Genomic DNA, 62,760 nt, shown 5'->3' with positions numbered 1-62,760 from the left:
ACACGTTTGTCTTGGGGAAGCTGTAGAAAATGAGACAAAACAGTCATAATATCTTTCCAATAACCAAAGATGAAGTTTTGAAATCAAGAAAAGTTTTTTTTTTTTTTTTTTAAAAAAAAAAGCTACAAGAAAAGCCTCTGAACAAGTACGAGAAAACAAAAGAAACAAGAAGTTGTCTTTCCCAGTGTTTGAAACCAGGACACCCTGATAGTGTATGGACAAACAAATATAGTGGTAAAAATGACTTTAATGCATATCTCCAAAGGGTGTCAAATGATAGGTGCAACCACACATGCCACATATCAGGAAATAATCAGCGTTGCGGTTGAGTACATTTTACATGAATAGGCTGTGGTTATGTTCAGCAGAAATGGCATCGATTTTAACTGTTCCAAATCTAACTCCTTGTGATGTAAATGAAGTACAGTAACAACACCAGCATGGTCCTCTTATGCGTATAAGAAAGAAAAGCTATCAGAAATATTACCTTCCTTCCCAGAAGTCTTCAGTTACTTCTTTCATCTTCCTATATGTTTCTGCCTGCACATGATGTTAGAATTCAACCAGCCAATATTATGATATAAATATTGCCTACAACTTGTATTGTGGTTCTTGCCTGTCTATCTCCTTTCGGACCCTTAAAGAGATAAGGGTCCGAGGTTAGGTCCAGGAAGAGTATATCTTGACCTGTGTAAATAAAAGTTTGTTAGTTTATCATGAATCAAGTATAAATCTAAGCATTTATGTGGATAACATAAGAAAAAATAAAGAACACTCACCTGTGTTAATTCTGGAAAGAGTAAAATCAATTATTGATATCAATAATCCTGAAGTTCTGAAAATCATTTTCTTCCCCTCCAGGATAAACTGCACAGTAGCAGATTCATTTCGACGCAAAAGAATGTTTCCCCTGCAACAAAACAGGTCCTAAATCAGCTCTCAAGAAAAAACACGATATTATTTGATTGCAGAATCAACAAACCAGTGCAGGTCCCGGTGCTCAAATTCATATGCAGCTTCTGCAACAGCTAAGCCAGCAGTAACCTGCAAAAGCATGATAGACACAGTAAATATTGAAGGTGGCAGCAGCTCAGTGAAGAATTGACTTTAAATGCTAAAATAAAACGTGCACAATTACCTGAACCAATAAACTCTGTGCTTCATCAAAGTTTGAGAGCACAAAGCTTTCAAGGTCTTTCCCGCCATGTTGTAGCACAAACACCACATAGCACTGCACAAATTAATTAGACATGGTAAGCAAACCTATAAACATTACTCTGGAAACTTGCAGCGTCAATGTCATGTGGGGATTTTGCAACTTCAGCCAATTGAATTTAAACATATTTACATATAAAACATGCATGCATATTGTGTGTGCTAGAAGTGGATGTATCTTTGAAAGCAACAGTCAGTTATGTCTATAAAGGCCCAATGCTAAACCTGTTTCTCCGGAAACTCCTTAGGATGATCATTTTCAGAACCATGTTTTTCATCCCAGTATTCCCATGCTTTAACCAAGGAAGGGTCATAAGGACCTTGGCAAACTCTTAAGCTGCAAATAAAAGAGATCATTAGATATGACCTACTGCAGAAAATCTAAAAAGTAAAAAGCTTAAGACTACAGAAGATATGTAATTTAATGTGAAGATGAATTTCATTTATTCATAAGTTGAGTCAACCCTTGGCGTATCAGTCTACTAGTTTATAGCCAAATGCTATTGCTCAACTCAATTTGCAAAGCAAAGCCCAACAATCATAACCCATTGAACATTTTTTCAACCAGAATGTAAGCCTACTGAACATACTAAAATGAAAGCAACCTATAATTGATTATTGTTTTGCGAAGATACCAAGTAGCAGAAAAAATGTTATAGTACTTTGAACATACTCTAGAGTTTCAATGAAGGTTGTGCAAGAATTGTCAAAATCAGCATCATGGGATCTGAGATTGTTGAGAGTTCGAGAAAGGATAACCTCCTCGAGCAATTCTTCTGATCTCTGGAGCACAGAAAATCAAACGTTTCAGTAATAATACTCCATGAAGAAAGTGCCAATATGATAACAATGAATACAACTCTGCCTATCACAATGATCATGAGAAATTTCACAGAAAAGTTAGAACTAGAGATGTTACTGTTCCATACCTTCTGTACTTCTCCATTTACCAGTAAGTCCCCATCAATAGGAACTATTTTACAGACAGTATTACCAGCTTTAAATGCTTCTCCATAAGTTCCTTCACCGACTTTGACAATATTCTCTGGTTCACTGGATAAATAAAGTTTTATTCCTTATCAGTTTTAAGGATGAAAGAGCTCAAGTTAAATAAATCAGCAAAGATAAGTTATATGACTGAAAGTCTGGCAGGCTAATATGCGTGAATTACTGACTTTAGGGATGCAGTTATTACACAACGATTAATCACATAAATGATATGAACCACCTCCAGTCAATAAGCATGCCATGACCAAGAAAATTCCCTGAACCTAAAACACTAAATGAGACAAATCTAACAACAATATGTGACACTTCTATTCTCAAAAGTCATACTTTCATCTTTCAAAAGCCACAGCCAACAAATCTTTAAAAGTTCTTAAAGGGCAGATGCTGATTATAAATTGTATCCATAAACTAAAGCATTAGATTGAACATCAACTATACAGTATTTGTGGTTCAGTGAATGCAGAATAGCAACAATACAACTTCCTACAGAACACACCGCAAGTTATTGATTCCAGGACAAAGTTGAAGAAAGCTTCTGTTTCTTTTTTCAACAGATGAAACTAATGATAGAACGAACTAAGATACAGTTTAAATAAAATTATGAACTAATTGTTGGGGAATTCCGGCACCCCATACGCGGACCGGGGGTGTACTGATAGTTGCTCATCGGAGGGTAAAGCACACTGACACAATATTTAACGTGGTTCGGCAAAACCGCCTACATCCACGGGAGAGAGTCCATATTATTTAGAGACTAGAGAAAGGATACAAAACAATACATGGAGGAGGATCACTCAACTCCCAGCTCACACGCTCCGCTGCCCATGGCAGCAGCTCCGCTGCCCATGGCAGCAGCTCCTCTTTCTCTTCTTCTCTTCACGTTCTCACACACTCTCACTTCTCTCACATTTGCTCTCACAAAACATGCCTCTTTTATAGGCAAATATGGTGAGCTCCTCCAGCACACAAATGTCAACATGGAGGGGACAATAAAGCCACAAAATAAGGCACAAATGGTGGCACTAAATATTCCACTTGCTTAGTGGTGGGTGGGGCATTTGCCACAATAATGGCAATTTCCTAACAATCACCCCCTTTGCCATTTATGTGGGCAATTGTCCTTTTTGCTTCTTCAGCACAAGCTTGCATTCTGCATCTTTTTCAAGCTTACCATTCTGAGAGCGTCTTCAATCCAACATCCCCCTTCGAGCGTATCAACCATGCTCGGTCCGGAATGATTTTTTTTTTCAAGCCTTACACCAAGACTTACAACACCCCCTCAAACGAATATTCCCAAGTGCGACAGTCATTGAGTATTTCAATGTGATCATAAGCTCACCACTCTTCCAAGAGTCTACTCATCCAGGAGTTGCGCCTGCCCTCTGTTCCAGCCTAGGAACCACGTCTTACTTCTCCGTGAGTCTCTCGCTCTTAGTCGTAAGAGTCCAGGTAGCTCTCCACCTTTAACCATGGGGGCAGCCCATAAAGGTTGATCCATATCTGTCTTCATACTCTGAGTATTACAATGCCATTACCGAGCTCACCACCTTGACAAGAGTCAACTCGTTCTCGGAACCTGCGCATGCCCTTCTGCTTCTTCATAGCAGCCGCGTCTTAATGCTCCACAAGTCACACACTTATTGTCCAAGGCAAATGTCTTCTAGCTCATTGATCTTTAGCATGGGGGCAATATCCATGAAAGTCAATCCTGCATTTGTCTCCATACTCATCATAGCCACTTCATTGGCTATACATACACCTGTCCACTTGTATCTAGCCATCACATCGGCTTTGGGGTTGTTCTGAACTGGGCTCATATCGTGGCCCACACACCTTCTCCTTAGGTGTCTCCGCTCGTCACCATGCGGCGGTCTGATCCGGGCTCCTATCATAGCCCTCACACACCTTCCATCTAAGGTGTCTTCACCTTTCATAGGTGGTCGCATCCTCCTTCAGTTGAGATGCTTCAAAGTGGCTCCAAAATTCTCTACCACCATGTGCACTATGGGAGAGATTACTGTCACTGACTACATAGAAAAAGAAAGTTGCGGTATGCTCCTCGCAATTCTCCACCTCGATTTCTATGTTTGGAGCTTCTGTGCCTTTCTGCTTGACAGCTCCACCTACACCAACTCTCTTTGATGTCTTCGCCTTTCATCATAGGCGGTTGCCTTGTATCACAGGCATTTGCACCCCCTCAATTAGGTGCCTCTGCAACAGCTCTCTTTCCATCCTTGCATGCATTGGAAAGGGTCTTCGCCTGTTGTCTTCATTAAGAGCACAAGAGACTTCCTGTTGTACGAACTTTAACAGTCTCTGCTCTGAGCTTCATCTGGGAACTCTTCTTCTCCTTGCACCTGTTGTCTCATTACAGTACCTCGTTGGATCTTACGGGTACTCATGCACAATCTCCGTGTGCCTCGTGCAATTTCTGTTCTCCAGATTTCTCCCTATTCCTTGCTTATGTTTGACAGCAGCTCATCCTGTCATAACACCTGTCCAAGTCAAAATAGGGTGCCAATCTTTATCCCCTGCTGTATTTCTCTTCCATTATCAGGGTCTTCATCAATTCTCCCCTCGAGAAATCACAGTCACCGAATCTAACTTCTTTGGAGAAATCACCACTTCATCAGATCCTTGATCATACGGAACCCAACTGTTCCCTTGTGCCGTCATCCTGCTAGTCTTCCACCGTTTCATTACAAACTGCTATATATACGAAAATAGTACCGTATGGATAATCCTTCCACTAAGCAAGTTCCCAGGAAAGATTGGAGGGGTCACACTGGTCCCGCTTAAAACCCAACCTCCTAGACAGAACTTCTTAGGCCATATCTATCCATCGTACTGTCTTTCCGTATATACAACCATTTGCTAGCTTTGTTGCGGCTTTCCTTTACAAGTGATCTGGGGTATCCCGGTTTTATACCTGATTTCTCAACATCTGGCGAGACTACCAGTGCTTCGATTCGTCAAGATTGGTCTTCATCAATTTTCACTCTCCACCTCAAATTGTCCACATGATCAGGTGTCTAGAGTGTCCCAATTTTGCCTTCCCTCTAGGCAATTAAAATTTTCTCCACTTAGCAGTTCAACACATGTAATTGGGTAAACATGTGTGACATGTTCTTCTTCATCTCCATCGACCACGATGATGACCATCAGATGCCTCCTGATCGGGCAATCTCTTTCGTTAATTCACCACCGCCATTTTTGGTCTCAAATCTCAACGATCGGACCGTACCATTGCATCCGGAACGATCAAATTAGCTGGAAACAAGTCTGAAATCGTCCCAATCGCACTTCAGACGGCTAAGATTTGATCAAAACAATTCTGGCCTGATCAACGGCTCAGATTCAATCTCAGATCCGGTTGCACGTAGGATCCGCTACACTGGATCCTGTCCCTCGGCTCGCGGCTCGGCTCGGCTCCAATTAGGCTCGGCTCAACTCGGCTCGGCTCAGCGCGGCTCGGCTCGCGGCTGGTGACATGGCAGGTGGGTCCCACAGTGCTGACGTGTCTGCTGACTGGACGATGACGTGTCTGCTGACTGGACGCTGACATGGCATGCTGACTGTGCGATGACGTGTCTGCTGACTGGCGCTGACATGCATGCTGACTGTGTATACTGGCGTCATGATTGCGTCATGATGATGTCATCCTTATCCGGGTCTGGCACGTGGGTCGGGTCGTCTGGTATTCGGGTCGGGTCGGGTCAGTTCATCCGGGTGAAGAAGACGCGTGTGACACGTGGCGCGCGTCTGTGCGCGTGGGCAGTCTCTTCGCCGGCGCGTGCGGAGGTTTCCGACGTCCGATTTCGACGCGGTTTTCAACAGTGGCTTCGTCTCTTCCTCCTCTACACAGTGGTATGGTCAAAACACAATTTTGACAACTTTTATTTTTGAGCAAAATCAAACACCCCTTTAAACCATGTGCTCTGATACCAATTGTTGGGGAATTCCGGCACCCCATACGCGGACCGGGGGTGTACTGATAGTTGCTCATCGGAGGGTAAAGCACACTGACACAATATTTAACGTGGTTCGGCAAAACCGCCTACATCCACGGGAGAGAGTCCATATTATTTAGAGACTAGAGAAAGGATACAAAACAATACATGGAGGAGGATCACTCAACTCCCAGCTCACACACACTGCTGCATATGGCAGCAGGGCTGCTGCCCATGGCAGCAGCTCCTCTTTCTCTTCTTCTCTTCACGTTCTCACACACTCTCACTTCTCTCACATTTGCTCTCACAAAACATGCCTCTTTTATAGACAAATATGGTGAGCTCCTCCAGCACACAAATGTCAACATGGAGGGGACAATAAAGCCACAAAATAAGACACAAATGGTGGCACTAAATATTCCACTTGCTTAGTGGTGGGTGGGGCATTTGCCACAATAATGGCAATTTCCTAACACTAATCAATCATGAATTTTTTATATAAACTTGCCATCGCAAAGTAAGAAAAAATGTTATGAAAGTCAACCTTGGATCAAAAACAGCTGCAGGCATCATCCAGATAAAATAACTGCCTCTTTTGAAAAGGAAATTTGGTTGGAAAAACATACAAATATAAAAAACTGAAGGTTTGAACCAAAATGCATTGTTTTCTTAAAAAAAATTATTGTGAGTCAAAACAATATGCAAATGTAAGAGTTCTTGTAGGGGAAAAGAGCAGCAGCATAATGGAAAAAGGAACAAACCAGTATTTGGAGAATACTTCCAGCAATGTTGATGGAACTGACTGTCCACAGACTGCCAATAGCGCAGTAACTGGATCCACATAGTCATGATCTGATAAAGAAGATGTTGAAGCTAAGGACAGTTTCTTAACTGCACCCTCAATGTCTTCACAACCCTCATGGCCCACAAACATAGAACTGCTCTTTTGTGCAAGAGAATTCCTTTCAAGGACACCTTTACTAGGTAAATATGATCTAATTCTGCTATGGACAGAATGCAGTTTCGAATTAGTTTCAAAAACAGCTTTTTCTGGAGTTATCACATCAACAATGTTGAAATCATTGCCACTCATAGGTCCCAAGGGAGGCATGGTTGGAGTTTCTAATATCTTCGACAGTGTACTAGAAGGCTCACAACTATAATTTAACTTCTTAGCAATTAGCCATTTCTCTAATCTTGATGACATATGTGGTATAACAACTGCATCAGTTTCATTGCCAGTGGCCCATGTACTAGAGCTTTTGGGAGATGGGCTCTCCTCCAGCAACTCGAAGGCATCGACCTCTTCAAAGTATTGCTTTTCTTTCTCAAAATTGGGAGGTTGCACTGCTTTTCCCTTCAAACACCAGGAATTAAAGCACGAAAATTACAATGAACCAGAACGGAGGGAAAAAAAGATTACTTGGTGCTAGAAACTAGAAAGAGCAAGTGCAAGTCTAGAAGAAACCAGCATAGTAATAACAACACAAGAGAAGAAGCAGGAAAAGGTAATAATGATATACTTTTGGAACAGGTGGTTTTCCCCTTTTTCTAGCCTGTTTTTGTTGAGGCTGATTGTCCACACAAGCAGCAACAGCTATACTTATCCTCCCTCTGAGTCAAGCACAAAATAATCCCATAGGAAAAGCAGAATCAAAATCAAAAAGAAAAAGAAAAAAGAAAGGAAAAGGAAAGAAAGAAAGAAAACAAAATGGGCATCCTTAATAAGTTTGAGAAAAAAAAATTATAGCTTATATGAGTGCATCTCCATTCTCAAAAGCTGAAAATGCACTGGCCATGAATTTCCCTAGCATTAGGTGACCTCACATCAAGCCATCAAATGGCTTGAATTTTTTTCTTGTTTTTATCATTTCTCGTATCCTACGAAAATCCATATAACTCTTCTTTTGTTTATCTCTTTGTTTTTGTATAATTATTATTATCACTATTAATCAACCCCTTGAAAACTGAAAAGTGCAACACACACAAATGAGAAAAATCCAAAAGTTCAAAGGTTCCACCACAATCACCAACTAGTCAAACTGAAACAAACAAACAAAACACAAAACCCACCAATTAGAAACCAAACAGAAACACAATTAACAATCAAAAACCAGAACATGAATTCCATCGAAACGAATTAATTAACCTGGTGAAAGTGAGATGCACCCAAAAGTTGAAAGCTTTCATTACAATCACCAACTAATCAAATGAAAAACCCACCAACTTAAAGATCAAACCGAACCACAATCAACAAGCAAAACCCACAACTTACAATTCATTAAAAACAGGGAATTGAATTGAGCTGAATTAACCTCGTAGAAAGTGAGCGATTCCAACTGACACGTTTAGTGGCACGACCACCGCCACCAAAACTCACTCTAATATCCTTGTCCTTCAATTCCAACTGTTTCCTGCAAAACCCAGAAACAAAAACACAAAAAGCTCAAATCTTTACACGAACACAGGCAAGAAACAGTAATAAAGTTAAAGAGTTTTTTATCATTTAACATTACAAGTTGGCATCTTGTGAGGTTATTTGATTTTGGGGTGTTTTTTGTCTTCTCCTCCTTTGGTAAATGGGTTGCTGTTGTTGTTGTTGAAGTGATTGTCTTCCTCCTCCTCCTTCTTCTTCAGCAATGATTTCTGACCATAAATCAACTCTACTTCCTTCACCTTAAACAACAACAAAAATGTCACTGCTGCAGGTGCCTCTGAATTACATAAATAGTTTACTGTCAAAAACTGAAGATTTTTCAGGTACCTGTTTTGGAACCCATCATTAGTACAAAAATCCTTTGGAGAGAGAGTGTTTTGAAATGCTGGAGTTGATGCCTGGGCGGGAGTTGCATAGGACGACGTGTAGTTTTTAAGATGAGAAGGTGGTAAAACGCCGTCGTTTGCTTGTGGATCCTAAAAAATAGAAATTTGCTCGGAACAATTCACTTCAATAATCTTTTTAATTAATTTTAAAGCAAATTTCAGATATCCATCAAGATTTTACTTGTTTTAATTTAATTTGAACAGGGTTTAGATAAAATCAAATTAAAGTACAGTAAAAATATAATAATCAATATTCTCTTATTAATGTTGTCTTCTCAGCCAGTAAAATTTGCCAAGAAAACATCCCTTTTAATGATTAAAAAACATATGCTTGTAATATCCTCCTAGCATCATTCTTTTTTACATTACATTACATAAAAATTGATCCAATCTGCGACAAAACATGCAAAACCTATCTAGTTTAAATTTAATGGGAAAAGGGCAACATACATCTTTTTGCTTCCCCATGTCTCTCGGTCATTGTACGTAGGCCAAGGTTACAGATTTTTCACATAATGAAGTTTTTTTACTATGCTTTCCCGAAGTGTAAGGTGTTGTTTATAACGCGAAATAATAATTGTTTTTTAAAATATTTTTTATTTATAAATATATTAAAATAATATATATTTTTTATTTTTTAAATTTTACTTATGGTATTAGTATATTAAGATGATTTAAAATTATAAATAATTAATTTAAAATAAAAAAAATTCTAAAAATCTCAAAAATATTTTTTAATCATAAAAACAAACAAAATCTATAGGAAAGAATTGATTTTTAATCAAAAATATTTTTTAATCATAAAAATTATGGGAAGGCTGCTAACAAAATCTATAGGAACCATCGGAATTTAACAATACATAAGGGAAGATCATTAGCTGACACGATTCAATGATATTATTATTATCATAACCTAAAACTTTGTCAAATTGGGATGGGACTTGAATGAGTACTATAGTTATTGGAATTAATCTAAGGTTAGACTTCTATGTTGTTTTAGTTTTTTTAATTGAAATGATATTATTTTAATTAAAATTTAAAAATAAAACTTGAAGTAATCAACAAACCTAATTACTTTGAAGCTAACTTGCACGTAGTTTTTAGCCTTTGATGACATGGATTTAGACAGAGAGAGCTACATGTTAACCACCCGCACCCCAGTTATCAAAGCCCTTTCTTCCCCTTACAGAAAGCGTGCGAGAAGAAGAATGTCAATCGTGTTTGCTTTCCCAAGTTGACAGATACTTTACGTAGCCCATATATATTCCCTGAGGGGTGCTGCTATTTCAAATCACGATTTGTTATGGTTTCCTTTTCAATATTTCACAACAAATCAAGCCCACCAACCGCCTTCCCTTCCCTTCCCTTCCATCTTAATTGATGAAAAGATTGAGGAACATCAAGATCATGATCTCCCTTTTCTCGCACAACAGCAACAGTAGCCCATTTCATCGAGTGTGTTGGGGATACAGCTTTCACGCTAATTGACCATGAAATGAAGCATGGCTTGCATAAAAAGAGTCGTCTTAATTATACGTATGAAGTTTGCAAGGAAGAGTTCCTTCCTGCTATTTATAGTTGCAGTTGAACCATGCGTACGTATGGATCATATACGTGCTATCATAACACGTACAATCAATCAATAAACTCACTAGGTAACCATCATTGTTAGGCATGGAGTAATTAAAGTTTAAAAAGGCTGGGAATCCAGCTTCATGTGTCGGTATAGGCAATGAGTGGATTTTGTTTTTATTGTCATTTAAATTTCAAATCGGAAGGAAAACACTGGGATGGCTGCATATCTTTTACATTGCATGACTACTACGTACGTCTGCGGATCGATGCTTTATTTTCTGGTTTCTTTCATTATGCCCTTAATTGGTTTATTAATCTCTGTTAATGGATTGATCATGTGTTCTAACATCAAGAGTGCTAGAGTTATAATCTCACGGTCTCCTTCGGATTCTTATACGCTGAAATGGAATGTGGATGACTTCTCTCTACTGGCAAGCCTTGTCCAACCGGTATCGGAGGGGTTCTTCGCGATCACAAATTAAGGTCCGGTGTTAGGTTTTTTCTCTACTCTTGTTGGGATAAAAAATTCAAATGAAACAAAGATTCTAGTTGTGATTAAAGCTCTGGAATTATATTCTTTAGAGCATCTCCAACCGGAGAGGCAAATGAGGAGGCAAAGTTAAAAACCTATCCTTTTAGCTTTTGTTTCTTTAATTTGTCATTCCAATGCAGCAGCCAACCGAGAAGCCAAAATGGTTGTTTAAATTAGGAAGAGCTATTTCTACAGTTTACTGTAGAAATAGCCAAAAACATATTAACGTTGCCAACGGCTATAAAAATAGCCGTTGGTCAACAGTATTTTATTTTTGCTTTAAAAAATTAAATTTAACAGTAACATATAAAACTGAAAATTAAAAATATTCATATAAATAAATTTTAAGTTTAATTTTAAGTTATATCTTTTAAATTTCATATTATTTCATTAAATTTTATATTAACATCATAATTATATTATATATAAAATATTTAAATTAGTTATATAATTATATAAAAATGAATTTAACATGAAATATATTAAAATATAAATGGCTTTTCTAAATAGCTTTTTACCATTGGAATGCATATAATCAAAAAAGCTATATTTATACTATTCAAAAAGCCATTTTTTAAATTTAGCTTCTCAATTTGGCTTTTTGCATTGGAGATGCTCTTACAAGAGGACTTTTTTTTTTTTTTTTTGAGTAAAATCCATCTTAAAATCTGACTCTACTAGTATCATCAATAGGATGAGTAATTAAGCCATGTAATAGAACATAAAAATTTAAATGTACGATGACTTTTTTGTTTTTTCTTGTGCTTGCTGCTTGGCACTATCTTGGAAACCGTTGCTTCAGAATTAAGGCTTGCTTAATTACTGCTCAAAATATTGATGATGATTCATTCACAGGCAAGAGTACTTGCAATATACTTTCCATTCTCAATTTTATGTTTTTTTAATTAATAATTATATTTTTATTTTTTCTGTATTTCTTTTTAAACATGACTTGTGCAATAAAACATATTCTTGAATCAACTTGTATTTTAGTTGAGATTGAGTTTTTCTCCGAAACAATCTTGGAAGCATGAAATTTAGAGAGTTTATAAGAAAGGGATGACTAAATCCGACCATTAAACCTATTTTTTGAACTTAATGCTATCATCATTCATGAGCAATCAAGTTCCATAGACATCGAGATCACGGAATCAGATGGCAATCTTGTTTTTCAACAAAGGGGTCACGGGCTGCTTAAATTAAGGTTAGCAGACACTATGCTTGCTTTATTCAAAGGAGGCAGACGATGTCCCAGACAGTGAGCTTTTTTTCTCTATTCCAGTGCTCGTATCATTATCATGAGATCACAGCTGGATGAACAAAATCTAATATAGAACCATTTCTGGGTTGAAAATCTATAAACATGCAGTATCTCTCAGCTTTAAAATTAAAAATATTTTCCAACTTTCCGTCAATGTGATTAAATGCCATGTCAAACTTCCCGTCAAATTTAATTTCAAAAACATCCCTTAATTACGAGTGTAGGATGTAACAGTAGTGCCTTGTTCTAATCTTAAAGGCATATATGTATATGTTGTGATTAAATTCAATTTAATTTAAGCGGAAACTGTGTGAAAAAGATATAAATGATTTGCTGATAAAATAATATTTAAGTTTGGTAATTTCACACATGAAACCAGAGCTCACAGTTGATGAACAGAGTAGAAACGAGATGATAGGATTAAGAGGCCCTTTTTATATCATCAAATCAATTTATTTGTTAAGTAGTTATGTTGTTCCCATCCATATAACATATAAAATAAAATAAAAACTAGAAAGCTGTACTGATCCCATCACCGCAGCCCTTGAATTTTTTTTATTTTTTTTTATTCTGCTAAGTTGTGCTACTGGAAACAACATAATCTTTTAAATTTTAAAAGGTTAGGTTGATAGAAACAACACAACTATTTAAAGGATGCCATTTTTCTAGAAACAATTTCTAACCTGTACCAATCTGCTAATTTTTTGTTTTATTTTGATGGTATTTCAAAAAAAAAAAAAACTCCAATAGATATAGATTGTGTAGGTGGCATTATGTGCCCTAGCTAGGTACATGGAAGAATTATGATCACACTGGGAAAAGAGGCTGGCAAATAATCACTGTGATCTTTTGACATGAAAGGAATTAAGGAAAGTTTAAAAGACTGTGCATTTCGCACGGTAAAATTACTTTTTAACTCTTAAAAGGTAAAATCATTAATGTTGTCAGTTGTAGTTGTTTTTAAAATGTTTTTTTATTTATAAATATATTAAAATAATTATTTTTTAAATTTTTAAAAATTTATTTTTGATATAAATACATTAAAATAATTCAAAAACATAAAAATATTAATTTTAAATAAATAAAATTCAAAAAATCATCTTTTAAACAGCACTCGCAAAACAAACGGGTCCTGGTCTTAGAGATATAAATTTTTTTTTAATGAGATATATTAGTCTTTAAAGGAAATTAAAGGATTTGACCGTCTTTTTATCTCTTTAATACACAATATAACTACTACTTTTACCCTAAAAAAACGTTTTTCTCAGGTCAAGGGGCTTTATGGGTTTTTTCAATTTTTTATGCTCCATAAGTACTTAAATACCCCTAATAAAATAATATTTCATAGCTCTAGATGTAAGGACATTTTAGTTAGTTTACTTATAATTTTTGTGTTATTCACATGAGATGTAAGTAGTAATTGGATCTTTTAGTACATATAAAAAAATATTATTTTATGTTAAAAAGTGATTGGCGGAAGCCTATCACCCGACATCAAATAAATATTGTCTACGCTTTTTAGATGGAGTATGCGGTGCCAAAATAGATTTGAACACCGCCGTTCATGACAACGTTTGATGTGTCTTATCACCCTATCATGGTGATGAGACGCGTGTGGTCAAAAGATCGACGGTTGAGCTGCAGTCACACCTTTTTCTTTTTTTTTTCCCTCTCTCCACTCTTAAAAAAATTCGTTGGCCCTTAAAAAAATATATTGGCCTTTAAAAAAACAATGATATATAGTTATTTGTTTGTTAAGTTAAATTAGGTTCTTATTTTTTAATAGCAATATATTTGGTCTTTAATAATTTATTTAGTTAACTTTGTTTTTTAATTTCATCAACTGATATGTGATTTTTATATCAGATTTGGTCATTATTCTTATCATTGTAATATATATGGTCTTGAATCATTTATTAAATTAGTTTTTTTTTTCAATTTTATCTATTGACATTTGATTTTTATATCAATTTGGTCATCATTCTTTCAATTGTTATTTCTAGTTTTCCTTGTTTTTTTTCTTAATTGAAATTGTTTATCAATTTCATTCTTATGATTTGATTATTTTTTTGTCAAATTTGGTTTTATTATCTTCAAATCTATATCTTTTTCTTCCTGTCTATTTTTTTTTCCAAGTTTATCCTTAATTATTCTAGTTGATTCGAAATTATTGTTTTTGAATTTATCCTTTATGCTATCATCCACCCTCATGATTCATGATATAAGTTTTCAATGTTAAACCAAGTTGGTTTTATTAATTTTTTATTTCATCCATCATCACTGTGTCAATTGAAAATTAGTAATAACATTTTTTATAAAGTTATAATGATGTCATATACTAGGACATGAATTTACTAGGTTTGACTTGGGTAAGTTTTTTTTTTTCATCTCGAGTAGATTAGTAGAAGTCTAGAATCTTAGATTTTTTTTTGGTAGAATATTTGTATTTTCTTGATATCTTTTTTATAATTAAAAAATTAATAGGTGTAGCAAGGACCAGACACCCATCTAATACCTATTATTTATAGCCTGTTTGAAAGTGTATTTTTCAAAATATTTATCACTGAAAATATATTAAAATAATATTTTATTTATTTATTAAAATTTTTCTTAACAATAATATATTAAAACAGTTTAAGAATATAAAATAAATTAAAATAAAAAAATTCAAAATTTAATGAAAAAGCCAGCATAACGACAACCAAAATTTCATTTAAATAGAGCAGAAAGATGAGCCCACGTGTCCTCTTAACTGTCTCCTGAAAGCTTCTTTGCATAAAAGGTACTTATGCCTGCCTTAGGTAAGGGACAAGTACTTTGCGTTCATGGGGCCTAGCATTGCTGGCTGTCAATCATGGGGTACCCCTCCTCAACTAGTTTTGAACTTATCTACTCTTGATATATATATATTTTTTTTCATTTTAGTCTTAATATATACTGCAAGAAATTGGAAGCCAGGTTGAATTTTCCAGACTTATAGAAGGATCGATGCATTGTATCCACATCACTCATATAAATTTAAAAGGATTTTTCAGGATTACATTTTAGAAAGTTTTTTTGAATTCATCTATATTGCTCGTTGATCTAAAATAGTATTATTTTTTAAAAATAAAGCCAAACTAAAATTTTATCATATCAATCAGATTATAGATTGATTTATCGAATTATACATGTTTGATATAGTAAACTTAGATGTAATCTAGGTTCATAGATGACCCACCTGAGCATGCCAAGCTTAATAACACAAACATGTTTGCTTGTACGTACATCGTAGAAGTCATTTCATAGGAATTGATACATTCCCTACATTTATTTTATTTATTTTCTCGGAATCTTTTGTTGGATTAGAATCCAAGGAATTCCATGGGCTGACAGAGAACAAATCCAGCACTGCTCGAATAAACAGCTATACACCAGCAATTCCATGAGTTGACAATATATATAAATCTCATGAATGTGGAAGCATGTATATTGTATAGTCCAACGCTGCGCAACATTAAAGAATGACCGCAAGCTAGCTGAGGATCGCACCGTGCCAACTTGCCAGGCAAACAAGAGCACTACATAGTTTTTGTAACACAGATCTCTAGGCCATGTTTTCACATATGCATGCCCCATGAACACAGGGGCATCTTGTCTCCTCCAAGGTAAGGAACACACGAGACACGTCCAGCTTTATTTTTTTTTACACACACACACACACAAAAATACATGTGTGTGTTAGTTATGATATAGTCCGAGGATATGCTTATTTATGTGCTGCTGTGTGATTGAGAAAACAATCATAGCACCAAAAACAAGCTAAGATAACATAAAATTAAAAAATTGATTCCAGTACAAAACTAGGGTGCTGGCAAGCACGAAGCAAAGCAACAGGCTGAAGAGATAATTTTTTATAATTAACCGTTATTGGAAAAACATCATGCGACCTTAATCAATGGTCTGAAAGGATTATTGTGATGAAACCGAGATGAAGGTAGGGGCGGGCAGGTATCATACAGTGGCTTCGATTAAATAGATTGGCATGTCTAATTAATGAAATTAATCATTCAATAATTGTGTTTAGAATAATTCCTGGCCTTTTCCTCCTGAAATTGCTATATGAATTTGCAGAAAATATTACACCATCATGCATGCCACTAAACAGAAGAGGCTCATTGGACCCCGTCCGTCACAACTCTTTCCAATATATTATCTTTAGAAATCACAACCAAAGCATTCTCTTTTTCCTGCTTGCTTGGTAACGTAGTTAGCCATGTATTCTTACAACTTTTTATTATTTTATTTAAAAAATAATTTATATATTTTTTATCATTTTAAAACAGAAAACACTTTAAAAACAAATGCATGATAAATCTCCTTCTAATAAATGAATGACTGTTGTTTTATTTTTACTCATGAACTTAAGCACATTTCCTATTATATTAATGCGATTTTTTTTATTCAACTTTGTTAAAGGATATTTTCAAACCAGCTTGCATGCTAATCGAAGTTGAATCATCTCTCGAGCAATATCAAGATAATGCATTCAAAATAATTCAATAAAGAAGATCCAACTTCACTATTTAAATCTAGAAAATAAAATATAAAAAACTAATCCCTTGGAGTTTAAGATGGTCTTTTTAATGATTCACGAAGGAGATTTTTTTTTGTCAATTTTAGTTAATAAATTAAATTAATAAGTCTAAAAAGGGGTTAAAATGAGGAAAATAAACATTATTAAAAGCTCATTTGTTATTGTAATAATAATTTTTTTATTTAAAAATATATTAAAAAAATATTTTTTAAAAAAATACAAAAATAAATGAGCTTTAAATCACAGAAGAGTTAATGCATGCTCGTGATTAACTGCCCTGCTGGCCATTTCAATAATTTAGGCAACCAAAACGTAAAAATTTGCTGAATTCTTGATCGATGAGTTTGATGAGTGATGTGTATATATGAGTAACGAAATTTTAAAGCAACTAGCATTAAGTTACTACAGTGATCGTGTTAGATGCAGCTAAGTCTATGCCTGAACCTGCTAGCTACATAGACCTAGCTAGTTGGCTAGCTCACCATGACAAACCTGCTGTCATCAAGCAATACACACCTGGGTATACATACACTACGTAGAGCCACCATACACTACGTACGTAGAGCCCTTCAAAACCTTATTCATATTCATCATCTGAAATAATTTAAAAATAATTTGAAATAAAAACAATTTAAAAACGTTTTTCAAACCAAGAACAAACACACAATTACATTAAAGAAGTGAATCCACAGTGGTATATATCTACATCAAAAGCTGACACGGGAAGATTTTAAGTTTTCAGCTGATTGGATTTTACATGACTGGCATGTAAATGGACAGGTATAACGTTTCAGAAAGGCGTGGAAGGAGAAGAAGGAGAAGAAGAAGAAGGGATTTTCTCAGTGTGTTTACAGCTGTGCTTGCCTAAACAAGGAAATCTACACTTGGCTATGGAATCAAAGATGCACCAACCCAGCTAGCTGGATAGTCTAGGCCTGTACATGAAGTTAGTTTAATTGCTTCACTGTTTACAATTTAAGGATGAACGAACTACTTCCTTTCTTGCCTCTAATTCAAAGATGAACTCCTTTTTACCTCCTTGACAGGTCTTATCATGAATACGGTGTTAATGCGAATTTTGAAAGTTAACGACCTAATATTATATCAATTTATAGAGGTTCGCATTTATCTTTACAGAATCAAATAGATATGATTCTTATACGTTAAATAGATATGATTAGCGTACTGTTACACGCTATGTAAAGTATCAATATTAATTTTTTAAAATATAAAAAATATTTTAAATAATTTGGATCCGACAACTATATCAAGCCCAAGCGTCTGGGTCTAGCACATGCCTGGGTCTGCCAACCATGACAACCCATGCCTGGGTTTGACACTGAACATGGTTGTCAAACCCAAGACGCTTGAACCTGGAGTGGTTGCCAGACCTAGACGCAAGTCTGATATTTTTTTGGGGTTGGCTTGGTGTGGATCAACCTATAATTTTTTATTAAAAAATTAAAATTTTAATAATTCATATAAAAAAAATTGAGAAACAATCCATATAAATATAAGTTAAAAGACTATTTCAAAATGTTTTTTATTCCACTTTGAAAAAGATATCATATTGTCATATTAAGTTGAAGTATTTAAACAAAAAAATAATAAATTTCCACATTAAAAAAAACACATTTTTTTTTCTTGTGAACAGAGAGTGTGTATTTTAACGGGCTTCAAATCTTACACTGCAAAAATAAAATATTTTTCTAATATTTATACAGTGAATTTTGACATGGGTTAATAACTAACTGAAAATGATGAAAAAAATGGTCTCTAGCTATGGGAAAAAACAATATCTTTATCGGGTTCTGCTGGGTCACCCGAGTTCCAGGTTGACCCGTCATGTCGGACCGGGTCTAATAACATGCTTAAACAGCAAAAAGCGAGCTTGAGAGTGTTAATTGTAACTTATTCCCTTATTCTCTAGTTTAATAAAACTAGTTAATTGATTCTTAAAATTTCAAAATATAGATTTAGATTTGTTTTTGCATTGTTATTTTTTTAATTTTATTTTTTATCTAAGTGTCGGAGCTTGACAACCATGCCAGATTCATGTACCTTTTTTTGAATGCTGAATACAAAACGTTTAGATCTGGCAGTCATGCCAGACCCAAAATGTTTTTGCTAGCATGATTGTCAAACTCAAGTTGCTTAGGCCTGACGTGATTGTCAGACTCAATGCGCTTGGGCCTAGAATGAGTTACAAACCCAAAGTATCTTTTGTCTGGTATGGTTGCCGGACCCAAACACGGGCCTAACATTGTTGCCACACACATACATAAAAATCACTCATTTTTGTTATCAATCTCTATTTTTAGTGAAGAAATCATTTATAAAATTGCACAAATTTAGATAGTTGAAATGACAATAAATCTTTTACATATACAATATTTTCTTTTCTTCCAACATAATTTATCAATTTAAAAGTTCAAAAGTTTTTTCTTATGACCATATATTTCAAATTTTCGTATATACTAATAGTTATAATATAGAATAAACTCTCTTTGTAGCAAATTTTAACAATTAAATTATGCAACATCTCAAATTTTAAAAAATACAAATCCTTTAAAAAATTATTCAACATTTAGATGAAAAACATAAAATTAATATTTTCATCCACAATGAATACAAAAATAGAAAGTTTGTTTTTGAAGACTTGAAATAAATTACTTAGAAGTCAAAATTTTTTTCTATTATTTTCTCTTTAAATATAACAAATTTATAAAATAAGTTATACAAACAAAAAAGAGTTTGCAGTTAAGTTCTACTGCATATTAGTGAAAAATCCTGCTTGAATGAGGTATTATTTGTTTTTGTAATCCAATCATACTTTTGAAAAAAATTAAATTTTTTGACCCAAACGCTTAGGTCTAGCATGGTTGCCAGCCCAGATGTGGGTTTGGCAGACCCAAATATGGGTCTAGCAGATATGCATGATTTGACAAACAACAAATAAAGAAGATAATTGTGTAAAAGAAAAAAATAACGCAAACAATCGATTATTAGTGGCAATCCAATCATTATTTATCTACACGTGCCATATCATATAAAAGAGGGCACGACAACGCATCCAACAAAATGCAAATGGTCAGATTTGACCACCAGGAAAGATCACACCCGCTTTCTTAATGATATGGGTGCCACTTTTTGTTTGAAAAGAAAAGGAAAGCTAAAAAAACATCTAACAAAAAAAATGAGAAATTAAAAATAAAATTACTATTATAATTTACAATAAAAAAAATCTCTGTAATGATTTTTTCACCTCATTTATTTTATATTATAATAAATAACAATGATATATATATATATATATATATATATATATATATCACCGCAAAGAAAAGAAAAGGTGAGATAGGATGTCATTAAACACACAGGAAAGAAAAATAGCCACCCCCAACTAAATGACCAGGACATGACTTGAATTCGCAGTCTCTTGTGAGAAAAAGTCAGGGCCCTTTCTCCCCGAACTACAAAGAAACACGATCCTTCTTCTTCATGTATACTCGAGAGAGATTTTTTTATGCAGTCCAGAAGGATAGGTGAAACTATTCACTGATTGAAACAGGCTACCTGTCACTGTTTAATTTTAAAACATGGGAGGCCAAGATCAGAGTAATATTCTATTCAATGGCGCCATAAACAATACCCGTAAACCTGTTAACAGAGAAGAAAGGAGTGCCTGAAATTCACTGTCAACGTTTATTATAAGTTTTCACTCCTCTGCACGTAGCTGCCTCATATGTTGTATAATCAGTAAAACCCGGCTCAGCTCATGAATTGTTTTAAGGACCAAGGCGTAGATTAATCAAAATGAGTGATCTGGGTCTAGCCAGGTTTTATAACACCTAGTTTTGAGACCTTAAAATTAACATTCTTGATAAGTTTTCTAATATTTCATGACTTGGATAGCTTCATACAGCAGACTGTAAATCAGATAATGCAATTTGTGTCGCTTGAACTCTCAAGCTGTGATTAGAATAAAAAACCATAATTTTTTTATTTTTATTTTTATTCAAACTACAGTTTTAACCATTATATGACAACGTAGATAAACAGGATCTAAGGAGCACATGGATATCAGAACAATACAAGTCATTGTCTTTTTTTCATGGAATTTATGTTTTTAAATCATATTCAAAATAATTTTTAAAAATTAAAAAAATATTACTTTCATATATTTTTTAAAAAATCACTTTAAAAAACATACCTTACTGTAACGCGCACTACCATCTTCACCATGATAATCATCAGTCAGCCACCACTTGTCCATCTTAATTGAGATGTTTGACCAACTAATTAACAGTAGCATACAGCTTTAACACCTACAAAACCTCCTCAACAAGCATAACCAAAACCCCTTTATTATTATTACTAACTATTTGTTACTTTTATTATTACTACTGTCAAGGGGTAACTGACAGAGGAGTAATCAATGAGTCATGTTGATAACAGCATGAAATGAAGCCAATGAAACATCATCATCATCCTATGTCCTAGGATTAGGAACTAGGAAGAAAGAAGATTACACATTTCATCCATGACTTCTCTTTCACTGTACTACCACCACCACTGTATTTTGTTGGTGTAATGTCTGTCTAATGTCTAAACTACAACTCATCACCTACCACTGATAACTCCTTCCCTTCTCTCTCTCCACCACCGGTGCCTTCACACATAAAAAACCACAATTTTCCATGTTCATCATCTTCTACGCTTTACCACAACCAACAACAAAACCCTTTTCTTCTTCTTGTCATTTCTGGCTCTGGGGGGCACACGGAAAGCTCCACCTCAGCTTAGATTCACTCTCACATTTACCTCTTTTGGAAGGAAATCTACTCTTTTTAGCCATTTAATTTGACCTTTTGGCTGTTGGGTGTCTTCTAAATGTGTTGCTTTTGACATTGGTTTTTGGGTTTTGTTTAGTCTTGAGATCTGGAGTTTTGAGGAGTTGGTATGGTGAGGGGGTTTCAAAGATCTAAATTTTGAAGGTTTCTCCTGTGAAGTTCATTATACAGAGGTGAAATGATTCAAGCTTTTTCTTCGCTTTTCACTTCTTTTCCTTTTCTGCCTATTAATCCTCGCTCATTTTTATGGAAAAGATTGTATTCTAATTGAAATGTTTGTTGATGTCTATTAAAGGATATTGTGATTAAATTGACAATTTTTCTCTCTCTATTTTTGGGATAGTCCTACTCTACTGTGTTATTTGATCCCACTGAAATGCTTGTGTTAATACTCATTTTCTTTATTTATACGGTTTATGTAGCCGTAGTCCTGAATTTGGTTAGTTTTTCTTTTCCTTTAGTGGAAAAGAGTTTTGTAATGTCTCTGTTGGAGAGGTAGTTATGCTATTCTTACTGTAAGATTCTGCAATGGTGGGACTGCTTTTTTTATACATTTCATGTTAATTATGTAGGGTTTGGATATCTGAAAAGACAAGATGGCCAGTGATCTAAATGCGGAACTATCCAAGAAAACTGCCATTTTGGGTCTCAAGGTCTGGGAAGTGATTGGAATTTGTGTTGCCTTGTTTATCGTTATCATCCTCTCTGTACTGTCCTTCTGTTTAACTTCACGGAAGAAATCTAGAAGAGATAGAAACCATCTTCCACCAAGTCAAATCCCAACTGTTTCGAAGGAAATTACGGAAGTTCGGGTGGAACAAGTATCAACAAATGAGTTTGTACCTCGTGATGGGATTCTCCTGACAATTCATGACAAGTCCAGTGATAAAGAATCGGATAAGGTCTTGGTTCATCTGGGTATGGGGAAAGTGAAGAATGGAGACAATATGAGTCGGTCAGGTTCTTTTCATCATTTAGAGAAAGACTGTGGATCACAATCAGGTGAAGAAGGGAGTTCTGGAAAAGTAACTGTATACAAACCTTCTTCTTCATACCCCATCACTGCTCCTTCTCCATTGAGTGGCCTGCCTGAGTTTTCTCACTTGGGTTGGGGTCACTGGTTTACACTGAGGGATCTTGAACTTGCAACAAACCGGTTTTCAAAGGAGAATGTCCTTGGTGAGGGTGGATATGGAGTTGTTTATCAGGGACATTTGATTAATGGCACTCCAGTGGCAGTAAAAAAGATCCTGAACAACTTGTGAGTTTGAAATAAGCTTTATGGTTTTTCTAATTGATCCTTTCTCATATCTCTCAAGTTTTCTTTACTCACAACGTTTTAATTCTTCTTTAGGGGCCAAGCGGAAAAGGAGTTTAGGGTGGAAGTTGACGCCATTGGCCATGTCCGACACAAGAATTTGGTTCGTCTTCTGGGATATTGCATAGAAGGGACACACAGGTAACATTTTTCTTTTCCATATAGGATGCCATATAGTTTAGACTCGAGATCGGTTGCTCACATGATTCACTTTGGGCCTTACGCTCTAGGCGTCAACTCAGAATCAATAGAACGGTTCTCTTTTGTAGCTTTAGAATCTCAGAGCTAGTTCGCTTGCCAGTTATTATAAATTGTTTAAGTTCTTATCATTATGATCTAATGCATATATTCGTTGCAGGATATTGGTGTATGAGTACGTCAACAACGGAAACTTGGAACAGTGGCTTCATGGAGCTATGCGTCAGCATGGGTATCTTACTTGGGAGGCCCGCATGAAGGTTCTACTTGGCACGGCTAAGGCGTAAGTCAATTCTCTTTAATCCCTCTCTGGCCTTCAGGTTCCCAAATGACATGGCATGTTTCTTGCAGTCTTGCCTATTTGCACGAGGCCATTGAGCCAAAAGTGGTGCATCGAGACATCAAGTCGAGTAATATATTAATTGATGACGACTTTAATGCCAAGGTTTCTGATTTTGGCTTGGCCAAGTTGCTTGGAGCTGGAAAAAGCCATGTGACGACTCGAGTTATGGGAACCTTTGGGTAAGTATTTTCTGACAGTGTACTTTTACTGGCTCATTCATTATGTTTCTTATTCATTAATGGAAGAGGATCATCACCCCTGAAACCAATCCCTTCTTGCCTTGACAAAACAAAATCTTTCAGATATGTGGCTCCTGAATATGCAAATACTGGACTTTTGAATGAAAAGAGTGATGTTTATAGCTTTGGGGTTGTGCTCTTAGAAGCAATCACTGGCAGAGATCCTGTAGACTATGGCCGCCCTACTCATGAGGTATGCTACTTTATATTTGCAGTTCTCACCGAAGTTTTCTAAGCTGCCTTGATTATCATCTAGAAACTACAGCAATCCAAATTTTCTATCATGGTTACTAAATGCCCACTCAATTTCGGGGTTCTAACCTGGCCTAAAATTAACTTCACTTTTGTCCATTGCCTTTGCTTTTTGATAAAGTATGCTTGGTGAGTGGACTAACTGGTTCTGTGTTCAATAGATAGGCTCAGTGACAGAGTGAGAGTTCTTGGAAGAAGCTCTTTTATTCCTGTATTCTGCTTTGCTTAAAGAAATGCTTTTAAACTTAAATGCCTTAACTGGTATTTGGACAAACCAAAGACAGTGTTTGACCCGACGTAACATCACATTATTGATCAGCTAAAAATGTTAGATATGCATTTTGAGGGCAAACTACGTGGTTCTTGAACTATTACATTCTACAACAGAATCACCTAGCAAACATTACACCCGTTTAAAGAGTTGGATAAGATGAATTGACTCAAAGTTTGTTTCTTCATATATGTGCTTGGAGCAAAACATGATGATGAATTAAACTATAAGCCAGTGAACATTGAACATTAAGGACTTCTTATCTATTTCTGTTGCTTTTGCATCAACTATCCCTTAGCCTTACAGAAAAGATGAACCAAACAAAATGTGGTGATATTTTTTAATATGATCTTTACTTGTACTAGTCAGGATGGATTGATGCCATTTCCATTCCAAACTGGACATCAAAGACCAGAAGGAGAGATGGGGAATTATGAGGTTCTGTTATTATTATTGATCAGGGGTAACAGTACTGTATAGAATCTTAGAATAAAAAAGTGAACCATTTAAATTTTTCTAGATACCGGCAGCCTACTATACCATCAAGTTTCCAATATCAGCCTGTCTAGGTTCTTTCAGTTTCAAACCTGATCATGTCTAGTTGATTTTAACATAGACTCTTGGAATTGTTGTTCTGTATCATTACTTCCCTTGTAATTATTGAGGCCATATGTTCAGTAGCTGAAAGTTTATTTGCTTTTAACAGCTTTTGAAGTTGTGTTGATCATTAAATCATCCTGGCAGGTAAATCTTGTAGATTGGTTGAAAATGATGGTCGGAAACAGACGGTCTGAAGAAGTAGTAGATCCAAACATTGAGGTGAGGCCATCAACAAGAGCTCTAAAACGTGCCCTCTTGACCGCTCTGAGGTGTGTTGATCCAGATTCTGAAAAAAGACCTAAGATGAGCCAAGTTGTTCGAATGCTCGAGTCTGAGGAATATCCTATTCCAAGAGAGGTTTGTTTTTTGTTTTATTTCTTTATTCCAAAACATATCTTGATCGATTGCCAACCAAAATCATTTTTGAATAAGATAAAAAATAAGGAACGTGTAATTGCTGGCATCCTTTGTTTTTGGCTGCTTTGCACAAGATGGCGTGCTATTCCAGCCAAAAAAAAAAACATCACTGATGGTGCTATCTCCATCTTCTCACGAGTCTTGTCTCCTTTATGTGCTTGAATTTGAGTTATTGCTTGATTACGTTCTTTGATTATTGCTGCATTGCACACAATGGTGTGCCATGCACGCCAAAATATAATTACTGATGGTGTTACCTCCATCTTCTCAAGTCTTCACTGCTTTTGTGCTTGATAAGGAATTACTGACAACTCAATTTCAATTTTAAACTCTACTTTATGAAATTTGTTGTAATTTTTTCAGGATCGGAGGCATAGAAGAACTCAGGGAGGCATGGAAATTGAATCTCAAAAGGAGAATTCTGACACGGATCGCAGCGACTATCCAGGCTCAAGAACTGAAAGCCGGCCAACTTGACAAACGTGAGATTCATTTAGGGAATCCAATACTGTTGATATCTAGGACACTGAACAGTGGGACAAGTGATTTTTCCTTCTATCCTCGCCTTTTTTTTTTTTTTTTCATTTTGTTGTAGGGGGAGAGGTGATTTGTTTCTGTTTTTTTATTGACTTGGTATTGTGAAGAACGTATGTTACTGGGGCCTAGGGGTGTGTACAGAACTGGGTAAGCTATTCAAATATTGTTTGATGAAACCCTACTTTTCTACTGCCTCCCTCTCCTTGCTGGTCCAAAATTTGTACCCTCTCTGTCAAACCAGCTAGTTTTGCCTTTGCATTCAACGGGACCCATAAAAGATAAGCCCATCTGATTCTTGAATTAGCGTTGCTAACTAAGTTTGCTTTTATGCAAATGAACCCAGGACAGATCAAATACAGGAAACAGAGAGAATGCAGCAAGTCTTTTTTTTGGTACAAAGTAGAGGCTCGAATCCTGGACATTGAAGGGATGGGAGGCATCGATGTTATTTAATCCATTAATAACAGCCTAAAGACTACCTTCTTTACAAAAATCACTTGGGATGATCGTTGATTTGGCTTCTCTTTCAGTGAGCTGTACGTACCAGCAACACCGATGCCTGTTTCCTCTAACATCTTCCTCTTGCCAGTGCTATTCTGGGAGGGTTAGCGCTTCACTGAGATGAATGTTGCTCACATTCAGTCGATCAATTTAGATGCCACCCTAATTAAGGTTGAAGGAACAGTCCCAACCAGAGAGGGAAGCTACTCTAATTACTTGGCAAACCAACACATTAACAAGCCGCATTCAGTGATTGCATCCATATAGACTCTCAACGCTCATACTTGATGATTTGACAAATCTCAAACATCTTCCAACAGCTCAAAACTCAGACAGATAGTTTCCTGTTCAACACACACACAAGGCTAGTTCATATGCTACTACTCTAAAGCACAAGACCAAAATATGCGTCCTGTATCATTGCCTCCATTAAGAGACCAACTAAACTTATTATCTAAATTATGAGACCGGAATAACTTTATAAAACACAAACTAAAATAAATTATAAAATTTAATTTTTAATAATTCATTCTTAATCAATCCAATATTGAAGAATAAAATTAAAAAAAAAATAAAAAAAAAAATGAACAAAAAAATAACCTGAATCAATCCAGATCAATCCGCTAAACCAGAGTTAGGAAACCAGGATAATTCCATATAAAACAAATCAAGAAAAATTATAAAATTCAATTTCCAATCAACACAATATTAAAATATGAAATTAAAAAAAAAATTCAATAAAAAAAGCAAAAAAACTCTAGTCAACTTAGCTAACTTGTAAAACTCGTGAACCCGATTATGAGATTGTGATAATCTCGTAAAAAGAAATTAAAAAACAATTATGAAGCTTAATTTTCAATTAACTCAATGTTGAATGATCGAATTGAAAAATAATTTAATTAAAAAATGACTCAAGTCAACACGGCTAACCCGCAAAACTCGTGATTCAGATCATGAGATCGGAATAACTCCATCAAAACAAATTATAAAATCCAATACATAATAATCTAATATTAAATGATGAAATTGAAAAAAAATTTTAATTAAAAAAAAGTTTGAAATTTAAAAAAAAGGTCAATTTTCTTCGAGGAATAAAGTAAAAAAAGCCTTGGCATTTCACTCTTCATTGCTGAAGGGAAATGCCAGGCTATGTTAATAACACCGAAACACAAGAAGAAAAATGAAGGTTTTTGACGTAGCTCAGTTGAAGCAAGCAAACATCATCCATGCCATACGAATTCAAGAACCTGCAAACATCCAGAACACAAGCAAAGATTCAGTAGCCTCATGGTATGCAGTGCCAAAAAGAAAGGGATCAACCATATTGATCAAGTTCAGTAAACTGCCTCATTCTCTTTCGAACATAAAGCAAGCCTCAATTCCTCACGCTGCATATAGGGGAAGACATGCGACAAATAAGTAAACAATAATTGGAATAACAAAAGCATAACATAACTTAGTTATGAAAGGTAAATTAAGATTACCTGAAAGAAAAATGCATCCGAAAAAAGTAACAAAAACGAACACAACTGCCAAAAGCATCAGACATGTCAGTAGAAGATTTCATCCTACTGGCAAGACGATAAATCAGGAAGTCGAGCAATTCCCTCTGTTGTCTACTAAGGCTAACGAACTGAGGCTTTAGTTCTTGCACCATCTGCAATGCTACTGCAAAGGGGTCCCTGAGTATTAGCAGTCCAACAACTGGAATAGCTGCAATTAGTCCTCGGAAGGTGCCTGAATTAATGTTTTGGGCAGCTAATGACAAAATTATGCAGAAATGAATGATGGTATTAACAGGATCCGAACCAAGCATCAAAGAGAACATCATGTACCTCTGTTGACAGAGCCAGCAAAATCACAACAGTGATGCACCTAACAACCTGAGCCATGAAAACAAAATTAGTTAGTCAAACATGCACCGGAAAGAAACACGCATATACAGGCAAATGAATATATAATTTGTTTAATAAAAATTTAAACAATCACCTTCCTCTCAATCACTAACACATCTTAATAACGGCATGATAATGGAGAGAAAGAGGCAAGGCAATTACAAAATAAAATGACCATAAAGCCTAGAAAGCATTTTAAAAATGGAAAAAGACTTGCATATAGAGGCACAGGAGAGGAGAAAAGATGGAGCAATGAGAATAGGAAAAAAGTGGTAGTAAGAATTGAAGAAGCCAAAACAATCAAATGACTAAAAAACAACCAACGAGAAAATGGGACCTTCAAAGCCTCCTTCAAACCCATAAGAACATTACTTAAGTAATTAAAAAGCATAGGTTAAAACTCCCAAAATAGCACATAAATTCAAATGAAATTAGAAAAAGAAATCTGGTAAAGAATCTTCAAATGAGGCATCCAAATGGCCTCAAAAGTTTGGCTGAGTAAAGAATCACCAAATCACGCATACAACAGGCCTTAGAAGCCGGAACTGACTAATATTTATTGTCACAGAAAAGTCCCAGAAAAAAAAGCATGATCTCACCAAGCAATAATTCTGGGAAAACTGGAGAAACTCACTTCTTTTCGTTCAAAGCAAAAGCAAAAACCTAAAGAATGACATTGTCACCTGGCCTGGAAGACCCATCATCTCTCCAGTTTACAGTCACCTTTAAGTTCCAAGCCACCAGAAAACTTCAAAACAACCCATACTGACTAGTCTATCTATCACATGCAAATATTGCCCTTGTCATGTTTTGCTAGCCAACAGTCAGAACCAAGGTTGCATTACAGTTAATATGTGTGAAAAAATGCAAATGCAGATTGATTCCAAGTTGTTGTTTAGAACATAAGGTGCTGTTTATGTGTTAACTTCATTAATTAAGGTCAGCAAGTTTCAGCAACTGTGGGTGTCAATGGCATCGGATCCAGCCAAGAAATAGTAAAGGTGATGTTCATGAGGATGGAAGAGCGTGGAAAATGCCACAAGTTTCCTACCAGGAAACGATACAACTAACTGCCCAATTTATAGTATTTGCTTCAAGAAAGTCTACATGCTATCTAGTTACTAATGAAAAAGTAAAAATTTTATTGTCAAGAAGAAGAAGATGATGAACATAAGGATCCACATTTGTGATTGATAGAGTCAGCAGTTCAAGCTATGTAATCTAAATGAAGAATTTTTAGGAGATTTTACATGCAGAAATTGAATAGTATGGAATTAGAAAATACAACAACCAAATAAAGAATAAAAGATCTGAGAAAGACAATAAGAATCGCATCACAAAGACAAAAAATTACCTTTGCAGGTTGACCATTTGGACTTGGCAATGAGTAAGAAATTGAGATCTTCTATCTTTCCAAAACTCAGAAAGCAGATTCATGTTTCCCCCAATCCCTCAGCTAGTATGTCACCAACGCCATCTTTGGTGCTAAGATCAACATATGCCAACATCCCCTCACCCTTTTCCTCCATATCAGCAGAGCCAATCAACAACCCATGGGTCATAGCATCTGGGACCCAACCCTTCTCCAACATCAAGTCTAACAGTCGACGAGCATCATTTTTATTGCCCTCTTTCCACATGCCATTAATAAGTATGTTATACATGGCTGAATCTAGAACTTCACAGTCAGAAGCAAGTTTATCAAGTGAAACCGAAATCAAGTACAACTGAGAATGCTTGGCCAAACATGACAGTAGATTATATAATGTGTCTGAATCAGGTACTAAACCCTTATTAATCATCACATTGAGAAACATAGAGCAATCCTTTATTCGATTTTGTGCAATCAAGCTCTGTATCAAAATGCAATATGCTTCTGTATTAAGATTGCCACCCTGAACCAACATTCGTGAGAGAAAGGCTAGCACATGTCTTCCCTGCTCTGATTTAGACAATCTGAGCATTACATAATTATATGTAGCATTGACACAAGAAGTACCAGAGTTATAAGCCAACGATTGTAGCCTGACAGCTTCACCAATCATTCCCATGTCACAAATACCCTTGATAAGCATAATAAATGGCAAAGACTGAAGAGAACATCTGTTCTCAGACATGTAGCAAAATACTTTAACAGCCTCTAGATACTTTTCACCCCTGCATAGTCCTTCAATTAGCTCAGAGTAAGAAGCAGGATCTAAAATCCAGCACTTGGCATGAAGCTGAAGAAATAGCTGCAGAGCATCTTCATACTTGCTTAACCTACAGTTGCCAGCAACAAGAGCAGAATATGTGGCATAGTCAGGAATCAAAGAAGATATAATCATTCTGCCTAGAAGTTCGTATGCTTTCACCATTTCCTCCCTCTCACAAAGCCATCTGATAAGAATGTTCCAAGAATCGCAATCATCAATATTTCTCTCAGACATCTTCTCAAGGAGACCTTTAGCCATGAGAAATTTATCAGCATCACAACAACATCTGAGCAATGCATTATGTGGAGAAGTTTCAAGCACATGTTTATCTTCCAAGAGTTTAACAGCTTCATTAATCTTCCCTAATTTACAAAATCCATTTACAACATCCACGAAAACATTATTATCACCTTCCAACTGACTTTCCATCATCTCTTCAAGAAGGTTTACTGCCTCATCCAATCTAAGCTGCTTGCACAAACACTGTATCAAAGCTCCATAAATAAAAGAATCCGGGGTAAAATTAGATTCTTTCATCTTCCTGAACAGCCTAATCCCCTCTTCCAGTCTATCTTCCCTACAAAACAAAGGTATTGTAGTTCTATAAAAACTTAGTTCAGGCAGGCATCCGAGTTCCAACATCTCATGCAAAATGGAAACTGAATCATCAACTCTATCATTGGCGATGAGACCTTTTATTACTATCTCAAAAGTCTTACCATCAGGACGGCACCCTTTCTTGTTTATTCTCCTATATTGATCCAAAGCAGAATCAACCCTATCTGTCTCAAACAAAACCTCCAGCAAATAATTCAAAGTATCAATGCTAGGTGCCACTCCTGCTTTCACCATCTCCTTATAAACAAAAACCACATCTTGAAACCCTCTCTTCTCTTCAACAAGAGCACCCAAAACAAAATTAAACACATCAATTGAAGGCTTAATACCAGCCAAATTCATATTAAAAAGAACACGCATTGCTTCATTAAGCCTACAATTTCTAACAAAAGCATCAACCAATGAAACAAGAACATCTTCTTCACCTGTGCACCTCTCTTTTACCATATTTTGACAAAACCCCTCCATTTCCTCAACATTGCCAGCCATACCCAGCTTGAAAATTATCCAATAATAAGTATCAGCAGTGTGGTTAAACTTTCTTTGAAGGGCAGCCCATTTGAATATCTTAACAGCAGAGTTAACATCACTGGTGCTTTTCAAAACCTTAATTAAGTTATCAGGGTACAATTTATTCCTCAAAGATTGAATCTTTACATCAAAATCAGGAAAGTTTGGCGTGTTTTGATTGATTTCTGGGTTAATTTGGATGGTATTAGTGCAAGATACTGAAGAAATGAATGCTTTTAGATTGACCCATTTGGGAATTCTCTTCAAGAATGTTGAAGGAGAGAGCATTGTAGTCGTCACAACTATTAGTTTGTTTCTTTTTAAGGTTGAACAAGGCAAAAATCGTGCGAAAGCATGTTACTTTTTACTAACACCGAACAAGGGGGACTGATGTGCGACTGACCTGACAAGGGAAGCACCTGAAAGCGATCGGTTGTGCTTGTTTCAGTTGAGAATGCCCTTCCTTGGCTCAACTCTTTAGAATTAAGGACATGGTTTATGACAAGTGATTTATAGGGGTTTTGTTTCTCTCCATTTGCTGAGAGTTCCACTTGGGCAGACCGAGTGTTGGTCCACATAATTTGAGCTATTTATTACTTTAGTACTCAAACTTATTATTTATCAATTGGGTCCATAATCCCGAGATAGTACCCTATTACTATAAAACCCGAAATCCAAATGACGGTTTGCTAGGATTGAATAGTACCCTATCAGTCCATTGGCTAGCGCTCAGCTGCAAGTAATTTTTTAAAATATAAAAATAAATTTTAAGAGCATGAAGATTTTTTTGACTGTGTTATTAAACTTGGTTTAAGTGTTAATTTTAAAATTTCGTAACCTAATTTTTTATTTAATTCGAGTTTTAAACTAAATTACACTGAATTTAGCCTAAATTAAATTGATTGAATTTGTAACACCCTACCCCACTAGTAAGATATTATCTGCTTTAACCCACGGGCCTCACAGATTTATTCTTGACAACCACGCATAGCCCCAAAACCCATAGTTTCAAATCAATTTATTCCTTCTATTTTTCTGCTAATCAAGCCATTATCATGCAATTAACCTCAAAATTCACAAGAACAATTATTCCCCCAAAATATTTACATGAACCGTAGAATTTTAAACCTGATAAATATTGTAAATATAAATGTAAAAAAAAACATAGAATCGAAGTAATGAAGTCTCGATGAGTAATGAAGATTCAGTACGAAAGAAATGAATAAACAGTGAGAATGATAATAAATGTGTCATGTAAGAGAGAGAATGATCTCCATAAATAAATTTAAAGGTATTGTTGAAGTCTAAATGAAGGTTATGATTTTTAGTTTAAAACTCGTATGTTAGCGAAACTAGTGACGAGTTTCAATGGTAAAAGAATAAGAAAAATGAGAAGATATGTAAACCCCGGTCAAAAAACTTATTTTGACAAATTAGTGATAAATGAGGTAGTTTCAAATTTTGACATAAAAGACACTGATTATCTAGTATTACGGTATCGTTGATATATTTCAATTCGATCGTTGGATCAGACTGAAATTTTATAAGTAATCTCCAGACTTATTGCTTGATCTTAGGTTAACATTTCATGGAAATCAGAGTTTGGGAAGACTTTACAAAAGTACTGGAAATCAGATAAATTAAAGAAGATGACATACAAGCAATTAATAAGAATATTTTTGTAATTTTATCAAAACAAATATTCTCCTCTCCTCCTTTAAAGACAACCCATGTCCTTTGCAAAAGGAAAACAGTAGGGAGACCATTTTTTTGGTCCCCTTTTCTTCATCTTCTTCCCATTTCTTCAAGCTAAATCAAAAGAATGTTCTTAGGAGGATTATATCCAAGAAAACAAATTAAAGTAACTAAATTTAGAGAGTTATGGAGCTTGAGAAAAACAAAGAGAAGAAGCTGGAAATTGAAAAAGGAGGATATGATTTTTGCAAGAATTCACTGAAATAAATTAAAGTAGCAAAGGTAAGAAACATACCCTCAAGTAATTTCGTTTCTCTCTCTTGTTCTTGCATGAGGAGAAGAAAACCTCCAAGTTGGCGAGTGAGGACTTGGGGGGGGGAGGTTTTATATGAGCATGCTCACCTTGACTAGTAAGACGTGTTTTGGGGCTATACGTGGCTGCCAAGAACAAATTTGTGAGGCCTGTAAGCTAAAGCAGACAATATCTTGCTAGTGGGGTGGAGTGTTACAAAACCAGTCGAAAAGACCAAAACACCCTCACAAATAGCCTTTGTTTTTTAGTTGTAAGGTTAATTCCGTTATTTTACTATTTTAGAAAGAAAAAGACGAAGAAACCCCTTTATGCATATATATATATATATATATATATATATATATATATATATATATTTTTTTCTCTCTCTCTCTTCCAAGGGCATGACTCATTTTTCTTAAAAAGACAAAAGAGCCCCCCACCCAAAGATTATTTTTTTTTTGTTTTTGATGGCAAAATAGTTATTACACTAACAAAAAAAAATATCCAGATCATTTTGTTCCTAATTAATTTTACAATGACGAATATATATTTAGGAAAAGATATTTTTATCCCAATTTCAGGCTTAATAATTTTTTTTTTGACAAGAATAAAATTTTATTTACACTATTTCAATGTATAGTTTTTTGTGTGTCTATGGTTATAGTAAAAGACTAAGCTCATTTTTTTTTATATAATATATATAACAATAAAATATAAAAGAATGAATAATATTTTTGTGAACAATAAAAATTGCACACGTTTTAGTTGCATGAATAATAATAATGTATAATGTATAATATATAGAAAACCGGATATTTCTTTGCCTTGTCTCCACACTAAAATTTTCATCTTTTCTTGAAAAAGTTCATTACTTTATTAGTTCAGGGTTTAAAGCTTCAAAAGGCCGTCAGGCTAGTTTCATTTTTCTTTCTCATAATTTCTGCTTTTGTGAAGGATTGGAGATCTGGGGTTCTGTTAAAATCACTCCCTCTCTCTCTCTCTCTCTCACACACACACACACACACACACACACATTCTTGATTTTTGTGATTATCATCCATCTTTTCTGCACTTCGGATTGGCCATGGCTTGAAGGATGGCATAAAATGGTGGGACGCAAAGCCAGTTTTTATGATAGGCACTCCATAGATAATGAGAACTCTGTTCTCTTAGGATCATCAAGCTTATTATGCCAATGTACTGTCAGTAGCGGGAAAGTAAGATTCCAAGGCATTTCAACTGAAAGTATGTATAACACAAGCCATGCCAAGAAACACTGACTAATTTCTAAGTATACGGCCTTTGAAAATAGGCATACAGGTTAAAAAGTCTTGGGTATGGTTAGAAAACGAGAAGCAAGTAAAAAATTGATGTTACCTATCATGAAAGAGGTAAACTGCATTGCATGACAGAAGCTAATACTTGAACACCTAAAACTTTACAAAAGCTCTTCTAACACTCTACAAAAGCTCTTTGCAAGTGGACTTGTTGTGCCCAAGACCCTTGCATCTACTGCACTGGAGCTGACGTTTGACAACATCTTTTTGCCCATATTTCTTTGTGGTAGGCCGGCCTGGAGGACGCCGGGTCGGAGGAGGGGTTACAGTTACTACAACCTGAGAAGAGTCTTTCTCAACAGGCATGTCCACATTGGTTACAGGGTGAACAGACTCGGAATACGTCAATCGGTAACTTTCGGTTGTGAAATATCTTGAACAATAGTCATACGGACACCTGCCAATACAACCAATGACAGCAAGAGCATGGCAACAAGGAAAACCAGTAAGCTGCCACTCTTTGCAACTACAATCCCAGCGGTCGATATCAACCACTTCAACAGATTCACCACGAACCTCAAATGTACTACCAGCTGACAATAGCACCTGAAGGGAATGTACTTTCAAGGTTTCCTTCTCTAGCTTTTCCTCTGAGGATGGAGTTAATCTTGTCAGCCACTGGTTGGAATCTGCTCTCCTTGTATAAATCAACTCCATAATCTTACCCCGTATTACATCAACCATCTGTGTTATTGGTAACTCATGTGCATCTGAAACCCAACTGTAGAACATCTCTCCCAAGTTAGATGTCATGTAATTGTATCTTGCACCCTGAAAAAACGAGTTCGCCCAATTTTGCGGCTCACTCTGGAGAATCCAATTATATGCTTCTAGAGAAATACTTTTAATGCTCTCTATGCACCTCTGGAAGATTTCAGGCCTATATGCATAGGCGGCAGCATTTAAGTCTTCAATCATTAGTCGCTTAACCTCATGAGAAAACTGCCCCTTCAAGTCTTGAATAAGTTGCTCAGACAAATATCGTAGGCAATAGCTATGGTATGAACCCTTGAATATCTCAGCAATTGATTCCTTTAAGCCCTTCTGTTTGTCTGCTACGAATGTTATTGGACAAGAAGTTGACAGTGCAGTTTTCAATTGAAGTAAAAACCAGTGCCAATTATCATTACTTTCTGCATCTACTACCGCAAAAGCAACAGGAAACACGCTATCATTACCATCTGCAGCTGTTGCTGCTAACAATGTACCTTGATACTTTGAATTTAAAGGTAAGCTATCAAGAAAAAGAAGAGGCCTGCAACCTTGAACAAAACCATACAATGAGGCATGGAATGAGACAAATAGGCCCTCAAAACTTGAGTCATCCTTAGTGGTGAATGTTGCCAGACTACCTGGATTTGTTTCCATTAGCTTGTCACAGAAAAATGGTAACTGATTATATGCCTCTTTGTATGAACCCTGAAGCTGCTCCTTCGCAATTTCTTTCCCACGCCATGCCTGGAAGTAGTTTAGTTGGATTCCATATTCTTGTTTGATGTCATTGACAATATCCTTGGGCTTGTAATTTGGGAAAACTTTCAACTTTTCCTTAATAATACTAGCCACCCAGCTTCGAGTTGCCTGATGTCCTGTTGTCACCACCGACCCTTCACATGTATGAGCTGGATTCATCTTCTTTATGCAAATTAGTTGGGTGGTTGACAACCTTGATGCATGAATTCTCCAAGGACAACCTTCAGCTTTGCATTTAACAGTTACTCGATGGCTATCATTCTTCTTATATCTAAACGCAAACTGGTGTGCAATGGCATATTTACGCAATGACTCTCGAAATTCATGAACACTTCTGAATCTTTGACCCACTCCAGTAATAGTGTTCTGCCATTGCTGTGCACCCTTAGCATGTTTCTCATCATTGGAAGCAAGAAGAGGAAGAATGGGTGAAATCTCAAGTGGATCAATCTGCGGATCTTCAATATGAACATCAACATTATTGGTATCGTCTACAACATCAAGATCAAGAGGTGCAGAAAGTGAGTTATCGGGCTGGGTGATATCCTCCAGAACGGCAAGAGGTGCATCAATAGGAGGCTCTTCTTCAGACAGAGTTGTTCTGCTCGATCTACAAAATCAAGAATTGGTAAAGATACTCCAAAAGATCAACAAAATGACCAAAGTTTTTAGGTTAGACATCAAGGATACTACCTACTGGCAGGCAAATTTGAGACACCAGGCAGAAAATTATCTTCCAAAATCACATAAATATCTACAGTGAAAGAATCCCCATGGAATTTTATCATCCGGTTTAGGTCCTTGTCATTAGAGATAGTAATGAGAGTCTTCTTATTTCCAGGGAGAAAGTATTTGAGAGACATGGTATCGACATTGCAACTAAACATCTCAGCCACCTCCAACTTGAAATCATTGAATTTGATTTTGTCATCAATGTCTATAGCATGAGCATCACCGCCTGTATAAGACAAAGTACCATCCTTATCCGTCTCAAATTCACCACCCAACTGACAAATAGCTATTATTTTTATCTCCGCCATCACCTGACTAAACCCAACAAATAAGTAAGAAATTAAAACCCAAAATGTAATACATTATGAGAAAACATCACATTTACAGATAACCGGAAAAAGAAGCACCAAAGCAAGCTCTGCAATCTTTTAATACCTATGACAATGTAACGAATGGACACAGAGTGGATTTTCAAAAACTTAGTCATAAAAATCCATCTTTCAGCTATCTTACCAGCCAAATGGACGAAAGCTGTGTGTTTGTTTACTGCAACCTACCACATTGGTAGGGTGCAATGAAAGATTTCATATTCAGGCTTCCAACCACATGTTCAGGCTTCCAACCACATTTTAGTATTTTCAGATAAAATAGATTAAAGATTTCATGTTCAGGCTTCCAACCACATTTTAGTATTTTCAGATAAAATAGATTAAAGATTTCATGTTCAGGCTTCCAACCACATCAAGTTAACGCAAAACAACAAAATTTCACTCAATTCTGCCTAATGAAACTTTTTACTAAGCTGTTGTTGGCGGGAACTAACTACTAAATCAAACAACAATGGTAGGGTGCAATGAAAACAGTCTGGCAATCAACATCAGCTTTGAAATTTCAAAATCGCAATACCAAAAAGGGATAAAAATTCAATCTTTTTGGCCAGCCTCAACCAAATTAAAGGACGCAATTCCTAGAGCACTAATAAAAACCCGCTAACTTTCTACGTTCCAGTGAAACCCAGAAAACATTACACGGCAATTTCCACCAAGAACCCCAAATAAACAATAAAGCTCAAAACTTTATCCTCAAATATTACAAAATTGTCTAGAAAAACCAAATTTAACAAAACACAGTATAAACAAACCCTAAAGAATTGAAATAATAACATGAACAACATAGAGAGAAAATAAAAAGAAAGCCGGTACCTTTATTACAGATAAAAAAAGGGAAGAGAGAACCTGTGAAATTGGTTCAATTCCCCAAAAGAAAAAAGAAAACCCTTGTATAAACAGGACTTGGATTCAAACTGGCCTCTCAATCAGAACAGAACCATAGAGAGAGAGAGAGAGGGAACATGCGTGTCGGGTTTTTGTGTTTTGATAAAAAAAAAAAAAACAGACAGTACCAAGTACAGGGAACCTCAAGAGTTTTACGCTGTCAGCCAAGGAAGATTTGTTCAGGCTAAGAAACTTTACATGGTATCTAAACTTTATATATTAGTCATATTAGTCCCTATACTTTTTATGAAGTTAAAAAATCCTCTTACTTCCAATGGAGGGTTGTTTGAGCCTATTAATACAATTATATAAATAATTGTATGGAAATAGCAGTGTTATGTTATGAATAATGATGTCTTCTATCATATGTAGTTTTTAATTACAGCATATAAATAGATAATTACAGAAAAATAAGTAAATTTATATTATTCAATATATAAATTCTAGTACTTAGTTACTGAGAATTTTGTTATAAAAAACATCAGCATTCTAATTTTTGTAATATTACAGCGATGTATAAAAATAAATCCTCATGCTAAGATTTCCCTATATGATTAACTGGATGAAGAATTTTAAAGTGGCTTAAAATGCAGGGGTTGATTTGATCGAATGTGTAAACAAAAGGGACCCTAATTGATTTTTAGCCCCCCTTTTTTATTATTATTTTTTCTGGTTAAGAGGTGGAATTCGGTGCCTATAATGAAAGTACAGATTCAATGATTTGGGATGCAGTTTTGGGTGGTTGGTGGGTCCCTTTTCTATGATTGGATTCTTTTATCAAATTCAGGGTCCTTTTCCACTTCTTCGTTTGAACTCTATATATCCAAACTGCAAAGGCTTTTTTTCCCCTTCTTCTTCTCTTTAATTTGCAAAGAAGGATATTCTAAATAAAAATAGAAAGATTTGGAATATCTTCTGGGTTGGGATAACTTTTACTTTCTCCTCTCTTATAATAATATACTTGGATGTGAGTGTTATTAAATTATACTACGGCCCGAATTTACTAGCTGTTGTTAAAAAATTTTAGATGAGAGATGATTTGGTTAAATTTAAATAATTTGATTTTTTTAAAATAATATTTTTTTAATTTTTTTTAAATAAAAGATATTGTTTGTTTTTTTTTTATTACATTTGAAGACAAGAACTAAAAAGACAACATCTAAGAGAGGGGTATGATAATGTCAATGCAACACTATAAAATCTAGTTATTAAATCTTGTTCAAGAGTTGACCTGATCAAATGACTAGGTCTTAGATCATATAAGTTGACCCGGATCAATCTAATTTTTTTTTTTTTTGAGATTTAACATCCCATGTGTTTTGAAATAATGCATATTGATATAGGTTATAAAAAAAAATATGAGACATTTCGAGTTTGTTTGTCAGTGTGGTTGCGGATGTTTTTCAAATAACTTTTCGTGCCGAAATGCATGCCAATGATGTTTTTTCATTTTTTAAAAATTATTTTTAACATCAGCACTTCAAAACGATCCAAAACATATTAATTTTTTTTAAAAAAAAATTTTGAATTTTTTGGGAACGTGGTTTGCACCGCATTCCCAAACGATTTCGAAGTATAGTATAATTATCTCATATCGAAAAGTTAAGAAACAATTTATATGGATGCAAGTTATAAAAAAAATATAATACTAAGTGTAAATTATTTTTATATTTTTTGGGTTTATTAAAAAAATAAAAAATATTTTAAAAAAATCAAATCTAACCCAAGTTATGCCGAGTCACACGAGTTTCGAGTTGACATGCGGTTCACCTGGTTTTGACTAGACCAATTGCATCTTCAAGTTTTTTTGGTTTGAAACCCAGCTAAGACCTTGGGTTACATGAGTCCCGGGTCAACCCGCCGGGCCAGATCGAGTTTCATAACTATGTTATGAAACACAAAAATAACATCATCCAAATCAAAGCTTCTTCAATTGGTTTGTAGAGGGGTGAAATGGGAGGTAGAATTTGTGATGTGTTTGGGAACATGGCTGAAACCGCGTTTTCTAAAAATTAAAATTTTTTTTGCTTAATTTTTTTTTTATGTTTTCAGATTTTTTAAGTGCTAATGTTAAAATGATTTTTAAAAAATAAAAAAATATTATTTTAATGTATTTCTGAGTAAAAAACACTTTGAACCGCAACTGCTACTGCATTTCCAAACAAACACACCCTTGAAGGACTCATAGGATGGAGGCGGCCACATATTATAGCTGTGCATAACAGGTATTTGCCACCATCATTTTCAAGCTCATCTCAGGTGGTTATGAAAGTTAATCCATAGTGTACTAGCTGTCAACACAAAAACCAGAAATCTAATAAATATATCAGATACAATCTCCACGGCATATTGGGTTACAATACAAGCACACAAACTGATAGTTAAGGTCAACTGTTAAATGTGATAAGCTCTAGCTTTTTTGAGCCCTACAAGAATTAAAATAGGTTAATGATAATATTTACAAGGATATCACTAGGGAGAAGAACAGACAAGTTCATCTCCTCTACAAATTCAAAAGAAAGAAAGTAGAGGAACAATCTTGGAGCTCTGATACTCATCATCAATCTCAAGTTTGTTCGTCAACTTTTGCGAGTCATGGTACCGAAACCATGGCCACTTGCTGTTATTTATTGGAACACTTCTACCATACCTCGTTGAACTACAAACAAACAGAAACTCCAGGTTAAAGCAGTTGTTCTGCAGATTTCATCAGCATTACAAAAATTTTTACACTAGGGTGGTGTATAATTCTATATACACCAACCATTAACAATCTATAGTCTGAATCCTACAACATATGTTAAATCTCATCAATAAAATGCAGGCTTCACTCACATGTACATGGACATATTCACTAATGGCCAGGCTGTTTTCAAGAAGACTAATGCATGAATCATCCTGCGTGTTGTAGCTAAAGGAATTCAGCTGCATGGAACTGGTGGAGGAGCAGCCTCTACCAGCAGATTAATTGCTTTGGAGCATGTTCATTCTTACAAATTGTGCTCTCTAATTTCATTTCAATCAATTTAGATACAACCATTTATTGCAATTACCCTCAAATATAGAAGAGAAAATCTTACACAGAATAATTCTTCTGTTCATTCAAAGATAGATGAAGGAATCGCAGGGAACAATCTATTTAAACACTGCCATGTATATGAGACATTCCAAGGATGGTCCTTGAATAGATACTGTTTTGCAGGTAAATCCCACACAAGAACCCCAGTAAATACCCTGAATCAAAGACCAGAACACTCTCTCCAGTAGAGTACTAGGAAAGTAAGACAAAAGCTAGGGAATTTGACATGCACCTGGAGGAGAGAAGTCCGAAACTGGAAAGGTATAGCTGCTCTAGGAAAGCAAACCTGTGATATCATTATGGTAGATGGATAGACAGTACTTGACTAATATGTAGACAAACAAGACAACAAATCATTGTGACGGATGTTCATTAATTGGTTAAGAAGATCAGATTCATTTCACAGATCTTTACTAATTGATTTGACTCAAGCTTGACGGGTGGTTTAAGTAAGTTGTATTCTTTATACTTCTCCTCATGCAAAATTTCTAGAAATGTCATCACTAGCCATTGTCACGGTTTAAATGCATAGAAACAATCTAAAAAGTTTCACTGCTGAATCTATCACCAGAAAATCTGAACAAGGCATTACTCCACAGCGTTATCATGAGTGGACAGCAACAGAACCAGCAGAGTATATTGGCGATGGCAAGCAAAAAATGATCCTCCCTGTAAAAACATTGTGCCATGACATATTCTAGGAATGTGATCGATTTAAGGGACATTCCATGATTAAGCTTACATTCATCATTAATGTCAGTACTTGCAATTGTAAATGCAATCAGGGCAGAGACAATGCAAGGAGGTCACTTTGATTTTAAGAAACAGCTGAAATGATTTTCACCAATATTTGAGGAAGAAACCACCTATATTCCATCGTACATAAACAATCTCCACAGCAGCTAAAATGTAACCACAGTGACTATTTTTTGATATTGGCTAACTACAGATTAACAGCAAATTGAATATATGTTGACAGCATGAAAATTGACAGCCATAAACTCGAATCATCGTCATTATGACAGAAGGAAGGCATGACACTCTATCAACCGATGTTCCTCTATGCATAATCCTCTTCATGTTCGCTATAGCGTAACCACAATTTAATTAAGGGTAAATAATCTAAGTCGTTAGTTTAACTTTAACATGACTGGAAGTTTCAGATGACAAACAAATAGCGAAGGATATAAATTTGGCACGTTCCTATTCGGTATCGTAATGATATAGTTTAAGGCACTGATTATTAGAACCAGTTCCAAAATTGAGGCTAATCACCTTGCTTTCCCAGATTCAAAAATAGATTTCTTTTTATTTTTTGAAAAAGCAACTGATAAATTATCTATCGACAGATTAGCAACTGAAAATTGCACCTAGATTGAGGCACATAAAATGCTAGCCATGATCATCAAGATAGCTTTTGCAAACCCTGTGTACAATTTAGAGACAGGGCATACCTCTTCAATCAGAGAGAGATGCACAAGTGAAGCCATCACTGATCAGTTGGTTAACTGCATCCCTAAACCTGTAATAATCCTCAACCTTGTTGTAAACTTGATGAGAAATCCGAGCATAGCCAGTAACTGAACCAACTTCTCCATCAAGCGGAGCTCTAAAATAAATAGGAACTTCAACCTGGAAATGCTCTCTCAAATGTGTCCTTAACTTCAAAGAATCCGACTCGCTCGAAATCCCCAAACAAGCAGGCAATCCAACCATAATCATACTCCCACACATCTCCGGTGGAGACCCAAGATTAGTCCCCCAAGCTTTCACCAACATCTCCCCCATCTCCACAACTTTTTCATGATTCCTCTCCTTAATTCCGTCAATCCCACCTTCAAACCTATTAATAAACTCCAAAACCGCTGGAACAACCAATTGAGCACTATAATCCCTAGTCCCAATCCAAGCACTCTCTACAGCCAATCCATTACCATACTCATGAGACACGACAGGGTGATGCAGATCACCCCCATTGCCCTCCTCTCCTCTCTTCCTGCAATACAAAAAGGCAATAGAAGGAGGGCAAAAAAACCACTTATGCAAATTACTAGTATAAAAATCAGCCCCAATATCTCTCACATCAACATCAACACACCCAATTCCATGAGCAGCATCAACAAAAACCTGATCAACACCTTCCTCTCTACAAATCTTAACTAATTCTTTAACAGGAATAACAACACTTGGCATTGAAGTAACATGATCAATCACAGCCAACCTAACTTTCTTCTTCCCATTTTCTTTACCTCTCTCTAAAGCCTTTCTAAATTCACTCACGATCTCTTCCTTTGATGTAATAGGGAAAGGTAACTGTACCTCAATAACTTCCCCTCCAGCACGCGTCACATAAGCCTGAACAGACTTTTTTACAGCACCATAAGCATAATGCAACATGACAGCAACATCTCCTTTGTTAAATCTCCCTTCAGTAAAACCCCATGCATAGTTCTGTAAAACAATGGCAACAGCAGTGGTGGCATTGTCCACAAGGGAGATTTCATCAACAGAACGAGCGTTTACCAAAGATTTGATGATGGAACGTGAATGAAGGATAGAAGATTTGAGGGTGTTGAAGTAGAAGTGATCAGGCTGGCGGAGGAACTGGAGCTGGAAGCTTTGCTGGGCAGAGATGACAGATTGAGGACAGCTCCCAAAGCTGCCGTTGTTAATCCGAGAGATGGTTTGGTCATGGTGGGAGAACTCTGATTGGATTTCAGAGTCAGAAATGAAAGAAAGTCTTGGTTTCTTGGTGGGGTTGGAGCAGCCATTGAAGGAGTCGTTTTTCTTGCAGTGCTTCGAGGAGGAGGAGGAGGAGGAGGAGGAGGAAACCATGGCATGGAGGAGGCCTAATGGAGAGGAAAGTAGAGATGATGTAAAGAGGAAGAGATGAGTGGAGAAAAATAATGTTTTGGTGACATATGGAAAACATAAACTCCACTAATCACTTACGTGCCACCAACCGGTCACCCCACCCCACGTCATTGCCTATTGGAGAATGGAACTAGATTCTCCTTTTGTTCTTGTAACCTTCGATCAAGTTAAACTCCTAGAGTTTACTCCCTACTCATTCATGGTCAATGTTGTGCAAGAAACAACGGGACAATCGTCTTGTTCAACGGTTTTTGATCAGAGCCGTTTGTTTACACGATGAAAACTACAGGATAGAACAAGTTTATTATAGAGATTGGAATATTATGATCATTAATTTGAAGAAGAAACTCTAATGTCAATGTGGTGACATCTTTGAGATGGGCTTCTACTAGCTGATGATGACAAGCTACTATCTCATTAATTAATTATAGAATTTATTTATAAAGTTGGAAACTTGACGATGATTTCCATCAATGAAACATGTGTCCTTTCCTTTTGTAATGATTCATTGTCGACCACAATGTTTTGTTCTCCTTTTTGTCGTTTCAATATTTATTTTTTTTCACATGTTTTTGTTCCTAACCTCCTTACATTAACATAAAGTTATTAAAACGAAGGTTGGAGTTATAAATGAGTTAACTAAAGTAAAGTTAACAATCATCAATCTAAAATAATATTATTTTAAATTTTTTAAAGATCTACATTATTTATAAAGAATAAAAAAATAAAATCAAGTTTTAATTGAGTTGAATAGTTAAATAATCAGCTATAAAAACAAATCACTAAACTAATCTGTCAGTTCAAGTTAAATAACACCAACCAAAACACGAGTTTCATCATGAAAATAATTCATCATATGAGATAAAGGACTCTGGATATACGAAATAATTACTTGATCTCTTACAATTTGGTCACCATGGTGCAGGCTAAGGTTATTATGCTCACAAATTAAAGTAAGTATCTGTGTTGGTTACAATTTAATCCAATGTGTGGAGGTTATGAAATTGATTAATTTAAGTGATTAAGACTATCAGTTTGCTATTTGTTTATCTAAGTTATGTCCACTTGTTCTCTGCAACTAAACAATTTTATAAGATTCTGCGCTCCATTTGTCTGGATTCTCTACCTTTGCTGGCACCGCAGCATTGTAAAAAAATAAATCTCTGAGGAAATTTGTTATTTGTTAATTGCCACTGCTTGCCAATTACATGTATGACAAAAAAAATTTGGGCAATGAATTTAATTTTCAACACGCAATCTATCACTTAAACAAAGCTGAAACTATTCTCAGGATCTTTGAGAGAGTATTTTCTGTGTTTGATAAGGTTTGTATATATGCAAACTTGATAATTCATGGATGTTGTAATATTTATGTATCACTTTAGTACTTAATTTCATGCAATATGTGCTAAAAGGTGGAATTTCTTTTAGTTAGAAGAGAGTTAATACATTGATACTTTTAACATAAATTATAAAGAACAGTTGGATCTTCTCCATTCTTAATTAAGTATAGAGTGAACAAGACAGTTCAACATCAATGGCTTTAGGTCCCAAATAGTATGCAAGGGACAAAACAGTTGTTCCATGCATGGTTTTGGAGTTTCCTCCGGCATTATTGATTGATTTAACCAGCAAGTACAGAAACTTCCTTCGCTGCACCAAACACCCCTATCCTCAAATCATGCCACAAACCCTGAATGTAATTCACAATCAGAAGGAATTTGATCAATGGGACTCTTGTCTTGCCAGAGCAAGACAAGTATAGCTCCCACTAAGGGGACAAGTACAGCAACTGGGCTGGAGATACACATCCATGGCAACGCTTAATAGAGGATAATCACTGCAATCTTACTTTTCCGTGCATTGACAAGAGTTATGGCTCTGCTCTGTCTCGAATCCATTCTAAAAGTACAGTCCCTGCCGACTCCAGCCTCTCAGAAGGAGCTGACTCAAAACTCAAATCAGTCATTTGATAAAAATCACACTACTGGACAATAAGGCAATACAAGAATCCAGTCCTGGTGGTCAACCTAGAAAATTTATGGTCTCTATATAAAAGACCAGCGGATAGCTAATTTGCCACAACATAATTTCAACCTTCATGGGTAACCTATTGCTATTTTACTTTGTCATAAGCAGCTATATTCTGGGGTTCACATTCAGGGCTAAAAAGGCGGACCAGCAGAGCAGAAGTTGAACTCCAAGCAATAGCTCCACAAGCAGCCCACCGAAGACTCCTAGGATTTGTAATTCTTGGACCTGCATGAACAGCAGACCGATAAACATTGCAGGTTTGGATGAATACAGACTACTATGAAAAGCTAAAACTATAGCTAATTGTGTGCAAAATTGAAAAACAAACTACACATCTGAAAAGCAACAAAATGGAGACATAAAAAGATCTTTTAGTTTTTGTCTTAGGATCAATGACGGGCTGAAAAATTAACTTGTAAGCACCAAATCCAAAATGCTTCAGAAAGACATTGTAACTGCAATTCCTCCCCTTATGCAGTTTCCATTGCTTTGATATATCGGATGCTCCTTTTAGTGTTCTATTTTTTCTACTTGTTTCCCATAACTCTAATATTTTGCACCTACAACTTGGACGTTAAAGCTGTTTTAACAGCACCATGTAATTAACTCAAGATTTTACCACAACTCAAACTTCAAATGTTTCAACTCACAATCAACTCAAGATTTCTTTAAAGATCTACATGCTTGATTTCCAGGATATTACCACTGTTTGACATAGACTTTTAACCCCCTCCTTTGATCTTTTCACATTTTTAATAGGTTTCTAAATCTCGATTCCAACTGAGATGATCATCTATACAACCTTTTGAGCAAGTCATATCAGGCACATCATCTGAAATTCCAGGATGCTTTACAGAATAATGGCCTGCGGATGATGACACACTTAATATATTACATTAGTCAAACAAGATTGTGTCAATAAAATGAGAATACCATTTGGCTCAACTCCAACACACACGCAGGAGAAAAAACCCCTCAAATGACACCATTGGTTTCTTAAAGGCGGAACGCCAATTAGATTAAACCCTTCCATTTAAATAACTGCTTAATATCTTCAATGGCTTCATCCAAGAACAAGAAACAGCCCATAAACACTATCATCGCGATCAAAATTGTATACATTGTTGCATTCAATTTGATGGCAAATTATGACCTATCTTTCATGTTAGGATGTCAATTCATATGCTTATTTGGAAACAAAGTTCTCAACTTTTTATGCAAGACCCCGACTTTCCAGACCTTCTCCAACCCTACAAGGGACAGGCTTTATGTAACCTCATTTCCAAGACTTGTTCTTCAATGACTTTTTACAATTAGTAACATAACAAACATCTCCAAAAGGAAGATGTAGCATACACAATGGTAAAAGCTATGGTAGTTCGGTTCTTTAACGACCTCAAAAGCATTTTACTGAAACAGAGCAAATGTCAAAAGAACAACGTAATAGGAACAGTAGAACATACCATAATGCAACCTACAGAGAATCCAGAAACCAAATGCTCCTCCAACACTAAAAATTCCAGCTGTTTGCCTCATCAATCTAGAGCAAGGCTTACAATCTGACCTCATCAACTCCCCATCTGAGAACCCACATAAGCGCCTTAATGCCATCTGTAACAAACAGCCAATCTCCCTTCAAAACCTGCAATATACTAAAAGGTACAAGCTTTTATCACGCTTCAAAAATATTAACTCTCTAGCCCATTGGCAAAAAATTCAAGAAAATCCCAGACACAAGAACACTTATATGTTCCTTATAAAAAATCCTTGAAATTATTTGGTGGCATAAAAATATTCATTTTCACAAAAAGGAAAACTTTTTGATGTGAGCGATGAACTCCTCCTACTACTTATTCTACCGAGGGAAAAAAGAAAAGAGTACATGTTGCAGCAATATACCTTGCAATAATGCATTTACCTGAATCGAAAGTCAAAAGAAACTGGCTTAAAACACTTGTAAAATTAAAAACAGAATGATGATTCTCTCAGTGTCATTTTGTAGAACAGATGGAGAGCATGTGAATCAAAACTCTAATAGCTACAAAAAGCATCAAAATAATGGTTAAATCGTTATAAAGATGTGATCTTTACTACCTGGGAACTGAGCAGGGAGTTTGATTGAATTGAATTACGACAAGGGGAAGTTGTATGTTACAAGTTTGGGATTTCTTCTTCCGTGCCAGTCTGAGATAGAGAGGTTAGCAGAATTATGAAATGGGTCTAGCTGATTCGTTTGAGTATTTTGCCTGTTGGGCTTGGAGGGTTTAAATGTCATAGATTCTTTTGGGCTATCCTACAGTGATTTATAGCCTTTTTTTTTTCCCAGAATAAAGAGGATATATTTATTTGTATTTTTTTAACCAAATATTTTTTTAATGCTTGTCTCTCTTATGTTCAAGACACTAACCAGATATAACCAGAAATTATGACTTGCATATATGTATTTTTAAAGTTATTTGGTAAGTAGATTCAGTTTTAATTAATTCATAAATGGATCCGGAAATCTCTCAATATTGAAATAAAAAAACAAAAGTTAGAGTTTGGATTATGGTGACTACAAATCCAATATTAATAAATGCTCATTTTCGTTGGGACAAGGGGGTTTGGTTTGGAAATTTATGGAACTTCCAAGCAATCTCTTTTTTTTAAATGCGGTCAAATTTTTTATTATTTAAAATTAAATTTTTAATTATATATTTAGATGATTTTAATATATTAATATTAAAAATAATTTTTAAAAAATAAAAAATATTATCTTTTTAAAAATACCACCAGTACCGTCAAACAACCAGTAATCAAGAGCAAGAAGACAAAATATTTAGATGTCATGTTTACCGGGGCAACAATCTTCTTGTGGATGATGATAAGAGAGGGAAGCAGGTTTGAATGAAGGAAGAAGAATCAACCAGAGGTGGTCCTTGCTAGAAGGGTTGTTTTCAATCAAAATCACATTTTTCTTATCGTTTTATTTAGGAGGAGCGAATCAAGACACGACAACCATTGCTTGCCACTTCTACTGTAGTGCTGGAAGATCTTTAAAAGCTTTGTTTTCAATAAAAATCACCTTTTTCTTTTCGTTTAGCTATCTGCCTTGATTGCTACACCCTCTTCAAGCTCAAGTGCTCAGCAGTACTCAGTCTCTTCACTTTGCTTCAAGCTCAGCTCAGGTTTCACTTCTTGTCCTCTCTATCTCTCACACACAAAATCATCATCACTGCATAAGTGAACATATGATCTTGATATCTTGGTTGTTATCTCTTTTCTTCTACCATTCCAGACTGTGCTATATGCTCAAGGGTTTCTGTGTTTCCTTTATTTGAAAACAGTATGACACTTACCCTTGTTTTGGAAGCAAGTTGTAAATATTGATCTTCATAGTTCTTGTTGAAATTTCAATTTATAGCTAACATCATGGAGAGGTGAATCATTTGATCTAGTTTTGAGTAGATAAATAGGCATATTTTTGGATATTGGACTGGTGAAAACTTGCTTCCAATTATACCCAATCCAAAAGTTTCTGATTCAAAATATTTCTTTTGTTCTGACAATTTCATCATCATCTGACAACATCAAGTTTTCTTGTAAGAAGCTACTGAGACTATATAGTAATCTAGTTCCTTTTAGAAAGCTACTGGCTTACACAATTATTTTCTTTTATTTTTATGGGAATGAGTATATTAGGACATGCAAATGCTCTGTTGAGGCAACCAGTTGAGCGTCCTGCTTACTCTTTTCTTCATTCTATCTTGCAGGGATATTGTATCCTCATATGGGGAATAAAATTCTTCTCAAGGTTTTCTGTTTATGGGCTTTGACATGCTTGCTTCTTCCTGCTAACTCTAATGGCCTGGTGAGAATAGGTTTGAAGAAGCGCCGTCTAGACCTTGATACTATTAAGGCTGCCAGAATTGCTAGACAGGAGGGAAAATCAGGAGCAGGTGCAAACAGTTTGGTCCATGATCTAGGAAGTTCAGATGCAGATATAATACCCCTTAAAAACTATTTGGATGCTCAATACTTGGGAGAAATTGGTATTGGCTCGCCCCCACAAAACTTCAGTCATATTTGACACTGGAAGCTCCAATCTCTGGGTTCCATCATCAAAATGCTACTTTTCTGTGAGTTCAACTGATCGTTATTGGTTTTTAATGTACAGTCCTAAAGATGAGATCAGCTGCTGACTTGCAATCACCTGCAGATTGCCTGCTATTTCCATTCCAAGTACAAGTCAAGCTTGTCGAGTACATATATCAAGAATGGTAATTATGTGTTCTCTATTTTCACTACATTTGAAGTTAAATTACTAGAGTACATGTTATAGACAACATTGGATGCTATGTTGTGAGGTTAAAACTCAAATTTTTGTTTTCAAATTCATATTCAGGGAACTCTTGTGAAATACATTATGGATCAGGATCAATTTCTGGTTTCTTAAGTCAAGACAATGTTCAAGTTGGGGGCCTTGTTGTCAAAGATCAAGTGAGTTATTCGTTCCATTTTACATTTATTTGGAGAATCATCTGTCTTCTTTTTGCAGTAATGTGTGTGTGTGTGTGACTTTTGTAATCCAGGTTTTTATTGAGGTTACAAAAGAAGGAAGTCTTTCATTCGTATTGGGGAAGTTTGATGGAATACTTGGGCTTGGGTTTCAGGAAATTTCAGTTGGGAATGTTGTCCCTGTGTGGTATGTTTATGTCAGGACCGTAGTTCTTGTTTTGTAATTTCATTCTTCTTGGAAACAATCACTTAGATTCATCATCTCTGCGATTCCTTTCTCTAGTACCTTGGATAGACTAATTCATGGAAAGAGCACAGGTACAATATGGTGCAACAAGATCTTGTAGATGATGAGGTGTTCTCGTTCTGGCTCAACCGAAATCCTGAGGCGAAAGAGGGTGGCGAGCTTGTTTTTGGAGGGGTCGATCCGAAACACTTCAAGGGAAAGCATACCTATGTTCCAGTTACCAAAAAAGGGTACTGGCAGGTAAAAGCATTTCATCTTTGGACCAATTTCTAACCTTGTTCTTATATGCTATTTTCAAAGAGGGAAAACTGAGTTTTTCTTACTGCTGTTTCCCATTTTCAGATCAACATGGGGGATTTTCTAATTGGCAACCATTCAACAGGTGATATTCAACTTGAGCTTTTTTATTTCTATGTTGTTTATGCCCCCCTTTTCTCTGTATAATTCTCTATTAACATAGAGGAAAAACTGCAGTAGATAATCCCAGACATGAGAACTGCCGAGCACCTTGAATCCTATAATGAATGATGAGTCACTTCTCTTAGAAATTTTTGCATCCTAATAACTAGTTTCTCTACACGGTCCGCCTCGTGCATTTCCAAGTTCATGATTCAGCATGATGCCAAAATTTCTACCTGAAGTCTAATGGAATTCCATGTCTGTAAAACCCGGCAGCCTTCATGCTCTTACAACAAAGCCTTCTAATACATTCACTTATTCCTCAGGTCTTTGCGAGGAGGGCTGCGCTGCAATTGTGGACTCCGGAACCTCATTGCTTGCTGGTCCAACAGTAAGTTTCTTTCACCTTCCTGATTATTGGCTTCTTCCCAGAACAGGCCTCCTTGCATGAAAGTTCAAATTTCCTTTCTTATTTATGTTTTACTTGTTTCAAATGTATACTAACTAACTATCATTTTCAGCCCATCATTACCGAAATCAATCATGCCATTGGAGCAGAAGGGGTTGTGAGCGCTGAGTGTAAGGAAGTGGTTTCTCAGTATGGAGACTTAATATGGGAACTCTTAATATCAGGGGTGCGTTTGTCTCTAATTAGTTTGTTATTTCAATTACATTTCCACGTATGCTGATGCCCTAATTTTATGCTGTGGACTTCAGGTAAAACCCAACAAAGTATGTGCGCAACTTGGTTTATGCATTTTCAATGGGGATGAGTATGTGAGGTAAGGAAATTCACGTTATGTTCTGGTCTATAATCCACATGTTTGGCACAGAAACTTTGCACAAGATGATTTAGCCTGATCGCTTTCAACACATGCATCCTGGGACAGTATTTCCTTCAAAGATTTCAAGTATTTGATAGCAATGAGTGGCACTGAAAGTGCATATTTTTAGATATTGGGGCAAATTGCATGAGCATGATTACCAGAATGCAAGAAATTTTTGTGAATCTGCTGACCAATGTTCTCTCTGTTGCAAAAGAGTTTTAAGGGCCTTATAAGGTGCTTAAGAAACTGCCTCAACAGCATCTTTGGTTGACACTAAAACCTGATTTCTTGTGTAGCACTGGTATTGAATCAGTGGTTGAGAAGGAAAACAAGGAGGGATCATCTGCTGGTGATGATCTTCTATGCATTGCTTGTGAGATGCTTGTTATTTGGGTCCAGAATCAACTAAGAGAAAAGGAAACAAAGGAAGCAGCAATCAACTATTTAGATAAGGTTGGTTTACATCAAAACCCTGCCTCTTTTTCAGAAGCTCAAATCTGTATTCTAAGTTTTAGTTTTTGATCCTTAACAGCTATGTGAAAGCCTGCCTAGTCCAATGGGAGAGTCAGTGATTGATTGCAATAGCATTTCAACCATGCCAAACATCTCATTTACCATCGGAGATAAACCTTTTAGCCTCACTCCAGAGCAGGTTCGATTTCCATAATCTTGCTTTGGAAGTCGAAATATATCATTAGAAATCTTTATCTTTGTATTTCTAAAACCACTCGTTTGCTTTCAGTATGTTCTGAAAACCGGAGAAGGCATTGCTCAAGTTTGCATCAGTGGGTTCATGGCTTTGGATGTGCCGCCTCCACGCGGTCCTCTGTGGTATGCCATCCTAGCCATTGTTATAGCTCTGGTCGACATATATAGCTTTTCTTTCTGCAGTTTATGTTTGAGTTTAACTTGAAAATGCATGCTTGCAGGATTCTTGGTGATGTATTCATGGGCGTGTATCATACCGTCTTCGACTATGGTAACCTTGAAGTGGGTTTTGCAGAGGCTGCTTAATGATCCTTCTGCTAGGCTGTAATGCTATGACAGATTTTCCTATGCCAATCAGAGATCACTCTGTAATGTAAATGTTTGTTAGGCATATTAGGACTATGAATTGATAATCTATTTGTATCCATCATCTGCTAAAAACAAGGCATCAGGACAATTTTAAAGAATATCAAGGAACAGAATGTTTAAATTTTGATGAATCTCATTTAGATTATTAAATGCTGAAGATATTGCCAAAGAACTCAATTTATCTAAAAGATTAAAGACCATGACTCAAAATCCTCCCCTTCCCTTTTGTTGAAAAATAATGTCGTATTTAAAAATAATGACTGGTATCATTTTTTTTAATTAAAAATTGGAGATCATAAAAACAGAAAGAAAATGTCTTCTTGTATTTTTTTATTTAAAAAATACAAAAATATCCAAAAAATAATTTATTTTATGTTTTTGTTTCTTTAACCAATCACATTATCTTTTCTTTTCTTATTAGACATAATTTATACAAGAGTTGAGCTTTCATTGCCATGATAACTATTTTGCTCTCAGAAAGCATGTGCACATTTTATGAAAAATGCTCAGAAGCCTTACAAATATAATTCCTTTCATCTAATTTTCACTTTTCAGTCCTACCAATCATTCAAGAAAAAAAATTAAGTAATGTTCTTTATAAACATCTATATTAAAAGAATAATAATATAGAAATTAACTCAATTTTTTTTTTAAAAAAAAGGAACTTTATCTACCCATTTTCTTTATATCAGATTTTAACAAATTAATCATATCGGTCAATATTTTTTCTGACTTGAAACTTAGCCGTGAGTTAGGCTCTAAGTCTTGGGAACTAGCTTTGCACATAGCAGATTTTTTTAACAAGGGTGTAACCAGCCTCCCTGTCCATACTACAGAGTACGAAAGTGCTTAGAACTACACGAGTATGCCACTTGAAATGCATAACATCAACTAAAGAAAACTAGAGTATTGCGGCATAGTATGAAGTACAGATGCACCACCGAACTTCACTGTTCTTCATCACTATCATTGCTGAAAACAGAGGCTACAGCTGATTTTGGCTTCTTTGCGGCTTTGGCCGAGGAGTTCTGTGCAGTGAATGCAAAAGGGCCACTAGTTAAATGAAGAGCAGATGAACTATTCAGTCATCAAATATTGATTTCTTTCACTCAAATTGGTACAACATTGTGATATTGCTTACAGATTTTACAGGTGAAAAATTCAAAGAGGTGCCAATTACAAGGCAAGAAAGGGCCATGTAACTCCCATAAGTTGAATAGAATAACTTGTGTTGTAAGCCAGAAAATATGTATGCGATCTTGAGATACCATTCAACATTACTTTTCAGAACGTCAAACAAAATAAAGGAACACAGTTGTTATTCTTGTTACTTATATCCATGAGAGTAAAAGTGTTGCCATACAGAAAGGATGTTTTTTAAAGTTACTTGACATAAGCAACATTTACTCAGAAGGGGAATGCATTTTATGAGTGCAATTAATCATCAGGGAGTCATCTACAAGTTACAAAATCCTAGCTAGAGAGAGAATTTCTATGCATGGGAGATAACTATTCATCTATCCTCACTGCAATGCATAAAGACCTAAGTTTACTCAAGTTATAAAGGAAATAAGGACCCTAGAATAAACTACCATGTTATTATCATACCGCAACAATCTACCTTGTGACGGCACAATGAAGCCATGAAAACAGCTTCTTTACTCATCATACTGAAAAGCTTCTAAGTGCCTACAATGATATAAATTCTAATTCTTCAGTTGCATACCTTTGAAAGGCCACCTTTAGATGAAAACCCAAATTTTAATGCCCTCCGCTGATCCTGATCCACAAGTGCAGTTCCACTTCTAAGCGAAGTGGAAACCTGAGCAGATGCAGATTCTTCTTGTTGCTGCTCCTGTTTATGAGCATCTGCCCTATATTGCATAGAAGAATATAAAAACAAATATGGTAAGGAAAATTTTTTGAAGACAATAAAACAAATGGAAAAGCTTGAACTAGCTGTTGCATTTGTGAAAGAAAACAAGAATGCATACATCTGTGCAAACTTAGCCATCTCCCTCTCCTGTCGTTGCAGTTCTCGCTTTCGCCGATCATCACGACTGCTAGTACCATGCATCTCTCTCATTTCCTTAAATCTCTGAAACCATCATCCAAGAGCATTACAGATTTAGGAGAAAAAACAGAGAGTGATAGCACTAGGGGTTGAAAAATGCCAAGTAAGATCTCACACCTTTCTATGATTATGGTCGTATGAACTCAGATGAGCTTCAAATTCCATAGCCAATTTGTATTGCTTGTTGCAAAGATCACAAAAGAACACCTTCCTTATCTCTTTTACCTCAGTTTGAATTTTCTGCTCCCGTTCAGCTAACACCTGAATTTTCATAATGTGCACGAAGCAGGCAGTAGAAGCCACCAGGTAATAAAAACTGCAGGAAATTCTCAAGAGCTTCGAAAGTTGATGTTCCCCCATGATAATACCATTCCCGTCAAAAGACACACATATATGCTATATGCTGCCTTCTGTTATTAGATGTGGGTTTCAGAGAAAAAAGCATCAACCTCAAAATATTATCTACCAGTTAAAATATTAATAATGGTCTACAAATTTATAGGCATACCTCCCGCTTTTTTGTGTGTTCCTCAGTTTCTTCAACCTCAATGTCAAGTTTTCTTCGCTGAATATTTTCTTCTGCGGTAAAAAAATCATCTTCTTCTTGTTTTCCAATCCCTAACTTTGGATCTCTAATTCCAGATTTTATAGGCTCAATGATTCCTGAACATAAAAGCCAAAAATTATTGTTAAAATTACAACATCATAAACAAATAAAACATTCCACAGGAATCAATCCTATTGATGTTTCTCATATCATTCAGACTAAAGGCAAATGATAGATTGGAAACTCTACCCACTTCACTCTACTTAACAAGATAGCAGACCACAAATAATTGTACAAAAGGAACAGTTAGCAAACAATGCCAATAGGCAATAATGAGTAGATATATCTGCATGTTTAACAGTTTGCAACCTACGGCATTATTTATCTGAGTAAAGCTTGTGGTCTGACAATCAAAACTATATTGGAAATAGGAGGTTTAAGAGCATTCAGGGCCAGGACATATGGGTTCATCGATCACCGTAGCCGAGGAAAGGTTTTTGAGGTGATTGTTTTGTTCCGTAGAAAATGGAGGCTTCAAGTAACAAACATAAAGCAGCATGATTCAACTTCAATGATTTCAAGATCATGTGTCAATAGAGTAAGTAAAATATATTCCAAAACATCTTAACTAACTATTGATGGTACAGCAGTGAAAACATGATGGTAGATTCAAGCAAAGCAATCACTTAAAAAATGAAGAAGGATAGGAGACCATCCTCAAACAACTCCTCCCATGAATGAGGCTCAACTATTTACATACCTTGCTCGTCCTTTCCAAGACCCTTTCCTTTCCATCCCATTTTCTGAAGAAGCCTAAAACCAATATTTGACGCTGTCAACTTTGTGTCCAATGAAGCTTGTTCAACATTGTCTAGATCAACATTTTCCGTAGGTCTGTGATCTTTTGGTAACCGAAAATCCTCTGTGAAATCCTCAATAAGAGAGTCCTATCAAGCACATACAACAAATGCGATGTTACACATCCATGCACATGAGATTGCATGATCCTCAACCATTCACGAAACTTGTAATGAATGCACAAACACATAGTAAAGGAAAATTTCCATTAAAATATAAAAATATAATGTCCATGTGAACAATTATTATAAATATTAAGCGACTGTGCAAAATTAGGTTATTCCTTAATTGGGGAAATTTACAAGCCACTTATAACTAGCCAATTGGAAATTCACAAAAATCTCCTCATTAAGCCTACTGTATTGAATAGGCTACGTTGGTGCAATCCATCAAATATGCAAAAAGCCATAAAAAAAGGCAATATAATTATATAAGCCTGAAATTACCTGCTCTCTAACAAGTTGCTGTTTATTGTGGGTGCTTGTTTCTTGTTTATCACTGTACCATCTGCGATCCATCTTCAACCACCTTAGCACAAATCAAGAATTAAAGTAATAAAACATTTCATTTCAGAGGAGAAGAAAGTGGAAAAAAAAAATGCCATTTTAGATTCCAATACAGTATAAATATAGTCAGAAAAGACACCCTTCATGAAAATTATCCAAGGCTGCAAATGCCAGCAATTAGCTGATTAATTATGAATACGAGATATCAAGATGCATAATACAAATAATCGAGGATTTCAGTTTCCAGAAACAATCCGCACAAAATTGAATTCACATGTTTATGCTCGAACCTGATTTAGTTTGCAAAATGCAGAAAAGAAAGTCTAAAATTCAATGAAGGACATCCCTTTTCGAAATCCTAAACTCTATCAGCAACCAAATACGCCATAAAAAAAATTCAAACATCCAAAGAGTCCCCTCCACAATGAAAAAACCCAACAAAGTTAGCTTCTTTTACTGTTTCCACAAAGTTTTAAACTGATTCCTCGAATGGGTTTCTCATATAAATTCATTTTACAACCTAGGAAAGGAACCAAACCCCTATCATGCCCTAACAAACTCTAATTAATTATCACAAATCAAATTGATCTCCTTGTAGTGAAACCTAAACCCACCAACACAAATCTAACAGAAACAATAATTAGCACCTCCAATTCTTATGCAAGTGCAGAAGATTTAAAAGTTCTAATCTTTGAAGTCTGCTAAAAGAAAAGACCATGAATACCTTGGAAAAAAAAAAACTTTTGTTCAATAATATCGGGAAAAAATCATTAAATTTGCTCAAAGTAAATTATATTTACCTGATTATTAATCAATGGATTAGAAGCAGAGAAACCAAACACAAACAAAGTCTTTGAATTTTGATCTCTGCTTTTGTCTCTGTGGTTTTTGCCTTGATGTTTCTTTGAAGACGAAACTCAAATGCCAAAGGGTCCCGTAGAATAATAATATGGGCTAATTATTTTAGAGAGCTTAGCCCAATATAGTTTGAGCTATGCTTGATGAATTGTTTTTGGATTAAAATGGTCGAATAGAGATAGATTTGAGCTTTCTCGGCCCAAAGTAGATTTTAGGGCTTACTTCCTAAGTTTGAATGCATGCTCTAAAATAGAAAAAAATAAATTTGGTAATTTATAACATAATGTTTTTTAAAAGTATTTTATAATTAAAAATATAATAAAATAATTTTTTATATTAAAAACTTAAAATAAAATTAATTTAATATATTTTCATATGAAAAATAATTTAAAAAACAAAAATTAACACATTTCTAAACAGATAATTAGTTTCGAGTTATATATAAACTACAACTTCAAAATTTCTTATTATTAACCAAAAAAAAAATGAAAACTTAATTCGGATATAACATAGACGATGGATCTAAAATTTAATGCTAAAAAGCAATGATAATCATTGCAGCTAAAAAAAGAAAAGAGATTAGGGCAAGTTTAGGAGAAGAAAATATATTTTTCTTCACCAAACTTTTCTATTTTAAATATATCTTAAAATCTTCTCATAATTGTTATTTAGAAAATCAAAATACCTCGAGTTTGTCCAAAATCAAAGAAAGAAATGAAGTTGGATTTATAATGTGAGTTTTTTAAGTATATATATATTTTTTCTTATGCGGTATTTAAATACAACAACAAATTTGGGAAAAGAAAATATAATGCATGTATAATAATAATTCAAGAAGTTGATCTAGATTCTATGTAGGAGAGCGGAAGCTTTCACTTTTAAATATTTTTAACAGTATATTTGTTTTGAAAAAATATGAAATTATTTTTTTTAATGTTTTTAGATGACTTTAATGTTATAATAAAAAAAAAATCTAAAAACAATTATAATATCAAACAGACGCTTAATGAGAAAATCTACTCCCTTCCTCGACTATTAAGTTTGACAGGTGTGTATTTAAAATTGTTTGAAAAGAAATTTCTGTCGTAATTGATAACAAGCAGTCTGTTTGAACTGTTTCTTCCTCGTACATTCTCATATCAAAAAGACAAATAAAAAAGCAAAATACTTTTAAGGTAATTTCTCCCACATGTATTCCCATACTGAAAAGAAGAAGAAAGCAAGAAACTTCTTTCTAAAAAAGGACCTAATCTTTTTCTTTTTCTTTGCTAAAGGAAACCACGATATCAATCACTTTCTATCTCAAAAGATAAATGCTCACAGCTAGTCTTATAGTTTCCACAAATGTTCATAATTAATTAATTTGCTAATTAACTATATTATAGATAATTATATAAATTATATCTTAAAACTTCACCTAACAATTTAAACTATTGATTGAGATGGTTTTTTGACATGATGTCATAACCTTGTTAACCAAACGGTCACGAGTTGAAATCTCATCACCCTCATTCTAATTAATAAAAATTAAGCACAAGATAATGTGAGTTTGTACAAGTTTCAAGTTCAAAATTTTCTTTTTTGAGAAAGTATGTTAGAGAATAATTTAAATTATTTTTGAAATCTCATCTAATAATTTAAATTTTTAGATTAAGATGGCTTTTACAAACCATATCCATCTTTATATGTTGAATTGATAGATAAAATTCTAGTTTATCGATCATGGATATACTTCAAATTGTTGATCTTCTCGCAAGGAATTAAACTCGATGAGATCATGCATTTCAAAGCATGCACAAAGGCGTGTTGCTCAGGGTTCTAATTAATTAAGGTCAATTAAATTAAATTGAAATTGTTCCATGTAATTACACATAATTAATTAAACAAGATCAATCTAGAAACAACATCCTTCGTGTATGCGTACCTAACCTAAATCTGCCTAACTCCCAGCTAATTTTTGATGTGGTCAATGCACGCAGGGAAGATTAATTTCCTAGCTAGCTAGACCAGATTTTTTAGTCATTAATTAGCAGATAATCATGTCAGTAATTAAACCCATCTGGGCCTAGAACTTTAAAAACCATTTGATCAATCATCAAAGAATAAACGATTTGTAGTAGTTATGTCAAAAGGGATCGATTCTTCTTCGAATAAGCACAATTAATTTCATATAATTATAAATGAGATTATTGCTTACAGCAAGATTGCATTATCTATGTATATTAATTTAAAGAAAGAAAAAATCACGTCCCCATAAAAAAAAAGGAAATTAAAAAGCAAAAAGAAAAGGAATAAAATCAGTTCCATCAACTTGAGTACAAGCAGGCAATGCATATACATGCCAAACTCTGGCCCTTGCATAGATTAATTAATTGTAAGTTGTAGATACCTTAAAGTTAGACAGCTTGCATTCTCTATTTAATTTAAACACAAAGGCAAAGATTTATATATCCTTCTTTATGATCATTACCAACTCCTGTTGCTGCTGCTGCTGCTGCAGCACCACTTGACAGGATTTAGCTTTATATATCAAGTTAATTATCAAATGAGGATTTAATAATTATAAATATTGCTGGTTTTGCAGAAAATGTATTCGATTGTGTGCGATCGAGTAAAGATTGGGTGATTTTTAAGAGGTCAGGAGTACTAAAGATAGTTGCTTTGCAATGAGATAAAGCTAGCAGGGAAGGGACCCACTCTTTGTTTAAACAAAATGATATACAGACCTTACGAAGAAATTATGCATGAACCATATGGTTCGAAGAAAAAATCTTCAAGAATCTATCTTTTTGACCTCTTTTGCAAACACTTTCCATTTTCTAATCGATAAAGCATTTGAGTGTGATTTAGAGTTTAGAAATACATATATATTCCAGCTATTCTAATCGCAGGTTTAACTATAAATATTGTCGTGGATTAAAGTATAAAACGTGTCTTGGTAATTAATTAGTCTTAATTACTGTCACATTCATAGGTGGTATCTAGTGATCAATTATATATACACTTTCTAATGGGTACGCTAATCTATTTTCTAGAGTACCAATACAAAAACGTGTATTATAAGATCTAATTAATTAGGAAGATGTGATTCATACACTTCGTAAGAGATACGCAAATTAAAACCCAAAATCTAAAGGAATAATTGGAAATTAATTAGAGAAATATGTGTGTGTGTGTGTGTGTGTGTTTGTGTGTGTGTGTGTGTGTGAGAGAGAGAGAGAGAGAGAGAGAGAGAGAGAGAGAGAGAGTTATAGTTTAAATTATTAACTATTAATAATATTTATAAAGAATTATTAAGAATTTTTATTAAATTCGATTCAATGGATAAATCTTGAAATTTTTTTATTCAACTTTTTATCTAGTTTAAATTTAAAATTAAAACATGAAAGATGTCCTAACATGATCCAATTGACTTAATCGGTCTACAAACATCCTGATCTATAAAAAAAATCTAAAATTAAAATTAAAAAAAAAAGATGAAATTAACATAAAAAACTTTCCAACCTAACTTCTAGTATAACTTGATTTAAAACTAAAATGTGTGGAAGTTAAAAAGAAATGAAAAACAAAATTCTAGTAAAGGACCCCAAGAACAATTAGATATTAGACAGCCAACAAAGTTAAAGGGGGTAATGAATTAAGAAAGGAATGCAAATTCAAAGGAGGATAAAGCACAAGGAAGAATAGAAGAAGAGAATTTGATTGAGGATCAAGCAGTTGATGATCATGAGATCGATTGCTTGTTTCAAAGGGTCAATAATGGCCATTTTCTTACCGAGTAGCGGACCACAATATATTCCATATGCTTTCCCTTGAGTTTTTCTACCAGGAACTGTAGATGGTCAATGATTTCTTTCTCAAAGTATGCCTATATGGTATTTGATCATGTCCACCCAATTAAATATCACAAGATACCCCTCCCCTCCCCTCCCCTCCCCCTATAAATTCATGTCTCGCGCTTCTCATAATTTCAATACCAACAACACACAACTTCCCTACTGATCACTTGAGCCTACCTCAACAAGACAAATTAGAACTTGGTGTAACTGCTTAACACCTCGCTACCAAAACCAAGAAACTAGCTAGCAACTATGGTTGGCAACAAGCAAAAGAAATCTTCCTCCTCCTCTTTCTTCAGCTTTTTCAAGGCTAGAAAGCCACGACGAACGGGTGATCAGGATGCTTATTATGGCAACGATGATGTAATGAGTCCAAGAAAAATCCGGCCTTTTGATGATGACAAGGGTCCGCTTGTTTCTGTGAAGCCTGATCCTCGTGTTGACTCCAGAGCTTCAGTTTTCATTGCCAACTTCCATGCAGCTCGAATGTCAGAATCCGAACGCCAGATTTTCCAGCAAGCTGCTGGAAAGGCAGCCTAAGGTCGATCGTA

General features: G+C 35.3%; 8 protein-coding genes across 42 annotated transcripts in view; 2 read left to right on the top strand and 6 right to left on the bottom strand.

Moving 5' to 3' along the window:
- Window positions 1-9,080, bottom strand: part of LOC18098462 (serine/threonine-protein kinase haspin homolog) — a 9,819-nt gene extending 739 nt beyond the window's left edge. Inside the window, exons 1-14 of the mRNA XM_024600990.2 lie at window positions 8,938-9,080; window positions 8,690-8,849; window positions 8,489-8,587; window positions 7,697-7,787; window positions 6,935-7,530; window positions 2,145-2,268; window positions 1,889-1,998; window positions 1,441-1,552; window positions 1,139-1,231; window positions 983-1,044; window positions 780-910; window positions 617-687; window positions 488-540; window positions 1-20 (exon numbers count right to left, since the gene is read on the bottom strand). The exon at window positions 1-20 is cut by the window's left edge and continues 47 nt beyond it. Coding sequence (XP_024456758.1) covers window positions 1-20; window positions 488-540; window positions 617-687; window positions 780-910; window positions 983-1,044; window positions 1,139-1,231; window positions 1,441-1,552; window positions 1,889-1,998; window positions 2,145-2,268; window positions 6,935-7,530; window positions 7,697-7,787; window positions 8,489-8,587; window positions 8,690-8,849; window positions 8,938-9,025 — 1,810 coding nt within the window. The 5' untranslated portion in view covers window positions 9,026-9,080. The remainder of the gene's footprint in view (window positions 21-487; window positions 541-616; window positions 688-779; window positions 911-982; window positions 1,045-1,138; window positions 1,232-1,440; window positions 1,553-1,888; window positions 1,999-2,144; window positions 2,269-6,934; window positions 7,531-7,696; window positions 7,788-8,488; window positions 8,588-8,689; window positions 8,850-8,937) is intronic.
- Window positions 9,081-21,338: 12,258 nt separating this feature from the next.
- On the top strand, window positions 21,339-26,144 carry LOC18098460 (probable receptor-like protein kinase At5g18500). Its single transcript, XM_006382206.3, has 8 exons — window positions 21,339-21,966; window positions 22,366-23,054; window positions 23,148-23,252; window positions 23,470-23,592; window positions 23,661-23,831; window positions 23,955-24,084; window positions 25,159-25,371; window positions 25,795-26,144. Exons 2-8 carry the CDS (start codon window positions 22,390-22,392, stop codon window positions 25,906-25,908), a joined length of 1,521 nt encoding a protein of 506 aa, XP_006382268.1. The 5' UTR covers window positions 21,339-21,966; window positions 22,366-22,389; the 3' UTR covers window positions 25,909-26,144.
- On the bottom strand, window positions 26,039-32,196 carry LOC18098459 (pentatricopeptide repeat-containing protein At1g62590). 22 transcript variants are annotated; one of them, XM_052453081.1, is made up of 5 exons: window positions 29,719-32,196; window positions 28,964-29,112; window positions 28,305-28,352; window positions 27,954-28,206; window positions 26,039-27,857 (listed from the first exon to the last, which is right to left on the bottom strand). In XM_052453081.1, the coding sequence occupies exon 1, from the start codon at window positions 31,973-31,975 to the stop codon at window positions 29,798-29,800; it is 2,178 nt and encodes a 725-aa protein (XP_052309041.1). In that variant the 5' UTR covers window positions 31,976-32,196; the 3' UTR covers window positions 26,039-27,857; window positions 27,954-28,206; window positions 28,305-28,352; window positions 28,964-29,112; window positions 29,719-29,797. The 22 variants fall into 22 exon arrangements, with proteins under 22 accessions (XP_052309041.1, XP_052309037.1, XP_052309042.1 ...); XM_052453077.1 differs by having other exon boundaries at window positions 27,954-28,182; XM_052453082.1 differs by having other exon boundaries at window positions 27,954-28,173.
- A 2,714-nt stretch (window positions 32,197-34,910) lies between these two features.
- LOC18098457 (uncharacterized) lies at window positions 34,911-38,634 on the bottom strand. Of its 2 annotated transcripts, none has more exons than XM_024600911.1 (3): window positions 38,422-38,634; window positions 37,181-37,534; window positions 34,911-37,097 (listed from the first exon to the last, which is right to left on the bottom strand). In XM_024600911.1, the coding sequence occupies exons 2-3, from the start codon at window positions 37,525-37,527 to the stop codon at window positions 35,138-35,140; spliced, it is 2,307 nt and encodes a 768-aa protein (XP_024456679.1). In that variant the 5' UTR covers window positions 37,528-37,534; window positions 38,422-38,634; the 3' UTR covers window positions 34,911-35,137. The 2 variants fall into 2 exon arrangements, with proteins under 2 accessions (XP_024456679.1, XP_024456680.1); XM_024600912.1 differs by having other exon boundaries at window positions 37,181-37,530.
- A 2,155-nt stretch (window positions 38,635-40,789) lies between these two features.
- On the bottom strand, window positions 40,790-44,505 carry LOC18098456 (probable L-cysteine desulfhydrase, chloroplastic). 7 transcript variants are annotated; one of them, XR_008059268.1, is made up of 5 exons: window positions 43,027-44,505; window positions 41,805-41,858; window positions 41,574-41,727; window positions 41,329-41,499; window positions 40,790-41,152 (listed from the first exon to the last, which is right to left on the bottom strand). XR_008059268.1 is itself a non-coding variant. In XM_006382202.3 (2 exons), the coding sequence occupies exon 1, from the start codon at window positions 44,405-44,407 to the stop codon at window positions 43,031-43,033; it is 1,377 nt and encodes a 458-aa protein (XP_006382264.1). In that variant the 5' UTR covers window positions 44,408-44,501; the 3' UTR covers window positions 40,790-41,152; window positions 43,027-43,030. The 7 variants fall into 7 exon arrangements, 1 of the variants encoding a protein (XP_006382264.1); XR_008059269.1 differs by having other exon boundaries at window positions 41,574-41,684; XR_002982031.2 differs by having other exon boundaries at window positions 41,329-41,727.
- Window positions 44,506-46,273: 1,768 nt separating this feature from the next.
- On the bottom strand, window positions 46,274-48,761 carry LOC18098455 (uncharacterized). 5 transcript variants are annotated; one of them, XM_024600952.2, is made up of 4 exons: window positions 48,575-48,761; window positions 48,380-48,398; window positions 47,944-48,122; window positions 46,274-46,705 (listed from the first exon to the last, which is right to left on the bottom strand). In XM_024600952.2, exons 3-4 carry the CDS (start codon window positions 48,089-48,091, stop codon window positions 46,563-46,565), a joined length of 291 nt encoding a protein of 96 aa, XP_024456720.1. In that variant the 5' UTR covers window positions 48,092-48,122; window positions 48,380-48,398; window positions 48,575-48,761; the 3' UTR covers window positions 46,274-46,562. The 5 variants fall into 5 exon arrangements, with proteins under 5 accessions (XP_024456720.1, XP_024456716.1, XP_024456719.1 ...); XM_024600948.2 differs by lacking the exon at window positions 48,380-48,398 and having other exon boundaries at window positions 48,575-48,760; XM_024600951.2 differs by lacking the exon at window positions 48,380-48,398 and having other exon boundaries at window positions 47,944-48,091; window positions 48,575-48,759.
- A 584-nt stretch (window positions 48,762-49,345) lies between these two features.
- Window positions 49,346-53,652, top strand: LOC7479135 (aspartic proteinase-like). Its single transcript, XM_002306991.4, is given in 15 exon segments — window positions 49,346-49,647; window positions 50,233-50,536; window positions 50,538-50,598; window positions 50,679-50,739; window positions 50,865-50,959; window positions 51,052-51,164; window positions 51,296-51,464; window positions 51,567-51,606; window positions 51,950-52,014; window positions 52,145-52,258; window positions 52,341-52,405; window positions 52,747-52,903; window positions 52,983-53,102; window positions 53,193-53,281; window positions 53,380-53,652. Coding segments are annotated over 14 exon segments (1,521 nt in total). The 5' UTR covers window positions 49,346-49,647; window positions 50,233-50,249; the 3' UTR covers window positions 53,465-53,652.
- Window positions 53,653-54,239: 587 nt separating this feature from the next.
- LOC18098454 (uncharacterized) lies at window positions 54,240-58,478 on the bottom strand. 3 transcript variants are annotated; one of them, XM_024601716.2, is made up of 8 exons: window positions 58,313-58,478; window positions 57,453-57,534; window positions 56,909-57,095; window positions 56,110-56,264; window positions 55,719-55,862; window positions 55,522-55,625; window positions 55,254-55,401; window positions 54,240-54,580 (listed from the first exon to the last, which is right to left on the bottom strand). In XM_024601716.2, the coding sequence occupies exons 2-8, from the start codon at window positions 57,522-57,524 to the stop codon at window positions 54,494-54,496; spliced, it is 897 nt and encodes a 298-aa protein (XP_024457484.1). In that variant the 5' UTR covers window positions 57,525-57,534; window positions 58,313-58,478; the 3' UTR covers window positions 54,240-54,493. The 3 variants fall into 3 exon arrangements, with proteins under 3 accessions (XP_024457484.1, XP_006382262.1, XP_024457485.1); XM_006382200.3 differs by having other exon boundaries at window positions 54,240-54,555; XM_024601717.2 differs by having other exon boundaries at window positions 57,453-57,524; window positions 58,313-58,466.
- Window positions 58,479-62,760: the final 4,282 nt, after the last annotated feature.

This window comes from Populus trichocarpa, chromosome 5, assembly GCF_000002775.5.
Source record: "Populus trichocarpa isolate Nisqually-1 chromosome 5, P.trichocarpa_v4.1, whole genome shotgun sequence".
Lineage (NCBI taxonomy): Eukaryota > Viridiplantae > Streptophyta > Magnoliopsida > Malpighiales > Salicaceae > Populus > Populus trichocarpa.
The sequence above is the reverse complement of the archived record's forward strand: the minus strand, read 5'-3'. Positions and strand labels throughout refer to the sequence as shown.

What these genes read in the sequence shown, in the direction of transcription:
- LOC18098460 (XM_006382206.3), top strand. Translation starts at nt 22,390, where the DNA reads ATGGCCAGTGATCTAAATGCGGAACTATCCAAGAAAACTGCCATTTTG. An exon ending in AAAAAGATCCTGAACAACTT is followed by an intron (nt 23,055 to 23,147) that starts GTGAGTTTGAAA and finishes ATTCTTCTTTAG; the next exon opens with GGGCCAAGCGGAAAAGGAGT. An exon ending in CTACTTGGCACGGCTAAGGC is followed by an intron (nt 23,593 to 23,660) that starts GTAAGTCAATTC and finishes TGTTTCTTGCAG; the next exon opens with TCTTGCCTATTTGCACGAGG.
- LOC18098459 (XM_052453073.1), bottom strand. Translation starts at nt 31,975, where the DNA reads ATGCTCTCTCCTTCAACATTCTTGAAGAGAATTCCCAAATGGGTCAAT.
- LOC18098457 (XM_024600911.1), bottom strand. Translation starts at nt 37,527, where the DNA reads ATGGCGGAGATAAAAATAATAGCTATTTGTCAGTTGGGTGGTGAATTT. An exon ending in TCAAATTTGCCTGCCAGTAG is followed by an intron (nt 37,098 to 37,180) that starts GTAGTATCCTTG and finishes TTGATTTTGTAG; the next exon opens with ATCGAGCAGAACAACTCTGT.
- LOC18098456 (XM_006382202.3), bottom strand. Translation starts at nt 44,407, where the DNA reads ATGGTTTCCTCCTCCTCCTCCTCCTCCTCCTCCTCGAAGCACTGCAAG.
- LOC18098455 (XM_024600952.2), bottom strand. Translation starts at nt 48,091, where the DNA reads ATGGCATTAAGGCGCTTATGTGGGTTCTCAGATGGGGAGTTGATGAGG. An exon ending in TCTCTGTAGGTTGCATTATG is followed by an intron (nt 46,706 to 47,943) that starts GTATGTTCTACT and finishes CTGTTCATGCAG; the next exon opens with GTCCAAGAATTACAAATCCT.
- LOC18098454 (XM_024601716.2), bottom strand. Translation starts at nt 57,524, where the DNA reads ATGGATCGCAGATGGTACAGTGATAAACAAGAAACAAGCACCCACAAT. An exon ending in AACACACAAAAAAGCGGGAG is followed by an intron (nt 55,863 to 56,109) that starts GTATGCCTATAA and finishes ATGAAAATTCAG; the next exon opens with GTGTTAGCTGAACGGGAGCA. An exon ending in ATGGCTAAGTTTGCACAGAT is followed by an intron (nt 55,402 to 55,521) that starts GTATGCATTCTT and finishes TATGCAATATAG; the next exon opens with GGCAGATGCTCATAAACAGG.